We start from the raw sequence: 72,089 nt of genomic DNA, 5'->3' as shown, positions 1-72,089 counted from the left end.
TAGAAACCATGCCTATAGGAAATGCATATGTGTTAGGCAAACTATAGGGTAATTAAACATTCATCTATTTACCAACTCTTTAACAGGCCTTAAAATCAAGTATAGATACCATGCCTATGGGGTTTCGTCTCAAACCTGTCTGATTCGTTTAAGCAGTAACAATCCGTTAACTGGTCCTTAATGTCTTGATGTAATGCTTTCAATAAAACTCTTTTAAATCAGTATGCTTTTTAAACTCTTCAAATCTGCATCTTTTCCTGAACAGTTCTTTAAACATTTTGCCTAAACGTTTTACTCAGTCCCTGAAATTGTCTTTTAAAACAGTCCTGTAACTCACTCTTTTCTTGAAGATATTCTTGCCTTTCAAACTCTTTCACAACTCTTCTGCATTCCCTTTTCCTACTCAAACAATCCGCTGATTTCAAATTCGTTTATAAACTTACTACCGTCTTTATTTTCTTTTAAACTCTTCTGCATTAAGACCTCAATAACTAACAATCAGATCCGAGGGGCTTGATGCAGACTTTTTATCCAATTTTATGTGTTAAACCGATTCGTCCGCCTCTTAATTTCTTAACTTTAAAGACCAAATCATTACGTGTAAATCATGCTAAACTAGCTGCTATGTGATTCAAAGGGGTTATGTGAAGCCTTTCTATGTTTGTTTATTCCCCATTACTTGCTACTTGTTTTGGTTGACGCCCTAGTCTTTTTATCCTTTTGAAACTTCATATATGCCTATATCCATTTTCTCCCCCCTTTTAGGATTAGAAGTCCTAATACCCCAGGACTGATAGGTCGGGACGGGTATTAGCATGCAATAAGTAAACGAGACTAATTGCACTTTAATACCTTAACGGGTGGGAAGGGTAGAATATGGATATGATGACCGGTGCGCTAATATCACGTGCGACCCCTCTTCTGAGGAGTGATTGCTGGATATTGCATTGAAGTGATCCATATTAATCAATAAACCTAGGACCCCCTTTCCCTTTACTTGTTAATTTTTTTAGTTTTCTTTTAAGACTAATTTTCTAAACACTCTATTTCTTCAACTCTTAAGCTTGTTTGCTAAGCTATGTGAATCTCCTTTACTTGTTCTCTTACTTGTCTTCTTAAAGTCACAATTGTAGCATGGCCGGGAACCACACTAGTGGATCTTGAGGGGTGCCTAACACCTTCCCCTCGAGATAATTTCTAGCCCTTACCCTAATCTCTGGTCTCTTCATCTCAAACCCTTCTTAAAGTGTCCTAATGCACTATAATCATTAGGTGGCGACTCTTCAACTTCCAAACCCAATTCTTGAAAGGGAATAGAGTTGTCCTCCCAATGTCGTATACCCGATATCTGACCCCACGGTTAGAGGAAAAGGGGGCGTTGACAGGTTGTATATTGTTTTGGAGGTCTGCGATCAAAATTAGGTCGGGGTCTAGGGAAGTTTTGGCATGCAGTAGGTGATTGATAGCGGGATAGTTGAGCATTATAGGTTTGGTAGACATGAGCGGGTTAGGAGTATCTGGGTGAGGTAGGTTGATATGTAGGAGGTGGAGATGACTGATAAGTGGGTGGCGAAGCTTGGTATGAAGGTGAAGGTGCTTGGTAATTTGGAGTTGGCTGGTATGTGAGTGGAGGTGTTGGGTAAGTTTGGTATTTGAGGGGAGATTTGGTCCTTTGTGCAACCATCACGGCCCCTACGTCCCTTTTCTTGGACATACCACCGGACTGTAAAGCCTTATTTATAGCTTGCAGGGCTTCGAAATTTTATAACCATACCACTTTTGATACCTTCTTCAATTCTTTCACCCAACTTGATAATGTCAGAGAACTTGTGGTTCTTAATCACCATCAACCCCTCATAGTACTGCAGGTCCTGGGCCCGGACAAAGAACTTGTTCATTTGCTCTTCTTCTAAGGCGGGTCTGACCTTAGCAACTTCAGAACTCCAGCGAGTAGCATATTCATGAAACGTCTCCGTGGGATTCTTCTTCAAATTCTGAATATAGAACACGTCTGGTGCTTTCTCTATATTAAACCTAAATCGATCTATAAAATCAGACGCCATGTTTACCCAGCTTGACCACTTTTTGGGATCTTGGCTGATGTACCAAGATAATGCATCTCCTTTCAAACTTCTCATGAACAGCTTCATGCGGATCCTTTCATCCTTCTCTACTCCAACGAGCTTGTCACAATATGTTCTCAGATGGACCCTTGGATCACCCGTACCATCAAACATTTCGAACTTAGGAGGTTTGTACCCCTCGGGCAGTTCGACATCAGGCTGTATACAAAGATCCTCATAGTTCAGCCCCTCGATTCCTTTGCTTCCCTCAACGCCCTAAATACGGTTGGTCAGTTTCTTAAGTTCCTCGACCAGGTTCCTAACAAGCAAATCATTTTTATCAGACTTAGGTGTGCTGGAGATAGGTTGGGTCTCCACGTAGATAGGAGTGTTATGGTGTCCTAGTATGTGGGTGTGGAAATGGTCATTTGTGGAGTTTTGAGGTTCTGGGATGAGTAGTGTAGTGTTGTTTGGGGTATGACAGGTGTTACATTGGGTCTTTGGTGGAACAGTGTGATGGTGATGAGGGGGATGATTCTGTTGCTTTGGGATATTTTGAGGAGGTGTAGGGTTTTGAGTGTTGGGGAAATTGATATCTGGGGTGCTGAGGGAAAATGACAAGCCTGCCAGATTCCAAACCTGATCGAGCTCTTCTTGGAATTTCAGCAACTTTTGTTCCAGTTGTGACACATTCTCCTTAGGAACCTGAGTACCATGGCCATTAGTGGCCTCTACCCATTCAGTTGGACTCTCCTTCCTGACGTTGTTCAGATCTTCCATCTTGCTCTTGTTCTTGCTTCTCACAGGACTAAGAGGAACAATGGGTGGAGGGCCCCTGGATCTCGTGGAATAGGATGATGATGTTAGAGTGCATGAACTAACCTTTGGGGAGGGGAATAATAAAAAAAAGTAAAAATAAAAGGTAACCAAGTTAGTGAGGGTAATAAAAAAGTATTGCAATATTTAAACAAATAGTGCGGGAGTGTAAATCGTGTCCTAATTTTGGGACCTCTTTGTGCCCGAGGTAGGCCTAGCAATAAATTGGTTTGGAGAACTTAGAATGCTAAATGCCTCATTTTATTGATAAAAAATAAGACGAATCCCAAATCAACACTAAATAAATAGGAAATAAAAGTCACTAATGGCCATTGGCCTTATTACATTTATAAAGCGAAAAGATAAACTCCTATCTACTTGGTCCTAGAAAGACCTTCCTCAGGTTGAATGTTCCCGTTGATCAAATACTCCAGTTCGCATAGGTTCACCAGTAAAAATGCCTTCGCCAAATATTCTCCTTCATTTCCCTCAGCTTCTGGCAATCGGTGACTCTCTTCCTCACCTTTCCTTCCAATTCTAACAAGCTGTATTCTAGATACTCCAGCATTTCGCTAGATTTGGCGGCCCTCTCTTTCCATTCGTTGATTCGGTCATTTGACGGAAGATTCCTCCACCGATCTAGCAAGAGTGAGGGTATGCTAACCATACCAAAGCTGGGGACCTCGTTCTTCATTTTCTGCAAAACAAAAGGGTTAAGACCATACCCCCACCGGACTCGACTATTTAATATCAACAATTAGCATGAAGCATTTAGTTCTCCAAATAAATGCACAGGACGTGATGATTTCTGTTTGGGTTTCAGAGAAACCCAGGGGACTTTGGACAAGGCTATCTTAAAGGATCATTATGTGGATAACATAACTGACCCGACTAGGTTTGACCATGATGCATGCATAATTTATACAGAGTTTTACTGCAATTTATACAGAGTTTTATGGAACTGTCGACTGCACCGCTGATCGACTAGTTTTACCGCAAATATGTCTTTCCGAATTTAGGGGTAATGATATAGGAAGAGCGCAACCACTCATTAAAAGCACTGCTATGGTATTCGTTTGGCACGAGTGGAGTATGATGTTGAGCATGATTATGCAATGATTAAAAGCATGTTGGCACATATTTTCACGTTAAAAAAGCAATAAATACGGTAGTTTCATAATTTAAAGCAGTAATAAAGGAAGAAAACAAAGAAGATATGTTAGTTTTGCTGTTGAAAAAGAAATCAAATGCTTAAAGAAATTTAAACAAGTAATCACACATAAGGGAGGTACAAATTCACAAGAACAATCTGAAGTGGTAAAAGCCTAAATATCCCCAGCAGAGTCGCCATGCTGCCGCGCCCCCTTTTTCCCCCTCCTTCCAATTGGAGAGGAGTTTCCGGGTTTCGACATTCATGGGGTGTAATGACTCATTTCCTTTTGGGAATTGAGTATTTGAAGAGTCGCCACCTAACGATTTTAAGGTGCGTTAGGGAACCTATAAGATTTAACTACAACTATGTTTGATCACCAGAGATAAGGTAAGGGCTTGAAATTATCCCAAGGGGAAGGTGTTAGGCACCTCTCAGGATTGTTTGAAAAAGAGTTATAAGCTAGACATGCTTGTAAAAATAAAGGGGGTCCTAGGTTTGTTTATAATATAGATCACATCAATGCAATACCCGGTATGACACTCCTCAGAAGAGGAGATACACATGGTATTAGCGCACTAGTCATCATATCCATATCTACCCTTCCCACCCCGTTAAGGTACTAAAGTGCGAATTGGTCCCGACCTCTATTGTGTGTTATTACTCGTCCCATTTCTATAAGTCCCAGAGGAATTTAAGACTACTATTCCTATAAGAGGGAGGTTTTAGGATGACTCTTAGGTTTAAAGGTAAAAGCTAAGGCGACATACAAAAAAACACGTAGGACTTCATTTAGAGGGAAACATGTAAGCAATTTTAAGGCTCATGTATACCTCCACAAAATGCATGTAAATAGCATGATTCAAACACAATTAAGGTCTGAATTTTAAAAATCCTAAAACAGGGAGTTTGATTCAGAACTAGATTCATTATATAACTCATAAAAGAAGTCCAAATCAGGCATGCCTGCTGGTTGTAGCAATTAGTAATTAACAAAGGCAATTCCAGTTTTATTCAAGTAGTTACCTAAGTCTTGCCTAGGCATAATAGTTATGTCCTATGATCATGATATCTATATGGATTAGGAATGCAGTAGAGCAGTGATTAATTTTAAACGGACAATTTAAGATCCTATAGGCATGCTATCTAGGTGTCAAAAGCTGACTTTGGACTTATAGGCATGATTTCTAAGGGAAACGAAGCTGGATACATGTTGTAATGAAAATTGAACTTCAATTACTTTACATCCTATAGGCATGATTTCTAACTGTGTGAAAGTAAAGCATGCAGAATTTATTTTAAACCAGAGCAGATCCTATATGCATGATATCTAACAGGCCATGTTTGGAACTAAAATAGACACTATAGGCATGTTATCTACCTAATTTACCCACAACATGCAACTACCCACCCTTTCACTAATTACCCCGATATTGTTTACTAATTATTACAAAACCAAATGATTAAATTACAAAAAAAAAAGTGCAGAAACAAGAAATTACAACCAAAAGAAGCCTGATCTTGACTTCCTCTCTGAGTTATGTAATAAATCACTTCAAAAGCCAATATGTTCCAAAACCTTTCTCATATCTAGGTATGTCAAAGTTCCCTAAGGACCTCAAGAGATCCCGGGCAGTGCTCACACCCAGATTTGCATAACCAAACAGAATGAGTGCAATGTGAATGGGCCAGCCCTTATATGTCCAAGTTCAGAGGGAGCTCAAGGGTCCTAAGGCAAGGCTCACACAAGAGGGGCATAGCCTAGATTCTAAGAATATAGTGGAAGTGCAGAACATTTGTTGAAAGAGATTTGTTTTAAAAAGTTGGACTGACAGTCCTTTTTTTTGAAAAGCAATTAGTAACAGAGGTGATGGAAAGCAATTATAGTAGTAAAGCTCAAAACTACACAGAATCAGTAGTCATACAAAAGGGGCAAGGGATTTTGGGAGTACACTTGTCTGTAAGCACATGACCCTAGCAGGGGTCTGGTTTGGACATGCACAACAATAACTGATGCTGGCATGGCCATAAAATAGCCAAAAGAACACAAATACATATAGGGGATATAGGGGTTTGGGATTCATAGGACAGTAAGTACACAACAATTGACTGATAGAGCATGCTTTAAAATACACATAGGGAATGCATTAAAGGGGAAGGGAAGACATTATAGCATGCTAGTAAAAGTAACTTGACTGCAGAACCCCAAACATAAGTAAACAAGAATGAGGGAAACTGAAACAATTAAAGGAACATGTTGTTGTTGAGGCTTTAAAATTAACTAGGACATACCAGTAGAGAAGCCAAGTGCAGAAAAGTAAATCAATCAAGATTCCACAGTCTAGCCTTGGCTTTCAGTCGGCTAGACAAAACAATAGCACAAGTAATAGTAAAGAAAGAGAGAGTTTTTAAGTGTAAGTGTGTGTTCTGAACTCAAATTATTCGTGTTTGAAAGAAGAGAGGGTAGGGTATTTATAGTTTTGAATGAGAGTGAAGAATAAGGTAAGCAGTAAAGTTCCAACTCAAACATGGAAATAATCACAATCAGAATCAATTAACACAATTGATTCCCTTTAATTAAGGAATCACTGCTTAGCGGATACTAACAGGGTTAATTAAGGAAAAAATCAGTTTGAGATAGATTGATTATTGCCATATAAGGGGCAGTAAAAGTATGAAGTAAATAATTGAGTCTAAGTACAAAATATGCTTAGTTTTGGGAAAGGATTCAGCAAGGTAAAATATCACAGTAATCAAAGGAGGGGAATCAATTAATTTAAGCAAACGAATAAAATTAGGGCTCATAAAAAACTTTTGCAATCAGTCGCAATATTGAAGGAATCAAGATCATTCAAGGAAGAGTCATGACTCTGCACCTCAACATATAAATAGCAAGGAATGAACAAGCATTCATGGTCAAACATGTTGACAAAAAGAGGCAACACAAACATACAGTAGCAGCAGGGGTAAGCTAGGATTCAGTAGTAAAAGAAACCCATTCGAAGCACAGTAGTCAGGTAGTCACATAGAACCAAAGTGCAGAGAACCAAACTAATAGGTAAGAAAGCCAGAAACAAGTAAAGTCCTTCAAACTCATAGTAATAAGTGAGGAAAATTCTTTTAAGAAATTAGGTCTTCAACATTAGTCGAGTTTAAGAGATGATAAGAACTTAGAATCAGATAAGTCAAACAAGGAAAAGAGAGTCAGAAACAAAGAACTTAATCGAACAAGTATACATTCAAACAAACAAGGACAATTTTAGAACTCAGATAAGACCAAAAATACTTAGGGTTTTCAATATGCTGAATCAGGTAGAAGGAAAGCATAAAAAGTCGTTTGAACATAGTAAAATCATAAACAACATTAAAATTAGAGAAGAGATCTTTAAAAGAAGTTAAGAGAAATCCTAATTGTTGAAAAATGAAGAGTCATTTTGAAAGAAAATCGAGGAACCTTTGAGAAAACACTTAAAATTTCGTAATAATCACAGATCTAAGATAGATCTGAAAGAAAATCAAAAGACCTTAAAGCTAGGGTTTAAGAGAACCTGGAAAAGTGAGAAAGGCTTTGAAAGTTACCGATCTAGCCAGAAATGTCAAGGATCTGACTTGAACGACCATGGATGGCCGGAGAAAGACCATAGATAGAGGTTGAGCAAGGATTGGACCAGATCTCTTCGAGATCTGTCCATGAAATCATACAAATGGGCCACCATAAGATATAAGAGGCTGGTATACATCTCGAACGGCCATGGGAGTCCATGGATTAGGCAGGGATTGAAAGCAATTGGGGTGGAATTGGGTGGCAGCGGCTAGGGTTTATGTGAGGCTACAGAGAGAATTGAGAGGAGAGGGATTCAAGGATGGCGGGTGGTGAGAAAATGAGTTAGGGTAAAGGGTCATTTAGGTTTATTTTAGGAAGGATGAATGGGGACCGCTGATTTGAATGATCAACGGTCCAGATTAAATGGGTAGGTGGGGATCCGAGTTTGGGTCGGTTAAAATTGGGCTAGGGTCGGGTTTAATTCAGAATTGGGCTAGGGAATTGGTGTTCAATTTAGCTTAGAATTGAAATACAAATGGGCTATTATTTAAATAGCCAATTTTTCCCCTTTTAAATTATAAGAAATAGTAAATAAATTTTTGAAAATAAATTGAAAGTTCTAAAATGATTCACAACATGTAAATAACAATTTAAAAATATAGGGCTTAATTTTATGAATATAAAACACAATTGAACCTTAAAAAGGCTAGTATTGCCATTATATGCAATTAGCTTTAAAAAATACTAAATAAAATTGTAAAAAATATGTAAAATTACCTTATCCATATTTTGGCAAAAATATAAAAGTCCACTAAATGAATCATCAAAAACGATAATTTTGGATGTAATTATTGGGATTTTATGAATGAAAAAAGGGAAATAAATCAATTTAAAAACCTTACAAAATTATGAAAAAATAATAATAAAACATTTGGACATGCTTATATATGCATATATATTCTATTTTGAAAGTATTTTGCATATTAAAAAATATATAGGGAAAAATTGGGTATCAACAGTTTGGAGCCCCGAGGGCTCGGGTGAGTTTCCGATAGGTTTCGAAAGGTTTTAAACTTGGAAAAAATTTGCAGGTTTTCAGTTTCTGGTGCTCTGGTATGTTGTTCTTTGCGTTGGCGGAAGGACTCTTGCGAATGCGAAGGGTAAGTCAGGCTGAAGGAAACTTCCTTCTACGCGAACGCGAGACACAGGACGCAAACACGAAGCTTTGGGGGTATTTCCCTTCGCGAACACAGGCCTGCTATCGCGAACATGAAGGCTTTTGGGCCTGGGCAGGGGGAGAGGGATTTTACTCTACACGAGCACGTCCACACGACCGTGAATGCGAAGGCTCTGGGGGCTAGAGCTCTGTGAACGCGAGCCTTTTATTACGAACGCAATGGTTAATTGGGTCTGACCCATCGCGAACGCGATGAAGGCCTGCCCAGTGATTTTAAAACGGAAGCAAAAACGGGATTTAACCCAAAACTCATAACTTCTTCTTCCAAACTTCAAATTGGGCGATTTTTGAAAGAGAATTTCACCACAAATTCATAAGTATGTAATCTTAGACTCATTTTCTTCAATTTCCATTAACCCTCATTAGATTTCTAGGCCTAAAGTATGTTCTTAAGGGTAGAAAATTAGAGATTTGGGTAGAGTTAGGGCTTTTTGTATAATTGGAATTTAGACCTCATTTTGGGGTCGGATTTCGAAACTAATTACATATTCGGGCTCGTGGATGAATGGGTGATCAGGTTTTGGTCCGAACCTCGTGTTTTGACCAAGCGGGCCTAGGTCGATTTTTGACTTTTTGGGAAGAATGATAGGAAATCCATAACTAAGCATTGGAATTGAATTGTTTAGCATTTATTGATGTCATTAAGTCAATTATGTTTAGATACACTTGATTTGGAGCCAAATTCAAAAGGAAAAGTGGTGTTTGAGGCTTGAGTTGGCCGTGAAAGTTAGAGCTAAGTGTTTGGTCTAACCTTAGCTTGAGGAATTAGGAGTCGTGCCTTATTTGCTACGTGTTAACTGTGGAGTACGACGTATAGGCATGGTGACGAGTATCTATACGTCGGTGTCAAGCATGCCCGCGAGTCTTGTATTGTAATTATTATGACTTCGTCGTGGTTTGTCATGCTTCATATGAGGATTATCATTATTATTCCCTTGCCGGGATGTTGTTGTGGTATTATTGTTCCCTTGCCGGGATGTTATTGTCATATTATTGTTCCTTTGCCGGGATGTTTGTTGTGATATTATTGTTGCCTTGCCGGGATGTTGTTGTAATATTATTGTTCCCTTGTCGGGATGTTGTTATATTGCTATTGTTCCCTTGTCGGGATTCTTTCATGATTGGTGTTGATAAATGAAATGGGAGCGGGTTGCACGCCTGCAACGGTAATATATGAAATGGGAGCGGGTTGCACGCCTACACCGGTAATATATGAAATGGGAGCGGGTTGCATGCCTGCACCGGTAATATATGAAATGGGAGTGGGTTGCACGCCTAAAACGGTAATATATGAAATGGGAGCGAGTTGCATACCTGCAACGGTATTATATGAAATGGTATCGGATTGCACGTCTGCAACGGTATTACATGTGTACATGTTCTTCTTATTTCTTTATCTTTGCTAGTAATTGATTTATGGCATTCCTTATATTTCTCTACTGTTGTTCTGTTGTTATCTGTTACTCCCCGTAGCATGTTTCCCCTGCCCAACTTTAGTTGTAATTATCTGCTTCTATTTCCGCTGTATATGATTTAACTGCACAGGTTATTTGGTAGTCTGGTCCTAGCCTCGTCACTACTTCGCCGAGGTTAGGCTAGACATTTACCAACACATGGGGTCGGTTGTGCTGATGTTACACTTTGCACTATGTGCAGATCCCGGAGCGGCAACTTTTGGACCATAGCTTTGGGTGGCTGCCTTCAGTCTAGTCAGAGATCCCGAGATAGTACTGCAGGCGTCCGCAAGCCCCGACGTTCTCTTCTACCTTTATATTCTGCTTTCATTTACTTCAGAGACAGATTGCATCTTTCTTTCCAGATAATTGTTTGTAGTATTCGTAAATGGTCCGTGATATTGTGACACCGGTTCCGGGTAGAGATATACTTGATATTGTCGTACTTGTCTTTGGCTAAGTTATTAGATTATGTCTTCCGCGTGTATTTAATTATTGTTAATATTTCACTATTGATCGCATGATGATTTAAACTGTTAAAAAGGGGTAAATAAAAGAGTTAGTGTATCTATAATACTCGGCTTACCTAGCTTTCACGAGTAGGTGCCATCGCGACTCCTGATGACAGGAAATCCGGATCGTGACATACATGCTCAGTGGCTGCAATCTAATGCACGAACTAGGATGTATGAGCAACATTTTGTTAGTGTACATAGTGAGTGAGGTTAGTCATAAGGGAAATAAACTAAGTTGGTTTCAGGATACCCTGAATAAGAGTCGAGTTGATAATTACTAGTGGACTCTGTCGTGGCTATTAGCTATTGCATTTGTTTTGTTTGTTGTTATTTGTCAGTAGTATGCATACAGGAGATCAAAAGAAAAAGCATGAACATTGTACATCGAATAATTTATGATATGAAATATAGAGTGGGAAACAGGCCCAGTAATGGTACCATCATTGACTTGTTTCCTTCTTTTGGGTAATGATATGTTTATAGGGAATGATGGTGGTTGTAACACAGAACCTGCTGAAGCACATTCCATATCTTGTGTAGTAAAGAACTACTACGTTTTCTAATCCTATGCATCCTTCCTTTGGCTTAAACAAAGCGTTGATTGCACTTTCCTGTATTTCTTGTGTTCCTCAAGATAGCTGAGATGGGGATTTTACACCTATTCTTTTAAAAAGGAAGCATGTAACGACCCGGCCGACCGTTTCATGAATTATAGTCCCGTTTTCCCCATTTTTGCTTCTTTGTACGTTCTTCAACTGTATTTCATCGTATCGTGTTGGTTGATTCGGGTTCGGAGTGGTTTCGGTATGGAATGAGACACTTAGTCTCCTATTTAGAAGTTTATGTTGGAAAAGTCTACCGCATATTGACTTATGTGTAGATGATCTTCGGTTAGCTCTGTTAGGTGATTTTGGACTTGGGAGCGCGTCTGAATTGTGATTTAGAGGTCCGTGGTAGATTTAAGCTTGAATTGGCAAAATTGGAAATTTGGCTTTTCCCGACCGGCAGTGAAAATTTTGATATCGGGTTCGGAATGAAATTCTGAAAATTGGAGTAGGTCTGTAGTATCATTTGTGACGTGTGTGCAAAATTTCAAGTTATTCAGACGAGGTTTGATAGGTTTCAGCATCGTTTGCGGAATTCAGAAGTTTGGAAGTTCTTAGGCTTGAATCCGAGGGTGATTTTGTGTTTTGCTGTTGTTTTAAGTGTTCCTAAGGTTTGAATAAGTTTGAATGATGATATGTGACTTATTGGTATTTTTGGTTGAGGTCCCGAGAGTCTCGGGATGAATTCAGATGGTTAATGGAAGAGTTGAAATTGAGATTGTGCAGCTGAAGCTGCTGCTTCTGATGTTTCCGTACCTGCGGATTGGGGACCGCAGGTGTGAGGTCGCAGAAGTGGTGGGGAAGCCACAAATGCGGAATCTAAGGGCCAAGGGAAGAACCGCAGATACGGTGGGTTTGACACATCTGCGGGCCCGCAAGTGCGGTTCCTGGGGCGCAGATGCAGACTTGGATGTTTAAGTGAAAACTATAGGTGCGGTTGCGCATGTGAAAGAAAGATCCGCAGGTGCGAAAATGCTTGGGCAGAAGGTATAAATTAAACCCTACGCGAATTTTTGACTATTTCCTCTATTTTGGAAGACGGGATTGGAGCTTTTGGCGGGTTTTGAAGAAGGAATCAATGGGTTCTTCATTGTGGTACGTTTTTTGAGCCTAACACTCGTGATTATGGTGATTTTTAGTTGTTTAAGCATGAAATTGGTAGAAATTAGGGGTGAAAATGAGGGGTTAGGGCTTGGTAACTAGAGAGTTAATTTGAGGATTTGAGGGACCATTTGACGTCGGATTTTAATAATTTTTGTATATATAAATTCGTGAGTGAAAGGAGTTTCTAGTTTTGTGGTTTTTGTCTGATTCTAAGACGTGGGCCCGGGGGCCGGATTTTGGGTGAATTTCGGAATTTTGGTATAATTTAATAATTTTTCGTAGGGAATTGGTTCATTGGCCTATATTGATTGCATTGTATTGTTTTTGGTCAGACTCGGGATGTTTGGAGGCCGATTCTAGAGGCAAGCATGTTTCATGATTCCCTCTTCAAAAAACTTATGGCATTCAGCCCATATTATTACTCCGTTTTGATGCATAAAATGATATTTTGGGCTGAGCACCATGTTTTGACTGATAGCCCGAGTGGCTTGAGAGGTTTCTGACTGAGTGAGGCCGAGGGCCTATGTTATGAGGATATTATAGGATCGGACTGTGCTCCGCAGCATACTGTTACCGATGTATGATTATGAGAGGCCGAGGGCCTGATTGATTATGACATGAGGTGGCTTGTTATAGTGCTTGGGCTATAGGAGCCCCTCCGGAGTCTGCACATACCCAGTGAGCACGGGTACCCTGAGTGAGTGATATGATGTTATGCTCTAGGGACTATTCTTGATTTATATTGTGCCCGAGGGGCTGATTCTGAGTGATGTTATGCCAGAAGGGCGGTTTATGATTCATGTTGCCCGAGGGGCTGTATACAAACTATGTTTTGCCCGAGGGACTGTATTTATGATTTTCATCACTTTTAATCTATATTTCATTGAGCTTTTGTTAAAATTGTTGAAAAGCATCTTCAAATATTTTTTTTATAGAAAACTAGATTTTAAAGGAGATGATTTGGCTCTTATACTGATTTAAAAGCATGTTGTACTTACTGAGTTTTTATGATGTGGATTTTATGTGTTTCCTACTGCTCAGTCTTTATTTGCCTTTATTACTTACTGAGTTGGCGTACTCACATTACTCCCGCACCTTATGTGCATATCCAGGGGTTGTTGGACGTGCTAGCGAGCTTTGATCTTCATCAGCCACAGATATTTTGGAGTTGGCAAGGTAGCTGCATGGCGATCCCAACCTTGCTCTTCTCCCTCCTATCTCCCTATAATTATTAGTTGATTTCCAGACTATTTCGGTCTTGTTATATTTTGGAACCGTTGTAGTATTTGCTCATGACTTAGTGACCCGATGTCGGACTTTTATTTTCGCATTTTGGTTTTGAATTTATCACTTTTTTGAAAATTTCAGTATGAAAAAGGTTATTACCTAAATTTTTAATGAAATGTCATATTATTTTGAGAATGTGTTGGCTGGCTAGTTCCATGATAGGCACCATCACGACCGGGTTGGTTTTGGGGTCGTGACAAAGCAACTAATATAAGAAACAGAAGAAATTAAACTCGCAATATGACAGAGATCTTGTCAAGGCCTTTCTGAGAGTGATGTAGACAGTACTTATTCAGTCTTACTGATAATATTCAGTTTGGCTTTGTTTTGGATGGACCTACTGGAATACCAATTAAATTAATGCTTGTGGTGTGAACTATGACATTGCCAATTATATGTCATTAGTTACAGCAATTATCAAAGAGCGTAGAGATCTTTGGCCAGTACTGTTATCTTTGTTTTATTTAACTGGCTTCTTTTTTCTGTAGCATGACAGTCTTATAACTTCTTGACAAAGGTTTCGTAGACAAGTTCCAAACTTACTATCCTTGATAAAAAAAAAGTTTCAAACTTACTATCACACAAGAAAGGGTAAGATGTGGACTATATACAAGGATTCAATGTAAGCAGCATATAGTTTTAGGTTAACCACTTTATACAGCAGAATGGCGGAATGTACTTGAATTCTCCTCCCTTCCCCCTGCACATGACTTTCCAGTGAATAGTGTTGGGAATAAACCCCCTACCAAAATAATATTCACGGTAATAAAAGCGGAATAATAATGTAGTACCGAGATACGGTAATTAACAAGAATAAAAGAGTAACAATGACACCAAGATTTTTACGTGGAAAACCCTTCTGAATAAGGGAAAAACCACGACCCCGAGAGGAGCAACTGATATCACTATAGTAAGGAATTTACACTTTGTAGGCCCGAGTAAAAATACTACAAAGACCACTACAATACTCAAAAGAAATAACCCTCTTTTGATATTTCACCTCACTACAATATCGCTCACACTCTCTATTTTCTTCACAGACTATTTTCTTATACCCTGTCTGTGAAACCTCACTCTTTCTTTCTAGCTCTCAGATATATTTTCCTCTGAGATTGTGATAAAAGAATGAGAGCCGAAGCTCTCATTTTATAGGCAAAATATGCCTACCAACCTTGACCTTTCAACTTCTGCAGCCTGTCATTTTTGACAGAAAAATGAGAAACGTGGGCTGCTTCTGCCAACTTTTAAAATGAAGAAGAAAGGAAGAAAACAACTTCCTTAAAATGTGGGCTGGACCCCACAGATCTCCCCCTCTAGTCTCATTCACCCGAAAGAGGTAACTTCGCAGTTTCTAGTTTGAGTGTATGCGGACAAGTTCTTTGCATAGTTCAAACTTGTCTCTTGGTACCACTTTGGTCAGCATATCGGAAGGATTCTCACTTGTATGAATCTTTTTGACCTGTAAAGATTCGTTCTCCACCTGCTCACGAATCCAATGATATTTCACATCTATGTGTTTGGTCCTTGCATGGTACATAGAGTTCTTGCTAAGGTCTATTGCACTTTGACTGTCACAATAGACGACATACTCCTTCTGATGCAATCCAAGCTCTTGAAGGAACCGTTTGAGCCATATCATTTCCTTGCCAGTTTCTGTAGCGGCAATATACTCTGCTTCAGTTGTAGAGAGTGCAATACACTTCTGCAACCTCGACTCCCATGATATAGCTCCCCTGAAAATGTAAACAAATATCCAGTAGTGGATTTTCTATTATCAATGTCACCTGCCATATCAGCATTTGTATAGCCCTTCAAGATTGGATCAGATCCTCCAAAGCACAAACAATCTCCCGTGGTACCTCTCAGGTACTTGAGTATCCACTTGACTACTTCCCAATATTCCTTTCCAGGATTTTCAAGAAACCTGCTGACAACACTAACTGCGTGAGCAATATCAGGTCTAGTGCATACCATTGCATACATTAAGCTTCCGACTGCTGAAGAATAAGGAACTTTAGCCATGTTCCCTTCCTCCTCCACTGTTGTAGGATACATCTTCTTACTCAACTTTAGATGACCAGCAAGAGGTGTGCTAACTGGCTTAGCATTCTTCATGTTGAAGCGTTCTAGTACACGTTCAATGTACTTCTCCTGAGATAGCCACAACTTTGTACTTGTTCTCTCTCGAACTATTTTCATCCCTAGAATTTGTTGTGCTGGGCCCAAGTCCTTCATATCAAATGACTTGGACAGATCTCCTTTCAACTTTGCTATCAACCCCTTGTCTTTTCCTATAATTAACATGTCATCCACATACAATAACAATATAATAAAGTTATTCTCAAAAAATCTTTTGAAGTATACACATGGATCAGAATAGGTCTTTAGGTATGTTTGACGTTTCATGAATGAGTCAAACTTCATGTACCACTACCTTGGTGCCTGCTTCAATCCATAAAGACTCTTATTCAATTTGCACACCATGTGTTTCTTTCCAGCTACTTCAAATCCTTCTGGCTGCTCCATATAAATCTCCTCTTCCAAATCTCTATGAAGAAATGCAGTTTTCACATCCAACTGCTCCACTTCAAGATCTAGGCTAGCTGCTAAGCTCAAAATTGTTCGAATAGAAGTCATTTTGACAACAGGTGAGAAAATTTTGTCAAAATCAATACCTTTCTTTTGTTCGAAGCCTTTAACCACCAATCGAGCTTTGTATCTGACCAGCTTGCCATTTCCATCTTTCTTGAGTTTAAAGACCCATTTGCATTTGAGTGGTCTTTTACCCTTTGGAAGTTCAACCAGCTTGTATGTGCCATTTTTCTGTAGAGATTCCATCTCTTCTTGCATAGCTTTCATCCACTGGTTCTTTTCTGGATGGGACAACACCTCCTTAAGACTTTTTGGCTCCCCCTCATCACTGATGAGGACATACTCTGTGGAAGGGTACCTGCATGACTCTACCCTTGGCCTCTCTGATCTCCTCAGAGGTTGAGGTTGTTCTTCTTCCTGAGTGGGGTGCTCCACTTCCTCGACACCTTCATCAAGTTGCTCCCCCTGCTCAATAACCTCACCAGGTTGCTCCCCATGCTCGGCAACCTCGTCGATCGTACTTTCTGCACTTGTGGGATTGTTAGAAGTAGAAGGAATAGTAACAAGGTTAGGAATTATACCATTCTTCGCCTTTTCTGACATATCAGCAGTAGTTCCAATTTCACTTTCTCAGAAGACTACATCTCTGCTTCTGATGACCTTCTTCTTTACAGGATCCCACAGTCTGTACCCCAACTCTTCATCTCCATATCCGATAAATAAGCAGGGAACAGATTTATCATCCATCTTTGTTCTCTGCTCTTTTGGTACATGTGCAAAAGCTCTGCAACCGAACACCTTCAGATGCGAGTAGGACACCTTCTTGTTGGTACAAACTCTCTCTGGGATTTCAAACGCCAACGGAACTGATGGGCTCCTATTGATCAGGTAACAGGTTGTCTGAACTGCTTCACCCCAGAATGACTTAGGCATTTTAGCCATTCTGAGCATGCTTCTCACCTTCTCCACAATGGTGCGGTTCATCCTCTCGGCTACGCCATTGTGTTGTGGGGTTCCAGGAACTGTCTTTTCATGTCTAATCCCATGACTTGAACAATACTCTTCAAATTCCCTTGAAGTGTACTCACCTCCATTGTCACTTCGGAGACGCTTTAGCTTTCGACCCGTCTCCCTTTCTACTAGAGCATGAAACTTCTGGAAAACTTGAAACAACTGATCTTTGGTTTTCAAAATATAAACCCATAATTTTCGTGAAGCATCATCAATAAAAGTAACAAAATATTTGTTACCGCCCATTGATTCAATTTCCATTGGGCCGCAAACATCAGAATATACTAAATCAAGTATATTCAATTTTCTTTCAGACGATGTCTGAAATGAGACTCTATGCTGCTTACCAAATAAACAGTAGTCACAAGGTTTTACCATTGTACCTTTGGCATAAGAAATGAGTGATTTCTTGGCAAGAATATGCAATCCCTTTTCACTCATATGACCCATTCTTTTGTGCCACAAATCTGCAGAAATCTCATCTTGTGCCGCATTCAATTCACCTTGGCATATTTCTGCATTTGTCCTGTACAACGTGTCGCGAGCAACTCCCTTTGCAATCACCAATGATCCCTTAGTGAGTCTCCACTTTTGATTTGCAAAATAGTTCTCGTATCCATCTCGGTCTAAAGCAATTCCTGAGATCAAGTTCATCCGCAAATCAGGTACATGCCGCACATCTTTTAGAACCAATGTGCATTCGACATTTGTCTTGATACAAATGTCACCAATTCCCGCAATCTTTGAGTAACTTGTGTTACCCATTCTCACTGTGCCGAAATCACCTGCTACATATCTGCAAAAAAGATCTCTTACCGGTGTGGCATGGTAAGATGCCGCTGTGTCAACCACCCATTCCGACTCTGGACCTGACAGGTGCATGCATTCCTCTTCCTTATTTATAAAGAGGACAACATTATCATTATTTTGCACCATGGCGGCTATGTTGTCGTCATTCTTCTGGCCACTAGTTTCACCTTTGCCCTTCCTTGGATTTGGGCAATCTCTTTTGAGGTGACCTAGTTGATCACAGTTGTAGCAATTTCTGGCTCTTGATTTGGATCGGTTCTTTGACTTCCCACGAGCTCCGGATCCACCATAGTTGTTCGAACTCCTTTGATAACTCCTGCCTCTACCTTATGTGATGAGAGCCCGTCCTTGATTTTCAGGCTTCTTTCTCATCTTCTCATTGAGTAGAAGAGCCGATGTGACATCTTTCAACTCAATAGTAGTCTTACCGTGCAAGATGGTTGTTGCCAAATTATCGTACGAAGATGGCAACGAGTTCAATAGCAAGATGACTTTATCTTCTTCCTCGATTTTCACTCCGAGGTTGGCAAGCTGTGTGATTAGTCCGTTAAACACATTTAAATGTGACAAAAAATTCGTACCTTCACTCATGTGTAGGGCGTATAACTGCTTCTTCAGGTACAATTTATTTGTCAGCGTTTTGGACATGTATAGGCTTTCCAACCTTGTCCAAATTCCACGTGCAGTGTCTTCATCAATGATGTTATTTACCACATCATCTGATAAGTGCAACCTGATTGCACTAGCAGCTCTTTCATCCAAGTCAGCCCAATCCTCAGCTTTCATGGTATCAGGCTTTTTGGAATCAACATCTAGAACCTTGTGTAATCCTTGTTGGATGAGCAGATCTCTCATCCTTCTTTGCCATGTTGAGAAACCGATTTTCACCAAAGTTAGTAATGGATGAAAAACATTCACACAATTATTTAATTTTAGGAAACAAAGTACTGCATATGCAGGGGCGAAGTTACATTTTGGTAAGGATAATCAATTGACCATCCTTTTGTTGGGAATAAACCCCCTACCAAAATAATATTCACGGTAATAAAAGCGGAATAATAATGTAGCACCGAGATACGGTAATTAACGAGAATAAAAGAGTAACAATGACACCAAGATTTTTACGTGGAAAACCCTTCTGAATAAGGGAAAAACCACGACCCCGAGAGGAGCAACTGATATCACTATAGTAAGGAATTTACACTTTGTAGGCCCGAGTAAAAATACTACAAAGACCACTACAATACTCAAAAGAAATAACCCTCTTTTGATATTTCACCTCACTACAATATCGCTCACACTCTCTATTTTCTTCACAGACTATTTTCTTATACCCTGTCTGTGAAACCTCACTCTTTCTTTCTAGCTCTCAGATATATTTTCCTCTGAGATTGTGTTAAAAGAATGAGAGTCGAAGCTCTCATTTTATAGGCAAAATATGCCTACCAACCTTGACCTTTCAACTTCTGCAGCCTGTCATTTTGACAGAAAAATGAGAAACGTGGGTTGCCTGCTTCTGCCAACTTTTAAAATGAAGAAGAAAGGAAGAAAACAACTTCCTTAAAATGTGGGCAGGACCCACAAATAGTTGATATTTCTTATATGAAATTAAATTGCTTACTTATGGAAGAGATATCACATTGTTACAGGTCCACCTGGTGCTAATTTGTTTATTTACCACATTCCTCATAACTTTCTTTATATCCATGTTCCTCTCTGTAAACTTACACTTTCAAGATTTTTTTTTTTCTATTAATGTTCCTCTCATTGGCAGACAATGAAAGTTCTATTCGGATGAGACAAGTCCTATAAGTCTTATGGATGATACTATGGTAAGTAAACTTATTCTATTTCATGTGAAAGGAAGTTTGTAGGTTGTGTATACAAATGAGTCTATTTGCATAAATCAATCTTTGTCTAGTATTTTGTTTCGACTATAGTATTGTGTCTCTAAGAGTATTTAGTAGGTTATAATGCAACTTTGTTTTGGGGAGTACTTTAATCAAGCTTTCACTGCTTACATATCTTTTTTACTTAAGTTGTTGCAGTTATTTCATATAGGTCTTGAAAAATATTTTTTTTTTATGTGTACTGTTTTTCGACTATGTATGAGTATTGTCTAACATATATAATCAACTAAAATAATTTAGTTGGATTTGAGCTTTCTTTTACGTACTACAGTATGGCTCATGGACACGTTTCATCCACTTAGACTTGGTTTCCTATCTCCTTAGAACACAAGGATACAAGATCCTATAGAACAGATCCTGTTCAAGTAAGTCCAAAAAAGTACTGAACTAGGCATAGTAGCAGAAATAGAAAGATGCCCATCCCATTGTATTTGGATTTGGAAAGAAGGAAGAAGATAGGCTCTTTATTCTTTTATAGCAAAAAAGAAAAAAAAAACAAAGAATTTTCCCAAAAAGGAAATGTTTGCCCAGAAAGAAAGAGAAAGAAATGAAGCAACCCATAGAGTATTGGGATTTTCTTTAAGAGAGTTGTTGCCCCTCTCTGTTCACCATTGATTTTCCTCCGTTATCAAAAAATCAACAGCGACATCTCTGTCTTAACTTTGTGTTTGTGTGCGTGTGTTGTTTATTCAGTATGGATGGATGCGCCATAAAGAGGTAGTGATGATCTTTTTCCTCTCCCATCGCTATTTTATATAGGAAGATTTGCACCAAAAGGATCGTTTGAATCTTCAATGCAGTTAAATAATCAAGGATTCTAAAAATATAATTTTGGAGTATGAGATTTTGGACTGAAAAATGTATACACGTTTTTCTCTTTGATCTTTTTCCTGTCCCGCTTCTTTTCCTCAATTCCTCTTCTGCAGTTAAACAAGTTTTCACTACTTTTATTTTACACATTTATATTCTATTGCTACTTTTTATCAAAATCTAATTATATTTATCTTCTTTTTAGGATGAGCATGCGTAAACCAATATTCCTGGCAATCCAGTTCATGTAATGCACAAGCTGGTGGAAGAAGATTTATTTTTCGGGTTAGTATTAGAAATAGAACTTAAGGACTGTGGATATATGATGCATTTGTTCGTTTTGTTAGTAAAAACATACTTTTAGGACTATTTAGTTTTTGAAAGTGAGTATATCAACTGCATCAAATATATGTATAGACTCTCTCTCTATATATATATAATTTATTATTTTTCATGCATTTGTGAAAATCTGAAAGAATATATGAATTGTGTATTTAGTAACAACTCATAAATTGTTGCTAAAGTAGTACTAGAGAATTTGTTGGCAAAAAAGTAATTATTGCCACAATAATAGTTATTGCTAAAATTCTTGATAACAGACTATTAACTTTACCGCCAATTTTTTTAGCAACAACTGATATTGTTGGTAAAAAGCTAATTTTGTTACAACAATAATTTTTGTTGCTACATATCTTCATAATCCACGACTTTATTGGCCTTCTACCAACAACAAATAACTTATGGTAACGGTGCACATTGTTGCGCTAGGTAAACTTTTGGCCACAATATTTTCTATTGTTGGATATACTTTTTCCATCGGTGTTTACTGCAACAGAGTGCAATGACTTTTTGTCGTTTCCAAAAATACTTTTGGCAACAACATTGAATATATGACAACAAAAATTATTATTACGAAACACCTTTTTTCTTGTAGTGACTGGAGTTCCAGTATAATATATCGGTCCAGCATAATGTCACGATCCAAATTCTATTATAGGTCGTGATGGCTCCCAACACCGTTGTTAGGCAAGCCAACCCTAATTAACTAGTGAGTTCTCATTTAATTTATTAAACATTCTCAATATTTACTTAACTTAAATTTAAAACAGTCGACAAATAGCGAATTTGTAAAGTAATAAAAACAGAAATGACTAAAGGAATCACGATTTTTGGAATACAACCCAAAAATAATAGTCTACTAATGTGTGTGACAGGATCTAGTGTCACAAGTAAGAGGGCAACTAGTAGAATGTATAAAAGAGTATAATTATCCTACTGCCTAAAATAGAGTAGACAGTAATAGCAAAAGGAGAGACTCTGGCATGCTGCTGAACAACTTAGAAGGGGTAGCTCACCGTGAAATCTCAATCAAGTATCAGGGATGCACGCCGGTTGGGTAGCTAGATGCACCTGCCTCAGATCCTGTACAATTAAGTACAAAACCATAGTATGATTACATAAACAATATGTACCCAATAAGTATCCAGTCTAACCTCGAAGAAGTAGTGACGATGGGTCGACTTGACACTCACTAGGGTCAATAATAATATAATTTAAGTGTTACGCTAAGCATAGATAGCATGAATAATAATGACAGTTTAAGATCATGGAGAAGTAAGATATTCTTTCATAAACAACATTTCAAGTTTTAGTCATATCAAGTACTAACACTTACATTTCAAGCATTTTAAGTAGTGTAAATCATAGAAAATTCCAAATAAATAACATGCGCACATTATGTCGAGGTCGTACGGTCCGGTCCAATATAATATTAAATTGTGCACTGCCAGAGGGTCGAATGACGTGAACTATAGATGCATTTATTTTCTACTGAAGTAATTGACCTGATCCACAAATAATAATTATTATCAAGGAAGTACACATTGTCCATTTATAGTCAAGTAATTCATACAAATTCTCAAGTAAGTGAGTATAGTCGTCTATATTTGCTTACCAATTTCTAGCATGTAACGACCCGGCTGGTCGTTTCATGAGTTACTGCTCTGTTTTTTTCCATTTCTGCTTCTTTACATGTTGTTCAATTGTATTTTATCGCATCGTGTTGGTTAGTTTGGGTTCGGAGTGGTTTTGTAGAGAAATAAGACACTTGATCTCTTCAGTTGGCCTTTTAGTTGGAAAAGCCAACCGGAAGTTGACTTGTGAGTAAACGACCTCGGAATTTGATTTTTATGATTCGGATAGCTTCGGAAGGTGATTTGGGACTTAGGAGCATGATCAAAATGTGTTTTGGAGGTCCGGGGTAGATTTAGGCTTGAATTTGCGAAATTGGAATTTTGGCGTTTTCTGGTTGATAGTGGAGATTTTGATATCGTGGTCAGAATGGAATTCCAGAAATTGGATTAGGTCTATTGTGTTATTTTTGATGTGTGTGCAAAATTTCAGATCATTCAGACGAGGTTTGATAAACTTTTTGATCGAATTCGAAATTCGGAAGTTTTTGGAATTCTTAGGCTTGAATCCAATGATGATTTGATGTTTTGATGTTGTTTTGAGCGTTCCAAAGGTTGGAACAAGTTTGAATGATGTTATGGGATGATTTGATGTTTTGATGTTTGGTTAAGGTCCTGAGGGCCTCGGGTGAGTTTCGGGTGGTTAAACGGATCAAATTTTTGGTTTGGAAGCTGCAGATTTTCCTTTAGTTCTGTTGCAGTGGTTTCTTCTTCGCGATCACGTGAGGAGGCTCATGATCGTGTAGATCAGTTGTAGAGGCAGGCCAAGTTGTTCTTTATGTTCGTGTACCTGAGGCTGCGATCGCGAGTGTTGTTCAGGTAAAGCATCGCGAACGTGTGGGTTAAGTCGCGTTCGCGTAAGGTTAAGTGGATCAAGGTTGGACCATGCATTTGTTCATCGCGAATGCGGTCCCTGGTCCCCGATCGCGTAGGCGTGAGGGAGCAGTGTATCGCATTCGCGTGGGGAGAGACGCGTTCGCGTAGGTGTATTTCTGGGTCAGCCAAGTTTGTTCTTTGCAATCGCAGTGGTCTTCCCGCGATCGTGATTAAGGAAAATTACCTGGGCAGAATGTGTAAATAGCCATTTTCGCGATTTTTGGTCTATCTTCCACCATTGTTGGGCGATTTTGAAGCTTTTTGAGAGGGATTGAAGAGGTAATCGAAGGGGAATACTTGGAGGTAAGATTTTTGAACTCAATACTCAATTCTATGGTGATTTCTACCTAATTAGACATGAAATTGATGGGATTTAAAGCCTAAAATTGGGGATTTAGGGCTTGAAATTGGAGACTTTGATGTGAGGATTTGAGGGGACGTTTGTGATCGGATTTTGATGTAATTGGTATGTATGAACTCGTGAGAGAGTAAGGATTCTAGTTTTGTGATTTTTATTGAAATCCGAGACGTGGGCCCGGAGGCGGGTTTGGCCAATTTCGGGATTCTTGATGTAAATTGATTATTTTCGCAGGGGCTTCATTCCCTTAGTATATATTGATGATGTAATTCTGATTTTGGATAGATTCGCCGTGAGTTGAGGCCGAGTCAAGAGGCTAGAACATCGCAGAGTAGTATTTCATCCGGTTTGAGATAAGTAACCATTGTAAATCTAGACCTGAGTGTATGAAACCTCAGAATTTCGTACTGTTTTGATATATGAGGTTGCACACAGCTAGGTGACGGGCGTGTGGGCATGCACCCATAGGGATTGTAACTTGGTACGTTCAGAGGCGACTGTATAGTTGCATATTTTGATATACCCTATATGATATCAACGTGTTTAGAAATTAGTTTATTAATTTAGGCTGAATGCCATATTTGGGGCCTTTGTGCTGACCTGTTCAGACCCTTGGGGGTATTTTTACTACTTTTCTCACTCTATTTGATTTGAAAGCATATCCTCTGTCATGTTTTACCTGTTTATTGTTTAAATCTAGTTTCATTACTCTACTTCTTAAATATGAAAACTGTTTGTGCTGAGTTTCCCCGATTTTCACTAATATGCCCGAGTGGCCGTGAGGTTAATGACTGAGAGAGGTTGAGGACCTAATGGTGAGGATTATATATATGTATGTGTATATATATATATATATATATATATATATATATATATATATATATATATATATATATATATGTTATGGATCGGGCTGCACGCCGCAGCGATATTATATATATGGATCGGGCTGCACTCCGCAGCGATATATATATGGATTGGGCTGCACGCCGCAGCGATATATATTGGATCGGGCTGCACGCCGTAACGGTTATTACTATTATTATATTATGAGATATCTATTGAGCCGGAGTGCTGAGTGTCAGTACTGATTGACAAGAGCTGAGTCACGAGTGACTGAGAGGCTTGCCCAAGAGGCTATACTTATGAGTGATACCTTGCCCGAGGGGCCCGTTTATGATATTTTGCTTCTTTTACTCTTCTTTTTTATACTGAGCCTCCGTTGAAAAATGTTGAATAAATGTTTTCAAAGTATTTTTTATTGAAACTGATGTTTTACGAGATAATTGGCTATTGAACCGTAGATTTTGACTTGATATTTTTGTTGAGATTCCTTATATGATTTTAAATGCTCGTCACTTTATTTACTTTATTTACTTACTGAGTTGGCGTACTCACGTTACACCCTGTACCTTGTGTGCAGATCCAGGTGCCCGAACATCAGAGTGAGAGCTTCGAGCACTCTCAGAGTCGTATCCGGAGATCGCAAGGTAGCTATACGGCGTTCGCAGCCCTGCCTTCCTCCTTCCTATTTTAGTATTTTATTATTTCAGACTATTTTGTATTATTCAGACAGTGTGTTGGTTGTACTTAGAGGCTCATGACTAGTGACATCGAATTCGGGTTGTGTTAGTATATTTTGTACTGGTTTCCACATATATCTGTTGATTTATATATTACATATGAGGAATTTGATACTTAATCGGTTTTAGAAAATGATTTTTATAAAAATAATTCGATGTGGTAGATGTTGGATTGGCTTGCTTAGTACTGTGATAGGTGCCATGCCGACCGGGGTATTTGAGGTCGCGACATAACATGACTTAAGTGATCTTAGTAGCAAGTAAGGATGCAAGCATTTGCAAGTATAGCATGATACGGGTCCTAAACTACCCGGACAATTAACATAATAGTAGCTACGTACGGACTTCCGTCACCACGTATGTACGTAGCCCCCACAGATAGTCACATACATTTATTAAATTCACCTATGAGGTTAATTTCCACTTAATAGGTTAGAAAGGAGACTTACCTTGTCCCAAAGCTTACTTCCAAACTCAAGAATGCGCTCAAACCCTCAAATCGGAGTCGAACGATCCAAAACTATTCAAATGAGATAAGAACTAGTCAATATATGCTCAAGAGTTCATATTCTATTAAACTAATTTCCCAACCCTAAATGCAAGGTTCCTAAAATTGATCCCCGGGCCCACGTGCCTGGATTTCGAAAATTCTCGAAGAAAGTTGTTACCCATAACTTAAGGATCAAGAATATATGATTTCTACTACATTCCATAAAAGAAATTGTGGTTAAATCTCATTTTTGTCAAAACCCTAGATTTTAATCTAATCCCATAATATTCACTAATCTTTACATGTTAATCTACCCAAAAATCAAGTATTAATCTCACATTAAGTAGAAATAACTTACCTCACAAAACTAGGTTGAAATCTCCCCTTTTGAAGCTCCCAAATCGCCCAAGAATGGAGTAAAATGTGTCAAAAATGACAAACTCCCATTATTTAATGGAGCCCACTGCCTTCAGCAGTTTCCGCATCTGCGGTCCAGGGCCGCTCCTTCGCCAACCGCATCTGCGAAAATTGGGCCGCTTCAGGGAAACTTCACTAGGCCTGCTGGGCCGCTTGTGCGGAAGGCCCCTCACTTCTGCGGTTTCGCTTCTGCGGAGAGCGGGCCACTTCTGCGGTTTCTGGGCTGGCCACCCATGGCTGCATCTGCGAGACAAAATCAGCACCTACGAGCTCGCATATGCGGCTGACCAACCGCATGTGCAGTTATGACAGAAACTAGGCTTTCAGCCATGGCCCAAAATTTTCCAACTTGGTCCGAGCCTCGTCCGATTGGCGCTCGGGGTCCCCGAGGCCCCTCCCGCACATACCCACAAGTTTAAAATAATAAAACAGACTTGCTCAAACCCTCAGAACACCGGAAACAACATTAAAACTAGGAATCACACCCTAAAACCAATTGATTCAAACTTATGAACTTCAAGTTCTTCAACTTACTTCCAATGTGACGAAACACACTTATACTACTTGGATTGACACTAAATTTTGCATGCAAGTCTTAAATGACATTATGAAACTATTCTCGATCTCGAAATTCCGTTCGGACCTCGATGTCACAAAAATCCGCTCCAAACCAAATGTAAAGAACTTCAAAATCCTTAAGGAATCAACTTTCACTATTAGGTGCCAAAATGCTCCCGGATCATCCAAAAACCGATCCGAACATACGCCCAAATTTGAAATCATCAAACGAACCTGTTTGAACCTTCAAATCCTGTTTCTGAGATCGTTTACTCAAAATGTTGACCGAAGTCAAACTTGGCCTTTTAAGCCAACCTTAAGGTACCAAATGTTCCGATTTCAACTCAAACTCTTCCAAATCTCGAACCAACCATCCCTGCAAGTCATAAATCAGTAAAAGCAAGTATGAAAGTCTTATTCAGGGGAACATGGTTCTAGAAAGCAAAACTACCAGTCGGGTCGTTACACATAATATGCTGGAAGTTCATACATATGTGCTCCAATCTCCAGTATATTATACTGAAACTTTCCGCGTGTTAGAGTTCCAGCATAATATGTTGGAAGTTCATATACAGGTGCACCGATCTCCAGTATATTATGCTGGAACTTTTTGTGTTGCAGCAAAATAGTGACTATTTTTCAATGACTTTACAAACGCTGGCAATTTTTGAATGACCAGTCCGAAAACTGGCTAGTCATTGCTATTTTTACTTTTTTCTAGCCATACACATAGTTAATACATTGATCATACATAGTTTATACATATATAATACATAAACTATGCATATATTATACCTCCACCAGCAATTTTAGTTTACGCGGTTGGGTGAGCGACTATTTGGGTTAATTCTTCTAAATTTAATACGTACATACGACAAGAATTATGTGGAAGAAAATGCAAGAATAGAAACTATAGAAATGACACCATATAACCACTCTAAAGGACTGTTATTTAGGAATTAGCCAATATGTCATGAATTTTAGTTTTTCAGTTTAATTTTTCGGGACAAAAATATCCTGAATTGTTGGACGAAATAAGTATTGGCTAATACCTAAACAAAATACCTAAGAACGGTTGTTTTTGCACTTTCCCACAGAAACTCAAATGCAAACTTTTATATATTATAACAAATAAAAGCTCGAATACATAGGAAAGTCTAGTACGAGTGACTTACTTTTGCTTTCTTTCTTTCTTATGGTCCTTGGTGTAAAACATGAAAATAAACAGAGAACACTTATTTTCTTTCTCAGAAAGAGGCAGACACTTGAAGCCCAAACCACAAAGTGTGAAGACTGCCATGCAAGTGCTTGAGCCAAAGCTTAGACGCAGTTAGAAGAGAGAAGAGAGATTGAGATATGAGAACTATTATATTAAAGAATGAAGCAACAGTATTAATAAACTTTACTAACCGCCTAAACTAACTAATGCACAAATTACATAATTACCCTCTACACTATAACTATTTAACTACCCTTCTGTCTATATTCCCAATACTCCCCCTCAAGCTGTGTGGTGTGAATAAGTGAATAAGTTGTACACTCCCAACTTGGACAATAGAAAATCATGTTGTGCCTTCCCCAGTCCTTTGGTTAGTACATATGCTATCTGCAAGTTTGTATGAATATGTGCAGTCTAAATTAGGCCATGTTGAACTCTCTCTCGAATGAAATGGCAGTCGATCTCGATATGTTTGGTCATCTCATGATAGATGGGATTTGCAACAATCTAAATGGCTGTTTTACTGTCACAATACAGCTTTACTGGAAGTTTCAACTCCATATTCAACTCTTTGAACAATCCTGTTAACCATACCACTTCTGTTATTGTATTGGCCATGCTTCTGTACTTAGCTTCTTCAGAGTTCCTTGACAATGTATTTTGTTTCTTGGACTTCCAAGAGATAAGGGAATCACCTAGCTTTATTACAAACCCACTCACTGATCTTCTAGTCATTGGACATGTGGCCCAGTCTGCATCACAATATACTATGAGTTGGTCAGAAGACTGAGAGGACAACAGAATCCCCAAACCAGGTTCATTCTTCAAGTACCTTACCACCCTCAATGCTCCATCCATATGAGACTTATTTGTCTTGTACATGAACTGGCTTAAGTTATATACATTATAGCTGATGTATGGCCTTGTCATGGTAAGGTACATCAGCTTCCTAACTAATTTCTGATTGTTGCTTGGATCATTAAGCAATTTATCAGTATCTAGGTTTCCATGTGTACTGGCTTGATCATACTCTGTACTGGTGAGCTTATGGCTTATGTCCAGAGGTGTGCAGGATGGCTTAGAACCAAACCTACAAGTCTAAGTGTGGCAATGATATCAAGAGTGAACTTCCTTTGACAAACCAAAATGCCATATCTGCTCCTTGCAACTTCAAGACCAAGGAAGTATCTCATCTCCTCTAGGTCCTTGATCTTAAAATTATATTAGAGCACAGTTTTAGCATCCTGAATTAACTGAGGAGAGGAACCAGTGATTAAGAGGTCATCCACATATATCAGGATAATGACCAAGTTAGAACCAGGTTGCTTACTAAAGAGGGAATAGTCATGATGACCCTGTACAAAGCCTGAGGATGAAAGGGCCTTACTGAGCTTCAAGTTCCATTGCCTAGAGGCCTGATTGAGCTCATACAAGGACTTCTGAAGCTTGCAAACTCTAGGAGGCTCCCCCTCACCTAGAAAACCATGGGTGGAGTAATATACATGTCTTCTAGCAAATCACCTTGAAGAAATGCATTGAAGACATCCATTTGGTGAAGCTTCCATCCTTTCATAGCATCTAAGGACAAAATAGTCCTTACTGTGACCATTTTCACCATAAGGGAGAAGGTCTCTTGATAGTCAAGACCCTCTTGTTCTATGTAATCTTTGGACACTACGCGAGCTTTACACCTTTCCACCTCCTCTTTTGCATTGTACTTCACATTAAACACCCATTTACACCCTATGGCTCTCTTGTCAACTGGCAAGGGAACTAAACTCCAAGTGTGGTTGTCCTGTAGGGACTACAATTTTGCATCCATGGCTGCAATCTACTTGGATCTCGAAGAGCATCAGCATAGGAAGTTGGTTCTGTAACAACTGAGAAAGAGCAAAGTGCCTTGAAGTAAGCTGGAGACAATGAAACATAGGACATGTAGGCAGACATGGGGTAGCTGGAACTTAAAGCAATAGAAGGTCCAGCTTTTGTTGTTCCATGAACAAACTCATTAAGCCAGCCAAGTGGTAAGGGAGCTATAGTTGTGTGTGACATCACTGCTGCAAGAAGTGATGTGAGGTGAGACTGTTGTAGGGCCTCAGGAGCTAGACCATCAGGGTCAAGAGTTGAGGAAACCTCAGGAGAAGGTTGAGGTGCAACTGATGAATCAAGAGCTGTCTCTGAGACTTCTGAGGTTGGATCTTTGATGAATGCATCATCAGCATCAACAAACTACTCAACATTAGGCCTCATGTTTGTAGATGTTTTTGTCTTGAAGGGAAAAATATATTCCTTAAAAGATACATCCTTGCTTACAAAAAAATGTTTATTAGTAAGAGTATAACCTATAACCCTTTTGAGTAGATGAGTATCCCATATGTACTGTTGGTTCTGATCTAGCTCCAAATTTGTCACTTCTATCAGTGATAGTGGCATAACATAGGCTTCCTAGAACCCTGAGATGCTACAATCTAGGTGGTCAACCATAGAACATTTAAAAATGATACTTTCCTGATAATGCTGTGGATGGGATTCTATTGATCAGATATGCTGCATTCTACATACAAAATCCCCAGAACCTCAATGGAATGATTCCCTGAAACCTGATGGCTCTAACAACCTCAAGAATCTGTTTGTGGTTCCTCTCTACCACTCAATTCTGATGAGGTGTGTAGACACAGGAGCTTTGAAGAACCACACCTGCACCCTTAAACATATTTGTACAATGAGAATTAAAGAATTCTGTTCCATTGTCTGACCTAAACACCTTTATTGCACTGTTAAACTGAGTCTTTACAAGAGTCATGAAATCCTTTATGACAGTAGGTACATCACTTTTAAGTTTGAACAGAAATATCCAAACCATTCTATTATAGTCATCTGCTAAAGTGAGAAAATATCTATTCCCATCATAGGTAGAGGTTCTATAAGGATCTCATACATCATCATGTATCAAAACAAATGATTTAGAACCCCTACTAGTACTTTGTGGAAAAGGAAATCTTGTCTGTTTTGCCAAGGACAAATAGGACAACATTATTACTATGCAACCTACTATGTTTTATTATGCGCATTTGCTGTAGAATCTTATGTGGAATGTGCCCAAGTCTTCTATGCCATAACTCTTCTTCATTGGTCACACACACTGCTGTTGAGGCTTGAACTCTATCTTTATCACTGTGAAGCCAATAGTATAGATCTGGTTTCAACCTACTAGTCCACCTTACCTTCCTAGTGTGAAGGTCCTACATTAGGCAAAAATCAGGAAAGAACAACATACAACAATTTAGTTCCCTAGTCAGTTTCGACATTGAGAGTAAATTGTATTTAAAACCTGGAATGCAAAGCACATTGGATATAATCCCTTGATCTAAATCAGAACTTCCTACATAAGAAATGGCAAGCTATCTCCATTTGGCAAATGAACTTTTCCACCAATACATTTAGACTGCTCTTTAGGCTTAGAAATTATTGCAGTGTTTGAAACCATATGATTTGTTGTCCCTGTATCTAGTATCCACTTATCACATTTGTTTTACTATCAGTAGAATGAGTTACACTAACTGTAGTTGCAAGCTTTAGAGGACCAGTTATACCTGATGCATTAGTTGTTGGCTCAGGTGTATTAACCTTCTATAGCATCTTCAGAATTTGGTCATATTGTTCTGGGGTGAATGGCATTGGCGTTTGCATGCTCAATCCTGCATCTTTCTCGGCACCTGCATAACTATTTGTTGATCATGTATACCCTTCATTGGTATGATCAACACTTGGACCCAATGGTCGTGTAGCTCCATAACTTGTGTGTACATTTCCTAAATTTTTCCCCATTTCTTGATATTGTCCATGATTCCCTAGTTGTGCAGAATTACCAAAATGTGTTGAATTAGTCACTGGCTTCCTTCTGCCCTTGAAATCTGTTGGATATCCAATCAATTGATAACAATTCTCCTTACTGTGTCCTTTCCTTTTACAGAATTCACACTGTATATTGAAATTTCTTCTAGGTTTGTACATCTGAGGTCTTTTAGCACTCCAAAGTGCAGTAATGTCATTTCCCTCCATTAATGAGTTGAGACTGGAAGAGTCGCGCCCTGACGATCCTCTTTGAGTCTCATCCTCGATAACCATGGCATACGCTTGATTTAGATTAGGTTCAGTGGATCTCATAAGGATTTGATGTCTTGCTTGACTATATGAGTCATTTAGACCTCCTAGAAATTGAAGTAGTATCTGTTGATTCAAGAGCTCAACATAGTCCTTCACAGAGCTAGGAGGCGGCACAATTGTGTCAAATTCGCCCTACAATTCCTTCAATTTTGTAAAATATGTAGAAATAGAATCGGTACCTTGAGATATTGTTGCAATTTCCCTATGTAGCTGATAGATTCTTATTCGATGGAACTTATCAAATCTTTCACGAAGATCCTCCCACATAGCTTAGGCATTCGATGCATACACTATCCCGCTGAGTAGATCTGGCGATACAGTATTCATAATCCATGAAAGGACTATAGCGTTACAAGTTTTCCAATCCTCGTGATGAAGCCTTAGTGTGTTTACCATCAATAAACCCTAGCTTTCGCTTGGATTCAAGTGCAATCTTCATCGATCTCTACCACAAGCCATAGTACTCGGATCCTTTGAGCTGAACCGGATTAGCACTGAGCTTGGAGTATCTGATGGATGCACGAATAGCGGATGCGTATGATCATTTTTTTTCCCCATTTCTGAATCGAAGAAAATGCCTAAATTTTGAGAAATCGTCTATCTTCTAACTGAGCTCTAGCTTCTACAATCGAAAAATGAACAAGCGTGTTTAGATATTCTCTGATGGCTCTAATACCATGTCGAAGACTGCCATGGAAGTGCTTGAGATAAAGCTTAGAAGCGGTTAGAAGAGAGAAGAGAGACTGAGAAATGAGAACTGTTGTATTGAAGAATGAGTAATACTACACTTTACTAACCGCCTAAATTAACTAATGCAAAAATTACATAATTACCCTCTACACTATAACTACTTAATTACCCTTGTATCTATATCCTCAATACAAAGGAAAAAAGAAAGTAAAAACAAAAATAAAAACAAGCAGAATTAATTTAGAACCTCAAAGGCAGAGATCAATAGATTCAAAATAAGTCTGATTTTATTATATGTAAACAAAGTGTGACTTAAAACTACGTGTTTAGTTGAATCCACAGAAACCACCAACATTGCAAGCCACCCTATTCAATGCCATGTATCTTCCTGAGCATGACAACACACTAGTAAACCTTTTCAGGATCTGGAAGAACACTGGAAACACTCTCCCTTTTAAGGCATCTCTTTATCCAGCAGGCAAATTTAGGGTACTCTTCTTCAACCTTAAAACCCCCGAATACCTCGTAAGTGTGGAACCAAGATGTCATGGCAATGGCTATGACATCAACGTACCCAAAGTTGTCTTCTCCCAAGTAATCCGTGTCACCCATAGCTCCTTCAAGCTTCTTCAGTTCTATGAAATCCTTCTTTCTAACCTCCACTTTTTCCCTTTTGCTCTTCCATATACCCATCCCCGCTTCAAATATCTGCACATGAAACACGTAGAACAAAGTTAAAAAAACATAATATATGTATAGAATGTTATGGTGTATTAAATGATTTTTTTCTTGACCAAAACATACATAATAATATATACTACAGTAACAAATAATTAACATCCCTTAAGGTTTATGACCACATAATAGCAAGAGCGATGGCTCTAAAATTTTGTCCAAGTACGTGTGCCTACATCACAAGCATGACATCATCACGAGAGGTTTGGAAAAATCGAGGTTCAAATCATTTCTTATCATCTTATTCTAAGAAATGCGAGGACTATCTGTATATGGTCAAAATTGGAGAGTTCGATTTCAAAGACTTGACCATACCCCGAGCTCGAGTCGGGAAGCTCGAGCTAAGAATCGAGCTTGGCCTGGATGTACGCACCTCGAGATGCAAATCTGAGACTCATCATGATCTGCCTCGAGGGTAGTACAATTTCGATGACACTCAAGAAAGAGCGGGAATTTCTCAAGGACACGTGGGTCAGGGCATAATTTATGGAATAAGATTTGTACGAAATAGTACAAGTCCGTACTAGGTTGTTATACAGCTGTACCAATAAAATTCTTTACCATAAATGGAAATGTACCATATTAGGGTTTTACCCTCCTATATAAAGGAGACCCCAATTATTTGTAAAGATTATCTCATTCACTGCAATAGAACATTCTATTCTGCTTTTCTCGTTTACTGTGCTTCGCAATTGTTCTTTAGCTTTATTGTTTTTACTTTGTTGTTCGTACTTTGCTGCTCTTAGCTTACCTCGAGGCCCCCTAAACAATCGAGTTCGAGGTCCTTATTGCTCTAACAACACAATTTGGTTCATCAATTCTTCTTACTTAAACCTAATATTATTTGTATATTCACTAGTATTGGAATAAATTACATATCTTTAAAATCACAAATCATACTTAATTGTTACTCATATTTTTTGAGGCAAATATTTTGGCGCCCACCGTGGGGCTAAAGATAATAGTGATTATTTTAGTACTAGTTTTCTGATAACACACGTTATTCTTCACACTTTTTCTTATCAAAGATTCTTTGATTTCAGGCTAAAACATGTCTAGCACACAAAATGCACCTGTCCATGACAATGAAGGTCTCGAAAAAAACAGCATTATGGGGGTCAGTGTACCACCAATTAACCTTGAGGAAGTGCCAAATATGGAGCCAGTTGACATCAATTTGCATAACGCTCTAAACGCTGATTTAGGTGCAGACCCCATAGGGGATGCGCACAGGGAAGCCCGGCCCGGTGGCCAAAGAGCACAAGGAATGGAAGAAGGGGGAGTCAGTCTCCAAGTGATATTCGAGATGCTGCAAGCTCAGCAAGTCACCATCTCTCAACTTCTAAGTCAGAATAGAACTCCAAACACCACCGAACCAGAGAACACTCGGCTCGCGGAACTGGCGCTCGAGAGACCCGATGAAAGTGGCTTGAGGACTAACCCCACAATTATGAAAATGCTTGAGGAACTGACTAAAAGGATCGAGTTAGGAGAAAGGAAAATCGAAGACAATGATAAGAAGGTGGAAACTTATAACTCCCGGGTAGACCAGATACCGGGGGCACCTCCGGTCTTGAAAGGTCTAGACGCCAAAAATTTCATACAAAAACCTTTCCCCCCAAGTGCGGCTCCAATGCCCATTCCCAAGAAGTTTTTCATGTCCGATATAACAAAATATAACGGAATAACTGACCCTAACGAACATATTACTTCATAAACTTGTGGAATAAAAGGAAATTACTTGAATGACGATGAAATCGAGTCGGTATTATTGAAAACTTTTGGGGAAATGCTATCAAAAGGAGCTATGATTTGGTATCACAACTTAGATCCTAACTCTCTTGATTCATTTGCTATGTTGGTAGACGCCTTCGTGAAAGCACACGTTGGAGCCATAAAGGCGGCCACAAGAAAATCGGACGTCTTCAAGGTAAAACAAAGGGATGATGAGATGCTAAGGGAGTTCGTGTCCAGGTTTCAGATGGAAAGAATGGAATTTCCACCAGTCTCCGATGACTGGGCAGTTCACGCCTTTATGCAAGGCTTGAATGGAAGAAGCTCGATTGCATATCGAAGGCTAAAGAAGAACTTGATCGAATATCCAGTTGTGACATGGTCAGATGTGCACAATCGTTATGAGTCAAAAATTAGGGTCGAGGACGACCAGTTGGGATCCCCTTCGGGCTCAGTTCATCCCAACATATTCGCAGCCAAGCCCCCGAGGGACACAGATCGGGAATTTAGATTCTATAGAAAATAGTACCAGCCGTATGCCGAACGAAGAAACAACGGCCTGAGCCATAACACCCCTTAGAACGATCAGAGAAATGATTGAGATCGAAGTTCTTGGGGACTCATGAGTAAGAGCGGGTTCAATAAACTCACTGAATCCACAGAGGATCCCCGATTATCAGAATACAATTTCAGCATAGATGCGTCGGATATTGTCTCAGCTATCGGGAAAATCAAAGACACCAAGTGGCCCAAACCAATTCAGATCGATCCTTCTCAAAGGAACCCGAATTTGATGTGCAAATATCATGGCATGCATGGTCATCGAACAGAAGATTGCAAAATTCTGAGGGAAGAAGTGGCTCGTTTGTTCAACGAGGACCACCTTCGAGAATTCCTTAGTGATCGGGCCAAGAACCACCTCCGAGAAAGAGATGCAAGGAAAAATGAGCAAGAAGAACGATAACACGTAATCCACATGATCCTTGGCGGAGTTGATGTTCCCCAATGACCTGCGTTCAAATGCACTAAGGTGTCAATTACAAGAGAAAAACAGACTCGGAGCCATGAGCCCGAGGACATCTTATCATTTTATGACGGGGAAGCGGGAGGCATATTTCATCCCCATAACGACGCCCTAGTAATCTCTATCCTTTTAAATAAAATTCAAATTAAACGTGTTTTAGGGATCCAGGTAGTTTAGCAAACATAATCAGATCGAGGGTCGTGGAACTACTCGGCCTGTATGGACAGCTTGTACCTGCGTCCCGAGTCCTGAATGGCTTCAACATGGCAAGCAAAACAACAAAGGGAGAAATCACCTTGCCAGTAAACGTACTGGGGACCATTCAAGATACGAAGTTCCATGTGATCGAAGGCGACATGAGGTACAACACACTCTTGGGGAGACCGAGGATACACAACATGAGGGCAGTGCCTTCAACTCTTCACCAAATGATAAAGTTACCGGCAGAGGAAGGAGTAAAAACAGTCTACGGAGAGTAACATGTTGCAAAAGAGATGTTTTCTATAGATGAAGTGCTGCCGGTACCTGAGCCCTTGACCTCGAGCAACAAAGTCCCTGTGCGCAGAGGACAATTTGGTTCATTTACAGGAAACATTTGCTATCTTGAGGAAATACAGCATAAAGCTTAGCCCGGAGAAATGTGCCTTTGGGGTTGGCACAGGTGAGTCCCTCGACCTCGCGGCATAAAATCGAGGTACCAAAATCAAGGCTATCGGGGGTATCACGATCAAGGATAGCGTGGAGGCCGTGCAAAGGCTAACAAGGAAAATGGCTACCTTGGGTCGATTTTGTTTAAGGTCATCCGATCGAAGTCACCAGTTCTTCTTTTCGCTCAAAAAGGAAAAAGGCTTCGCATGGACCCCGGGATGTCAGCGAGCCTTATAAGAATTATAGTGATATCCACTGAGCCCGCCTTTGCTTCATACCCCGATGGCAGATGAAAAACGAGAAACAACACTTGTTCGAATGGTCGCGCAAAAGCAAAGGATCAAAAGGTGCTACAATAAGAGGACCAACCTCTGACATTTCGGAGTCAGGGACTTAGTTCTATGAAAGGTCACCCTTGATACCACTGCTAAGGTACAATTTTATCCTTTTGTCCATTTGAGTTTGAAGCTAACTTCTTATAGATTTTGGATCGACGACATATGATTTTAGAGGCATCATTTTCTTCATGAAGGCCCTAGGTTTTAAAGCATGCGTTGCACTCTTTTTTCCTTAGACCGGATTTTGTCCCAAATGGGTTTTACCAGCAAGGTTTTTAACGAGGCAACAATTACGTGCTACCTAAGGAAAACTCAACAGTATCTAAGGCTTCTTTTCAATCATCCTCGAATACTGGGGGGCATCACCCTCGGAGGCTATATTTTTGACAAATACTCCATGCCTAAGAGGACCTCGATAGGAGAACTTTGTAATGGGCCAAACGGTCAAATGAACCGTATCCATATAGAATAGTCAAGCCCCGATGCCAAAACATTTACGCATATATCAACTATTTGAAGAAGCATTCTGGTTATATCAAAAACACTTTGTATCTCAAAGAAGTTTACTATCATACGAGCTCTAAACTTACAATCCTACGGGAAGCGGCTCAAGGGCCAAAGCACCCCGAAATACTTGGGGACTGTCACTAACAGTTAATACATCCAAGTCATCGAAAATTCGGACTCATAAGACCTCAAAGAGGCACCCCCTCGAAACAAAGGCCAAGGCCAATATACTTGGGGACTAACTTTTCGAACAAGTTCGGAAAAGTTATTGGGAAACAAGTTCAAGTGACGTACCCGAAGCCTACGTCCACATTTAAGGCTATGGTCATATAAAGGCTACGGCCAAAATAGCGCAGCTCGGAGACATCTGACTTCTTCTATAAATTAAAGGCCCTCAACTCTTGAAAATCGGTTAAATTAGGTTACCCTCGGCAAAAGCAAAAAATGAAGGGTGTCGATAAATTTAGCCCTCGAAAAATCTGAGGGCCTCGATAAATCCAACCCTCAATTAATCTAAGGTCTTCGATAACATCAACCTTCGGAAATACCTCAAGAGGTATTCAATTATGTTTACATAAACAAATAACCAATAAGGTTCCGATACGTCAAACCTTCGAGAAAACCCAACAGGTACAAAAAATACATGCTATGGCATAACTAAATTTTACTAAGTCTTTTAGCCTAAATGAGGGAAAAATTACATAGCCATTTTAAAGGCCAAAACAGTCCAACATAAAGAGACTAAGGGCCAATTTTAAAAGAGCCTAGGCGCCGATATATAAGAGCCCAAGGAACAACTTCAAAAGGCTTAAGGGCCAAAAACTTATAGTTCAAGACATCGCTCTCATTTCGATCCGGACTCAAGGTTCACAATATCCCGAGCTCACATCGGATCGATTTAAACTTAGCTCGAAGATATTATATCTATCAATAAAGATCTAAGTGTTTATAATACCCCGAACCCCAAACCAATCCTCGAACTAATCATTTAAACGAAGTCTTCCATAAATAAAGGCAACGTTAAATCCAGCACAAACCAAAGACGATATAAAAGGTTCCCCTCGTATTTCCAAAAGATGATTACATGAGATATTTACCTAAGGGAGGCTTACAAAGAAACAAAATAAAGTAACCTAAAACTACTTCGGGGTCACATCTTTGGCAGCTGCATCTTCAGGAGTCGCATCTTCGAGAGCATCATCCTCGGGGACTTCATATTTGTCTCCTTCACTCTCAGAGCCACTAGCTGAATCATCCTCATCGAAAAGCAGAGCAACAGCCTCTTCTTCCAAAATCTTCATCGTTTCAATATCGGCTGAAATATCGAAGCCGCAAGCATGTACCTCCTCGAGGGTTATCCTCCGGGATTGTTGCCTAGCATGTTCAAGTGTACTTGACAACTTAGCCTCCGCCATAAAAGAGATCTCCTTTGCCCGAACACTAGCTACTTCGGCATCGACTCGATACGAAGTCATGATTGCCTCAGCATCGGATTTGGCCTTGGCCAGCTCAACAGTATATCTGTCTTTAAGCTACTCAATTCTAAGGAACCGAGCATGCTCTCCTCCTTCACACCTCGAAGCTGGCATTCTAGTGAAGCTAGTTACTCTCTTAGAGTTTCCTTCTCAGGGGAGAGATTGTCCATACCTTGCCTCCACCCTAGGGTCTCAACTTCTTTCATCTTAAGCTCCTCCCGAAGTTATGCCTCCAAGTCGGCCTTCTGATGAAACTACGAAATTAAAAGTGTCAGTCGCCAAAACAAACAAGTGCGTAATAGACCCTCAAGAGCTATATTACCTTCTCAACATACTCGGCCCATCCTTGGCAAGCCTGCGCCAACTCAACTTGTAGATCGTAGATCTCTATCTCTTTCTTAGCATAGAGGGTTTTGACGTCGTCTCTCTCCTTCGAAATCTTCTTAAGCTCAGCCTCGCATCGAGAAAGATCGGTTCGGGACTTGGAAAATGCCCTTTTATGGAGCACAATAGCGTTCATAAAAAAGGAGAAAAGATAGATTCAGAACAGCTAAAACAAGGGCACAGGCATAAAAACAGAAAACTCACTTGTTTAAAGAGTCTACGAGCCTCATCAAAAATGAAAGAAGCATCTAGGTCGGGGCCATCTTCAAGCCCTGTGAGACATTCTCAAAAGATATCATGCCCTTCATGGCTTGCTTGCACTTCAGAAGACCTCATATTTTGAGCATCTCGGATTTTTCCCTCAGAGTCATCCATGTTGATTATCCCAAGTGATCCACTCGGGGCGTTCTCTTTTATTTTAAGAGGATCGAAATCAGGTTGTTCGGGCTCGCTCTCCAAATGGCCTCCTAGGTGAGGTACCTTTTTTCTGCATGATGGCTCGGAGACTTTGTTTGAACTCCCTTCGGAGATTTCTTCAGCTCTGGAATAAGCCACATCAACCGTCACCAGCTCGATGGGCTTCGAAGCACCTGCATTGTTTCTTTCACGGGTTACCAATAGGCAGTCGTCATCTTCTTCTTTCTCCTGATCCCAAAGGCATTGGGTCGTTTCCAGAGATAAGGCCGTTGTATCAGCCTTAGGCCTTCGAGCCATGCTCTTATTTGGCTCTAGGGGATTTTTAGATGACTCTCTTATTCTTTTTCTTTCTTTAAAAGACTTCGACACCTCTACTTCATCAGCCGAGGCCGGCCGCATATCAACGACGTCTCCAAGACATGCATGAAACCGAGGTAAGTATCCCGTGAGAGAAGCACAAGAAAGCAAAGAAGAAAACTCACCATGGTTTTTAGCCTCACATCGACCATTGGCCAGATCTTGCCAACAATGCTCCGAAATAAAAGGAGGCGGAGGCCAGCTTTCAGACTCAACCCTCGAGGTCCGGGACCCCACCAGGAAACCAAGTAGTGACTACACCATCATAAAGGGGTTAGACCAATGAAAACTATAAAACCAAGAAAAAGAAAAGAAAGCAGGGTATAAACCTGCTACGTACTTACGTTTCATGTTCCACTCCTTAGGGAACGGCATACAATTAGCAGTAATCAGGTCAGAGGTCCTGACTCGAACGAACCGTCTCATCCACCCACGGTCTTTGTCCTCATCGATACTATAGAAGAGAGACTTCAAGGATCGGCGCTGCAATTTTATCAAACCCCCACGATAAAGTCTAGGACTGTACGGTCTGATTAAATGATCGAGGGTAAAAGACATCCCCTCAACATGGATCGAAAAGAACCTAAGTAAGTAAATGATTCTCCAGAAGGAGGGGTAGATCTAGCTAAGCGTCACTCGGTATCGTTGACAAAAGTCAAGAATAACTGGATCTATGGGACCCTGAGCCAGAATTGCAGGACCCAGCGTAAATGGGTAGGTATATATGCTCAAGTACCCCGCTTTATATGTAGTGATGTCCTCCTCAGAGGAAGGAATCACTACTTCTTTATTATCCCACTTGCAATCCTCCTTTACTTGCCCGAGCTCGGCCTTGGTCACCAAACAAACGTATCGATACATGGGCGCGCATCGGCCTGGTGTCAATACAGGTCTCCCGATTTTGAAATTGAATGTTATTTCGCATGGCGGGGGATGCACTCCTCAATACGAGGGGCACTACCAGTTTACTCTTGGTATGTTGAGAAGATGAAGAAGATTTTTCTTTTTGAGAAACCGGTTTAGAGGTTTTAGCCATCGCAATATGGAAGATCCAAGAAAATGAAGAGTGTTGATAGTGAAGAGAAGGGAGAATTCAAGGAAATTGAAAAAGGCTAATGAGACTTTGAGAACAATATGAGAAAAGTTTGTCAGGTTGTGAAATTTATCTATTTATAGAGGTCATTTAAGCGTGTTAGGGAAGTCAAAAGGCCGGTCATTAGCCGCCTCCAATTAATGACTTTGGGAATCATACAAAAAAAAACTTTTCAGTCACTTCAGCCGCTGATGTTACGATATTGGCATAAGGATCAAGGCATCAAGGATTAATTCGTCAAAAATCATAAAGGGCAGTCTATAAGTCAAGATCGAACAGAGTACCCACTCGATTACTAAGCCCAAGGGCTATCCGAGTTTGAGGAATTTCTCACTCGAGGACTATGAAAAGTCCTAAGGGCTAACTTTGTTACAAGTTTGAGCAAATGCTCGCTCGACTACTAAACCCAAGGGCTACCCGAGTTGGAGAAATTTCTCACTCGGGGACTACAAAAATATCTAAGGATTAACTTTATTTCGAGATCTCGCTCTCACCTAACTCGGACTCGGGAATCATGATGTTCTAAGTTAGCATTAAAGCTCAGCTCGAGGATTAGCAAGAACCTCGAGGGGTATTATATTGGTCGATTAAAACCCAAGGGTTTACTATGTCCTAAGACTCGGTATTTGGGCTAGTCATTAAAATTATGCAATCGAATTTTTTACAAGTAAAAGATAGAACAAAATTCATCATGGGCCGAAATGGATACAAAAGGATCCTTTTATATTTCCAAGAAATGATTACAAAGTGTAACTACGACATGTACAAAGGATACTTACATAGGAACAAAGAAGCAAAAAACAAAAGCCAAAGAACCTAATCCACTTTTAAGACCACATCCTCGAGAGCATCGTCTTCGGAAACCTCCTTCCCAGGGGCACCATTCTGATCTTTGGAAACGTTTGTATGCCCGAAAAGATTTAGGGCAGAAGGCCCTCGACAAATGTAACTATGTCTCCAGTAGCCGAGATTGAGCATTCCGTTAAAATTTTGGGCCACGATACATTAAAAAGAACAAGCAAAGGGAAAAGACCAGAAGGGAAGACCAAAAGATGTAGCTTCACCTTTTGTCACAAGAAAAACCAAAATGGGTTGCAAGATGCACGAGAACAATCCAAGAGTGTTCATCCTCGGAACACTATTACGGTGTGGGATGCAAAATTTAGTAGGTGATAGTGCCACCTCGTTACATGGAAAGCAAAAGGAATGAAGCGCCACACCAGGTTGAAGTTAAGAGAGATGAGCAACAGTGTAAAGATTGCATATCTTCTAATATGGGAAGGATTCAGTGCCCTTCTCTCGTTGTCTCGAGCCGAAGCTTTGTAAAAGGGAGCCTTGGTGTAACTGGTAAATTTGCTGCCGTATGACCTTGTGGTCGCAGATTTGAACCATAAGAATAGGTGATAGGAGGAGGAAGTAAAGAAGGGAAAGGACTAAAATTAGATGAAGAGGGAATAAGTACAGTTTTTGTTTAGCCAAGTAGCCTCTTATTTATAGAAAGCCGACAACGGTACCAGTGGCGCAAGTGGCCGACAAATACTGAAATGTATTTGATGTTTTTGGAAAAGCATGCTAACATGACATTTCCGATCACTTCAAGCGCCTACATCACAAGCATGACATCATCACGAGAGGTTTGGAAAAATCGAGGTTCAAATCATTTCTTATCATCTTATTCTAAGAAATGCGAGGACTATCTGTATATGGTCAAAATTGGAGAGTTCGATTTCAAAGACTTGACCATACCCCGAGCTCGAGTCGGGAAGCTCGAGCTAAGAATCGAGCTTGGCCTGGATGTACGCACCTCGAGATGCAAATCGGAGACTCGTCATGATCTGCCTCGAGGGCAGTACAATTTCGATGGCACTCAAGAAAGAGCGGGAATTTCTCAAGGACACGTGGGTCAGGGCATAAATTATGGGATAAGATTTGTACGAAATAGTACAAGTCCGTACTAGGTTGTTATACAGTTTTACCAATAGAATTCTTTACCATAATTGAAAATGCACGAGTTTTCCCTCTTATATAAAGGGGAACCCAATCATTTATAAAGATTATCTCATTCACTGCAATAGAATATTATATTATGTTTTTCTCATTTACTGTACTCCATAATTGTTCTTTAGCTTTATTGTTTTTACTTTACTGTTCATACTTTGCTGCTCTTAGCTCACCTCGAGCCCCCAAAACAATCGAGCTCGAGGTCCTTATTGCTCTAACAACATAGTTTAATTCATTAATTCTTCTTACTTAAACTTAATATTATTTTTATATTCACTAGTATTGGAATAAATCACATATCTTTAAAATCACAAATCATACTTAATTGTTACTCACATTTTTCGAGGTAAACAATATATATAAGTATGAGTAATTTTAGGGCCTTTTTATATTTGTATTGAAGCAATTAACAATGATTTTGGAGTTAATTGTAAATTTACGAGATTGATGAATATAAAGCACATTCTTGATGAATCAAGAATAAATGAATAAATAAACATCCAAAATAATCTGAAGTTCAGAAGAGACTTTCCGCTGGTAGATCTATTGAATTAGTATTTAACACAACACCATAGGTATATTTTTAAAAACCCACCCCCTTCTCCCAACTCTATATAGACACTCCAAAAAAAGTACAGTATTATTTCCTTTTGTGGGTGCGCAAGCATGTTTTGTTATTTCCTTCTTTTTTTTGGTTAAACGGGATATAATATTAATATGCTAGTTAACAAAAGAAATTACATCAGGGACATTGCTGGGGTATTATAGTACCCCCATAGTTGTAATGTTATGCACGATTGTGTTTATATTACAACCCACAAAAGATCTAACTAATTCAGTTCCTAGGATGTCTGCCCAAAATTTATCGTTGACAAACATCGAAGTAACTGATAATATCCTAGACTTGTTCAAAAAGATTTCCTTTGCTATTTCTTTGGCCAATGCATCAGCTACTATATTCTTCTCTCGATAGATGTGCTTCACTACCACGTTGTCCATCATGTGAATTAGTGACCTACATTCACAAATTAGAGGATCATAAATCAGACTTCCATGCAATAGCATATTGATGGTTTCAGATGAATCAGTGTTTATTTCTAGGGGAGCCAAGTTGTTTTGCTCTGCTAGTTGCAGACCCCGTAGGAGTGCTTGTAATTCTGTCCTAGTGTTTGTTGTGTGAGAGATATTGTCCATGTATCCCAGTATCCAGTCACCATTATGGTTCCTAAATACTCCTCCTAATCCTCCTATTCCTGGGTTCTCCCTTGCTGCTCCATCTGTATTTAGCTTGTATAAACCTCTGGTTGGGGGCTCCCATTTTAACACAATATGATGTGTTACTTTTGAAGAGTCATTTTTTGTAAGCATAAGGTATTCAGTAGCTTTTGAGACTGTGTTTGTGGTGTTGATGTATTCCTTTTTATTATTGAATAAGTTATTGTTCCTAGTTAACCATATGTGTCAAAAGCAGAAGGGAATGAGATTGTCCCAAAGGATATAGCTGTTGAAAGGGACATTTTTGATAGAGTTCCATGTTGATTGCCACTGATGGCCATTGAAAAATGGAGCATGTTGTGAACTATTCTTTGAAGATTTTGATAGAATTTCATTCTAGAATTGGACAGCATTAGGGCACTCAAAGAATATATGGGAAATAGTTTCCTGAACATTGTCACACCTCCTTTTTACCACCCCGGAATGGTATAAGGGAGGTTTTTCAATTAAAGTGACAATCGAAACATGATTATTTATTCAAATCAGAGTCTCCACTTGGGATAATTTTTTGTGTCCCAAGTTACTGGTTCAAATCCAGAATCGAGGAAAGATTGACTTTGTTTTACAGTTCGCGAACACAGAAATCCGGGTAAGGAATTCTGTTAATCCGAGAGAAGGTGTTAGGCATTCCCGGATTTTGTGGCCGGGTCATATAAATGTACCCCCGAATTTTTAGAAATTAAATGTCACGACCACATCACGGGAACCGTACCCGTAGCTATGACAATTATTTAATTAACGCGCCTAAATCAAACTACGAAAGTTCATTATGGAAAAATGTAAGCATGTCACGCGAGCATGTACATAATCACGATAATAACTTCAAAACGTGCCTAAAGGTATTTCTACGATGTTTATGAGTTAGACAACAGTGTTTTCAGCAAAATATGACTTATTTTAATCTACCATTTCCTTCCTTAAACAGAATACTACACACACTATTTCCTCAAATAGGACACATATACAGACATAATATTTTTCAAGTTGATTAATTAGGAAATCATGTTAAAACGGCAACCAGACTTGCAAAGGTACTATATGCATACTTTGTTTCTAAATCCGACAATTAGCTTCAGCCATGTCAACTATACCTCAACAATAACATTTGTTATTCACATATTGTTCAACAACTCATAGAATTTATTTCATATTTATTGTTTAAATCTATAGCTCATTCTAAGTATTAGCTAAACCGAGCGTTTCGACACCGATTCAAATCAAAACCACAAAATAGTCAAAAAAGCATATTCCAGTAAACAAATATCATATATACTGAACCTGTGGACACCCATTTATGCTCAAACCGTCTTTTATTTTAGTACCCAACCTTACTGCCGAATTCTTGATCTACATATCATTATGTTTAATCCAACTCTAACTTAATATCAACCACAAACAAGAACTATCAACAAATAGAATCAATCCAACTTAGATGACGAGATTCAAGATCAGAATAATCAATTAAAAGCAATTTAATAAAGGATGTCGACCAAACAAACACAAACCCCACAATCCATAACAAAAAACAATGAGAAGAGAAAGAGCTGAGCTGAACCTGTTCAGCCAATATCCTTTAAGGTTTTGAGAATCAATAGATACAAACTCCCAATCCACGAAATCTGTCCGAGAAAACAGCAGCAAATTCGGACAGGAATCACGAACTTAAACCTCGAGCGGCACCTCACGGTCGTTAGCTCCAAACGAATCTCACACGAAATCCATTTTTCAAACCAGAGAATTGACTCAAACTGAAAAAACGACCTGACCTTAATGTGAGTACTTCCAAGACTTAAAAACACCTCAGAGATGGACAAACAAACACCCCCGGCGTTCCTTCTCCTCCCTTTTCTGTTGCTGTATTTTTTATTTTTTTCCACTATTTCTCCTCCCTTTTTCTATTGTTGTTCCCCTATCTCCCTCCCATGTCTGTCTATATCTATGTGTGTCTGTGTATTGAAGCTGCTGGGAGATGAGCTGGGGTGATCAGTTGCGGCTGTTGTTGTTGTCTTAGGTTTTTAGGTGTAAAGGAGATGAAGTTCATGGGGTCTCTAGGTTGAAGAAGATGGTACTCATGGGTCGTTGGTTTTGGTCTGGTTGTTGGCTAAGCTCAAGCCATGGAGGGGAGATAGTAAGGTTTGTCGCTGGTTTTGAAATGGAGAGGAAGAGGATTGCTGGGGGTGGGGGTTCTTTTTTGATTAATGCGGTTGATTTTCTAGTCTTAGGTTAGATGCTTTTTTAGATTTTTAGGCGTTAGTCTAGAGGGTCTAGGGGTCTAGGTTTTATTTTGGATTTTAGGGTTAGGTTAGTAGGTATTGGGCCTAGGATTATGAGCTAGATCCGAATTGGACCAAACTTGGCCAAATATGCCTTTAGAAGTGGCCCTTTAACTCTAGTAGTCTAAAATATTAGCTCCTAAAATAACTACAAAATTATGAACTCATTTCAAATTAATTAAAGTAAAATTAAAATTAAAATTAAAATTGAAACCATTTTATATCAATTAGCTAAATAAATAAAGAAAGAAAAATACTTTTTTGTAATTTTCAATTTTGTGATAAAATAAAGTAAAAGAATCAAAATTAGTTGAAATAGCGATATTAGGCCTAAACTAAATATTTACATGCTAAAATATATAAAATCTTAGGGAGGGTCAAAAATCACATGTCTACAGCTGCCCCTCTTTGACTAGAAATACGAAGTATTTTTAGACAAAGAACGAGTAGACATGTTTTTTGACCCGACCCTTATTTAGAGAGACCAAAACTAAGAGGAAGGAGAATATGACTGAGCCCTGGTATCTGAGCAGCTTACATATCCTTGGTTATAAAGGAATCAAGCCACGTGTAGTTCAGAAGTGAGTGAGATGATGGAGTACACTGAGGTGGAGAGCCGATCGAGGTGACATTCCGTCGAGGTTTTGGTCCGTGACCCTATTATTACATCAATAATCAAAAAATAAAAAAGACTAGCTAAGCCTGTCAATTATGAGTTACAAGATTCTTATCTATAAGTCTTCTAAAGCTTGATCTTGAGTCTTGAATGGCTCTTCATGCAGACTCTAGATTTGAACCTTGGCGCTTGTTAGCTGCAGGTGCTAGCTCGCTCTTCTTCAGCTTTTCGGATCAAGATCGGACATGTGGTGCTTGTGACTTCAACCACGTCTTGAGCAGTTCACATCTTTCTCTGCTTCTGTATTTTGGATTAACTTCTCTTTTTCCCTCTTTTTTTTTATTCTGGATTGAGACTGCTTCTGTTAGTCATCTCGAACTGTTGACCCGTATTCTTGCCGCGAGCTTCTTTTGTTACTGAATTGAATTGCATTTTAAAGTGAATTCCCTTATTCTCCAAGTGGCACCTGATTACCAACATTTGAAGTGTATTCCTTTGTTCTTTAGGTGGCGCCTAATTGCTGAATTTGAACTGTTTTTCCTTGAAGCTTAAACTGTTTTCCTTATTTTTCAGGTGAGTGCCTGATTGCCAAAACTTGAACTGTATTCCCTTGTTCTCCAGGTGGTCGCCTGATTTCCAAAACTTGAATTGTATTCCCTTTGTTACCTTAAACTGTTTTACCTTGAAACCTGTGTTGTCTTCCTTTGAAACTTGACCTGCTTTCCTTGCTCTCCAGGTGGGTGCCTGATTTCCAAAACTTGAACTGTATTCCCTTGCTCTCCAGGTGGGCGCCTGATTGCCAAAACTGTAATTGTATTCCTTTGCTCTCCAGGTGGGCGCCTAATTGCCAAAACTTGAATTACTTCTCCCTCGAAACTTGACTTGTTTTCCCTTGTTCTCCAGGTGGGCTCCTAATTGCTGAACTTGAACCGTCTTCCTTTGAACATTGCTGCTTTCCCTTTGTTTTCTAGGTGGGTGCCTGATTACCAAAATTTGCACTATTTTTCCTTGAGACTTGAACGGCTTCTCCTTGTTCTCCAGGTGGGTGCCTGATTTCCAACACTTGCACTGCTTTTCTTTGAAACTGCTTTCCCTTGAAACTTGAATTGTCTTCCCTTGTTCTCCAGGTGGGTGCCTGATTGCTGAACTTGACCCGATTTCCTTTGAAACTTGAGTTGTTTTCCTTTGAAACTTGAGCCGTTTTTCCTTGTTCTCCAGGTGGGCGCCTGATTGTTCAACCTGAATTGTCCTCTTCTTGAAACTGCTTTTCTTTGAACTGTCTTCCTTTGTTTCTCCAAGTGGGCTCCTGATTGCTGAACCTGAATTGTCTTCTTCTTGAAACTGCTTTTCTTTGAATTGTCTTCCCGTGTTTCTCTAGGTAGGTGCCTGATTGCTGAACCTGAATTGTCCTCTTCTTGAAACTGCTTTTCTTTGAAGTTGAACTATCTTCCCTTGTTCTTCAGGTGGGCGCCTGATTGTTGAACTTGACCCGCTTTCCCTTAAAACTTGAGCTGTTTTACCTTGTTCTCCAGGTGGGCACCTGATTACAACAAAACAGACAAAACAAAAGAAATTTTTCTACCCCAGTTTGATATTGGGAACATTTGTGAGTGTTAACCAATTCTTGTTATCAAAATAAGTTCTAAGCTAAATTCCCTTATCCTAAAAATTTCAAACCAAGTCTCATCTCAAAAGTGAAAAACTCAAATGCTAAATTATACTTCCCAAAAGTAAAACTCTCGTCCGACCTTGTCACTTGCGAGGGTCCCAAAACTTACTAAATCCCGTTATCCAGGAGGGTACTAGAAACTTAATACCGAGCCTATCTGGCACCTACCTTCCTCACATAGGGTTTTTCCGGAACAAACAAAATTTCCTGACCCTATTTCAATCAAAGAAAAATTGTGAGTTTAAACATGGTGGTTGGTTTGCGGCCTTGACTTTGTGGGAGATTGCTCCTTCACTTCCCATGATAACTTTGATTTCACCTCGAAAGAACTTGTATGTTTATTGACTGACCACTTTCTCTATCACCCTTATCACGGAAAATACCTCTGATCCGTTCAAACCCAATACCATTCATCTGTTACATTGTGCTCATGCATTGCCATACACCGAACCTTTGTGTTTCACATGAATTCCAAAACACGTCAATTGCCACCCACTCAGTGCGCATACTGTTCTTTCCTGACTTAAACTACTGGCCTTGGCCTTGAGGTCTATTGCTCCTTCACTTGCCATGATAACTTTGATTTCCGCTTGGAAGACCTTGCTTGTGATTGGTTAACCACTTTCTCTGTCAACCTTATCACAGAAAATACCTTTGATCCGTTTACCCAGCATCCTCTATCTGTTACATTGTTCATGAATTGACATATACCAAACCTTTGTATTTCACATGAATCCCAAAGCACGTTAATTGTTACCAACTCAATGCGCACGCTGTTCTTTCCTGACTTATGCCACTTTGATGTGCTATCCAGATCCCGTTTTGTCCAATTGGAAAGATGGTGGCAAATTTTGAAGTTATTTCTCACTTGTTCTGACCAAACAGACTCAGGAAGAGGAAGTAAATAGGACAAAGGAACAGAGTAAAGGACAATAGAAAGAGATGATTCCTAACAAGAAAACTAAAAAGTAAAAATTTATCAGATGTGGATACCAACTTTAATGACCATGACATGCACCTTTGGATTAAGTGGCATAATCTGTCAAGAAAGTCTAATGTTCAACTCGTGTTGTACCTCTTCGCCGTGAAACTGGGATTCAATGCTCCGATTATTCTATCTGATTCGCGATCCTTGTTTGACTTGTGGAGCTCGAAGAGTTTTCACCATCAAGCCTCTCTCATTTTTCTCTCTCTCAACTCACTGTCGCCTTACGGTTCCTATGAAGGTTTTCACCGATAAGACTCTCTCATTTTATTCTTTTTCTTCTTATTTTCTCTGATTTTGTAGATGACAAGGCATTGACCATGGTAAAAATATCATATACTCTTGGCATGTCTAAACTCAACACTCTCAAAGATTATCTGGGAGGTCTTTTTTGGACTGTGATGTGGCCTTTGGACAGGATTAGAAAGAAAGGATTTCATAAAGGCTCAAAATAACTAAGACAACGGGGTTAATTTATTTACAACTTTTTGAATCCATTCTAACAACTTTGCCCCAATTTCTAAAACAAGGGAATTTGATTCTTTTTTTTCTTTTTCTTTTTGAAATGGAGTTTCTAAGAAAGACTGCCCCACTCTCGACTTTGTGGAATTATAAAATATTTTATTTGGTATGACCGAACCATAAGGCTGCCTACGTATCTTGTGGTGACAAGAATTAGGTCAAACGTAGTTCACATGACTACTTTTTATTGTTATTTTCCTTTTTTTCTTTTCTTTTTTTTTCTCTTTTTCCTTTTTTTTTCTTTTTTCTTTTTTTTTCTTTTTTTCTTTTTGGAATGAACTTTCTAAAATAAACTTATGGGGACATGAACTTTTTTTATGACTCTAACTTGATTCCAAAAGAGGGGAGGTCAAAGAAATCAGTACAGGCTCAAAAAGGGTATCGAATGGTATAAGTGTTCGGGAAGCTGAAAGAGGGCCTCCCAATCCCTGAAAATGCCAAGTACAACACATGCAACTTGAAATGAAAATTGAAGATCATGCACAATATTTCTTTTGCGGCTTCAGCATTGATATCATTGATATGTCTTCCACTTTTTTTTAGCGCCTTGTCAAGTACAGAACCCTCATTGGGTGATTCCATTTTCATGATGGATATCCTCCGTCAATTCGGAGAAATCTTTCTTGACTTTATCTTGTTACTTGAGGTGCACTTGAACTCAAAACTGCTCGCTTCAAATTGTTGGGACGCACTCTCTTGTAACAAATTCTTGTCACCCTATTAACTTACCAAATTATCTGCCCCAATTTCACACAATTCAGGCTTTAAGAGATCTCAGAATCGCTTTACTTACTTCCCTCAAATGTCCCTATCATCTTCAAAATTATTTTATTGCTTCATAATTAGGCTAACTTTTAAGGCCAGGCCTAGAATTATGTGTGCATGTCAGGTCACTAGAGTCAGCAGGAAAAGAACTATAAAAGGAAAAGAGAACTAAACAAACACTAACTAGAAATAACAGAAAATAGGAAATTGCATTAGACAGATGTTGAAAGGGTTTGAACAACAAAACAAGTAAAATAAGTTGGGATTACAAACCCTGGAACAAAACTAGACAACACTAAATGAGCTACTGCGGCTAAACAAACTAAGCAAAATAAAAGAATAGAAGAGTTTGAGTCACAAGACAATATCCGAATTACAACCCTGAAAATAACCCGGACAACAGAAATGACAACAAAATAAACCACCAAGACTCCCCCCGGCTAGCTAAGAGATGGAGCGTCTTTCCAATTACCAAGCACGACATCTTAGCCACTGAGTTACGCATCAACATTACTAGGACCTTCACAAGTCTCCATCATATTGTCTTTAGCAAATTGTGTTTGTGTCCCTTTTGCTAGCTCGTTCTTAAGATCAACCTCTGATAGAGCTGAAAGCTTTGCAGCACATGGACCTCCGAGGATATCAAAATAATTCCCATATTCCTTTTCAAAACAAATCGTACCCACCATATGCTTCTCATTATGAACATGTGATGAACTTTGGCTAGTGTCTACTGCATCTGGATTTTGCACGACAATGTCACCTGCATCAATAAGCTTCTGAATTACTTTTTTTAGATGCCAACACTTTTCTGTGTTGTGACCCGGGGCATCAGAGAAATATGCGCACCTTTGAGAATAATCAAAATTCTTTGGAAGAGGGTTTAGCATTTTTATCTGAATCGGCTTTAACCTGTCTAATTGCCTCAACCTTTGGAACAAACTGGCATATGGTTCTCCAATGGGAGTGAAAGTCTTTTCCTTTTGCTTTTTCCATTTCATCTTGTACTCTGGCCTCGGTTGGAACCTTTTGCGAGTAGGTGGTTGATATGCTTGAGGGGGCAGGTAAGACATTTGTGGAAGTGGTGCAGGCCATCACGGGTCTCGTGAGTGTGGAGCATATGGTTGGTGCATTGTGGACGGAGTATTGGGAAGGTGATGTACGACTTTGGGGGTTTTGTGGAGAGAAGTATCATTTGGGAGGATTATCTAGAGCACAGGGATATCCATGGGGTCGATATCGAGGCTGAAAGCGTTGAGCAGGAATGCCCACTAGATCCTGTCGTTGGCGCGGCTTAACAACATCTTTTCTATTTCTCTTTCTTCCATCCAAACTTACTGAGATATTCTGAATGTCTTTTGTAGTGTCTTTCAATGCAGAATAACTCATGATTTTGCCTGACTTGATTCTTTCTTCTACTATCTCCCCCATTTTTACCACATCATTAAAAGGTTTACCCAAGGACGGGATCAAATGATTGAAGTAGGTGGGCCCCTGGGCTTGTAGCAAAAGTTCAACCATTTCTTCTTCACCAATCGGGAGACTGACCAGAGCAGCTTGGTCCCTCCATCTGAGCCCAAACTCCCTGAAGCTTTCCTCCGGTTTCTTTTCCATCTTGGATATGAAGGAGCAGTCTGGGATAATGTCTAGATTGTACTGAAAGTGACGAATAAAATCTTGAGTCATGTTATCCCATGTATGCCACTTATTGACATCTTGACGAGTATACCATTGCAAGGCTGCCCCAGTCAAGCCCTTGCTGAAATATGTCATCAACAAATCCTCTTTCCCGCCAACACTTCTCATTTCACTGCAATAACCCCTCAGATGGGCTACTGGATCTCCACGTCCATCATACAAGTTAAACTTTGGCATTTTAAATCCTGCGGGCAGATGAACATCAGGGAACATACACAAGTCATTGTAAGACATGTTAATTTGATTTCCCATCCCATGCATGCTCCTTAAGGACTGTTCTATACCTTTCAGCTTCCTGGATATCCCATCTCACCCTTCTTTTCCTGTGAACTTTTTATTTTCAATATGAGGCTCATTCCAAGGGCTCTGATTGTATGAGTCAGGAACCTTGTGGGCAACCTCTGAGGGGTAATATTGGGCATCATGAGCTTTGAGTGGATGTTCATTGTCGGATCTATGAAGGGAAGATTGTTGAGAAGTTGTGATCATGGGGATAGTGGATATGACAGGAGGGCAATTTTGGGGAAAGGTAATTGGAGGATGAGTGATGGAGATACTAGGGTGGTTGGGAAAGCTATGATAAGCGGGTGGATTTGGAGAGTATGGGGGATCATTGGCACTATGGCCGGAGTTTGGGTAAGGGTAGCATCTAAGAAGCTAGGTGATGGCGGGGGTAGTGCCTTCCCAGTCATTCAAGCCTGATACATGTCCGCAATGTGTTGTCTTAACATCCTTACATCTTCAACCAACCCATTGCCCTGTTCAACCAATTGCTTTTGGGCACACTCAATTCCATTGCCATCTGCCATTACCTTTCGACTTTATGTTGTAGAGAAGAGTTACCACTTTAAGAACCACAAACCAACCACCCTTCTGCTATAATGAGGATAACAAAGAGGAACAAAGTGAAGTGAACATGTTAGCGCTAGGGCATTTAACAGCTAAAAATATCACATTACGTACAATGCACTTAGTCACAGTTATCGGTTCTAACATGACTTCGAGGGTATGAAGGTCATATGGCATCATCCCAATTTATTCATTTCAGTCTTCTCTTTCTTTTCTTTTCTAGCACTTCTCGACTTGCTCATTTCCCTTCCTCTTTTCCTAATTATCATTATTTTCTTTCCTCTCCTTCTCATATCCCATAATTTCATCTCTTTTTTTCTTTTTCTTTTTTCTTTTTTCTTTTTTTCTTTTTCTTTTAATAGAAAAAAAAAATGGTTCGATCGAACCCTATGTAGGTTGCATACGTATCATGACGCCGCATGAATCAGATCTTTGCGTAGTTCGAGAAGATCGAGAATAAAGGAAACAAACTAACGTTCTAATTTTCTTTTCTTTTTTTTTCTTTTTTTACCTTAATGAATACTCTGATGAGAAATTATTAAGGAAAAACCATTAGAAGAGAAAATTATTTTTTGATTCTTTCTTTTCTTTTTTTTAGAAAGGAAATCTAAAGGATGAACCAAAGAAAAATATTTTGAATTATCGTTTGATATCCTGAAAGAAAGATTTCGAACCAGGAAATGAAAAAGATAAAAAAAAATATTTTTGGATTTTAATTTGATTACCTAAGAGAGAAACTCTGAAAATAAACCAAAGATAAAGTACATTTTTTTTCTTCTATGTACAATATCCTAAAATTCTAGTAGAAATAAAAAGAAATTTTTTTTTCATTTTTTTGTTAATTTCTCAAAGAGGAACCTCAAAAAAAATCTTTTTGGATTTTTGGAACTAAAATCTTAAAGAAAACTTTAAAGAGGTACTAAAAGAAAATTCTCTTTTTTTTGAATTTTTAGTCTTAATGTACTAAAAAGAAATATAATAGTAATTTTTTATTTTGAGGTCTAGATATTAATTTCCTAAAAGAAAACCACCTTAAAAGAATTAGTGTTCTAAAGAAAACTTCTAATAGAAATATAAAACGCGAAACCTCTTTTTTTTTGGATTTTTGAGTTACAGCACACTTTTTTCAATATAAAGTAGAAAGTACAATAACAAAAGACTCGACATTACTGTACAAAACGAGAAAGTAAAAGACGACATAAAATGAAGAACAGACTCAAAACATAAAAAAAATAAAACAAACCTCCTTAAGCAACTCATGAATGAGCGATCTTGACTAGATGGTCGCGGAGTTTCTGTCATGCTCAAACTCCGGTAAGTAGATCCACACTTATATGGGAAAAAAAAACCCAAACCCACACTAGGTGAGACAATAACACTCTCTATTGGACGCATGCAAGACATGATTGAGGCTATTTTTGCAAAATGGCTTATGTGACCAAAAGGTGGCTAGAAGTGCAAAATTTGGCTAAGACCCCGCAAAGCTAAAAACTTAAGATTCACTAGGAAAACCAGACCCTATGGGTTGCCTACATATCACGCCCCGATAGACGAGAATCAGGTATGCGTAGTTCGGGCAGATTGGATATCGGCGAGAATTACAAAAAACAACTAATTTAGAGAAAATATAATTTTTTTGTCTTTTTATTTTGAAAAATGATGAAATATGTAAACTCTTTTTGGATTTTATCTTTCCTCTTTTTGATTTGATTTTTTTTTTTTAGAAAATGATGGGAAAGTACAAAATCTTTTTGGATTTTTCATGTTTTTTTTTCCTTTTAAAAAAAATGTGAAAGAAAAATATAATTGGGTCCTACTTGCTTTATATTTTTTGTTACACTTCACCCTCTTTTTTTTCATTTATCCTCAACCATCATTGGTTCGCCAAATGACCCCTTTTACCCTCGAAGATTGCAACATGTAGCACTTAAGAGGCAACAGGATAGTCTTTTATTTTTTGGGTACACTGTCCTAGACGGACTCAACCCCTGTGTTGAGTCCCCGAAGTCAAATACAAATGATGCAAATAAGAGTTCCTACTAGGGATCCGGCATGAGGCTGAGTTATTCTAGGTTCAAAACCTGCGTATGTTATTCTAAACTTGTGTACCCGAGCGGACAACTCGAGCCAAGGAGGGGCTACGTACCGGAAACCAAAAGGCCATCCGGCTTTGTAACTTGTCCCAGCCTCTTCCTAATTTAAGGTATGACACTAACAGAAGAGGAGTCACGCCAGCGTGCACATCCCCGAAGATGAGAAGATAAGGGTTCCGTAGCAGTTTATATACAGTTCAGATAATATCAAAGCGGTAAAATGCGGCATTTAGCACATTAGGCCTAAACATGTAATAAAACCAGATAATAAATAAAGCCAAATATAACAATTATTTTAAGGTCGAATTCTTGAACCCTAAACCAGAGATTCTGGGTTCGATCCCCAGCAGAGTCGCCAGAGCTGTCACACCTCCTTTTTACCACCCCGGAAGGGTATAAGGGAGTTTTTTCAATTAAAGTGACAATCAAAATGGGATTATTTATTCAAATCAGAGTCGTCACTTGGGATAATTTATGGTGTCCCAAGTCACCGGTTTAAATCCCGAATCGAGGAAAGATTGACTCAATTTTACAGTTCACGAACACAGAAATTTGGGTAAGGAATTCTGTTAATCCGAGAGAAGGTGTTAGGCTTTCCTGGATTTCGTGATTTTAGCACGGTTGCTCAACTGTTATTATTGGCCTATTTATATGATTTTAAAAGATTCTTGAAACCTATGTGCATTTTATTCCTTTTAAACCATTTTTAGTAATCCAATTGTTATACAACTAATTATTTAGTTACACGTTACAATCATGTCACGGGAACCGTACCCACAATCCATAATGTGTTTATTTTATTAAAAAAATTAAATGGTGGTCGGGTCACAAAAATGTACCCCCGGATTTTTAGAAATTAAATGTCACGACCACGTCACGGGAACCGTACCCGTAGCTATGACAGTTATTTAATTAACGCGTCTAAAGCAAACTATGAAAGTTCATTATGGAAAAATGTAAGCATGTCACGCGAGCGTGCACATAATCGTGCCTAAAGGTAATTCTACGATGTTCATGAGTTAGACAACAATGTTTTCAGCAAAATAAGATTTATTTTAATCTACCATTTCCTTCATTAAACAGAATACTACACACACCATTTCCTCAAATAGGACACACATACGGACATAATATTTTTCAAGTTGATTAATTAGGAAATCATGTTAAAACGGCAACCGGACTTGCAGAGGTACTATATGCATACTTTGTTTTTGTAAATCCGACAATTAGCTTCAGCCATGTCAACTATACCTCAATAATAATATTTGATATTCACATATTGTCCAATAACTCATAGAATTTATTTCACAGTTATTGTTTAAATCTATAGCTCATTTTAAGTATTAGCTAAACCGAGCGTTTTGACACCGATTCAAATCAAAACCAAAAAAATAGTCAAAAAATCATATTCCAGTAACAAATATCATATCTACAGAACCTCTGGACAACCATTTATGCTCAAATCTTCTTTTATTTTAGTACCCAACTTCACTGCCGAATTCTTGATCTACATATCATTAAGTTTTATCCAACTCTAACTTAATATCAACCACAAACAAGAACTATCAACAAACAGAATCAATCCAACTTAGATGACGAGATTCAAGATCAGAATAATCAATTAAAAGCAATTTAATAAAGGATGTCGACCAAACAAACACAAACCCCACAATCCATAACAAAAAACAATGAGAAGAGAAAGAGCTGAGCTGAACCTGTTCAGCCAAAATCCTTTAAGGTTTTGAGAATCAATAGATACAAACTCCCAATCCACGAAATCTGTCCGAGAAAACAGCAGCAAATTCGGACATGGATCACGAACTTAAACCTCGAGCGGCACCTCGCGGTCGTCAGCTCCAAACGAATCTCACACGAAATCCATTTTTCAAACCAGAGAATTGACTCAAACTGAGAACACGACCTGACCTTAATATGAGTACCTCCAATACATTAAAGCACCTCAGAGATGGACAAACAAACACCCCCGTCGTTCCTTCTCCTCCCTTTTCTGTTGCTGTATTTTCTATTTTTTTCCACTGTTTCTCCTCCCTTTCTCTGTTGCTGTTCCCCTATCTCCCTCCCATGTCCATCTATATCTGTGCGTGTCTGTGTGTTGAAGCTGCTAAGAGATGAGCTGGGGTAAGCAGTTGTGGCTGTTGTTGTTGTCTTAGGTTTTTAGGTGTAAAGGAGATGAAGTTCAGGGGGTCTCTAGGTTGAAGAAGATGGTACTCAGGGGTCGTTGGTTTTGGTCTGGTTATTGGCTAAGCTCAAGCCATGGAGGGGAGGTGGTAAGGTTTGTCGCTGGTTTTGAAATGGAGAGGAAGAGGATCGCTGGGGGTGGGGTTCTTTTTTGATTGATGCGGCTGATTTTCTAGTCTTAGGTTAGATGCTTTTTCAGATTTTTAGGCGTTAGTCTAGGGGGTCTAGGTTTTATTTAGGATTTTAGGGTTATGTTAGTAGGTATTGGGCCTAGGATTATGGGCTAAATCCGAATTGGGCGAAACTTGGCCAAATATGCCTTTAAAAGTGGCCATTTAACTCTAGTAGACTAAATGTAACGACCCGACCGGTCGTTTTGAGCTTTTGCACTTTGCTCACCAGTTCTTAGGCATTACTTGCCTCATGTGGTGCAGTATGACTTATGTAAATCATTGGTGTTGGGTTTCAGGTTAATCAGAATGAATTTGGAAGAATAGTCCTAGTTGAAAGCTTTGAATTTGAAATGTTTGACCAAGAGTTGACTTATGTGTAAATGATCTCGGATCGGAATTTTTATGATTTTTCTAGCTCCATTAGGTGATTTATGACTTAGGAGCGCGATCGGAATTGGTTTTGGAGGTCCGGCATGGAATTTGGCTTGAATTGGTAAAGTAGTATTTTAGCGATTTTCGGTTGATATGTGAGATATTGATCCAAGGGTCGAAATGGAATTTCGAGAGTTGCTGTAGCTTCATTATGTGATTTGGGATGTGTGTGCAAAATTTCATGTCATTCGGAAGTGATTTGGTCGGGTTTTTGATCAAATGCGTGTTTCAGAAGTTTTTGGAAAACTTAGGCTTGAATTCGATGTGAATTGATGGTTTTGATGTTGTTTGAGGTGTTTTGTTGATTGGAAAAAGTTTAAATGATGTTATGGGGTGTGTTGGCATGTTTGGTCGGGGTCACATGAGGCTCGGATAAGTTTTGGAAGAGTTTTTGGAAGATTTTTGCCGTTTTGAGCATAAGCACGTAATGATCCAAAGGTCCATTTTTAGTTCTCGAGATTGAAATTTGATTTCGAGACTTCCAGAATTTTGATAATGAATTATAGGACTGATCTGGAAAGTTTGGTCCAATTTCATCAAGTCATGATTGGGTTTTTGACGCGAAACATCTGATAATTGTTTAACGAGCAAAATGGATATCGTACTGAGCAAACAAGCTCCGAATTGAGTTTTGACTAAAGGGCTATGTTTGTATCATTATTTTTGACTCATAGGAACAAGAATCATCGAATTCCGAGGAACCAGGCCCGAGAAATGAATTTTTGAGAAAAATTATTTTCTGAAAATATTTAAGAAAAATGGAAAAGAAATTTGATTAGAAAGTGATGATATCGGGCCCTTATTTTAGTTCTGGTTCCCGGTACAGGTCTTATATATTGTTTAAGCACTTTCTGTAAAGTTTGGTTGAAAACGGACGTCATTTGATGTGTTTCGGACTCAAAATGGAAAATTTGATGTTTTATGAAATTTGAAAGAATTCTTGGATTTTAAAGCTTAATTCATGGTATATGACATTATTTTGGCGATTTGATCGCACGGTTAAGTTCGTAGGATGTTTTTGAGTTAGTGCATATGTTTGGTAAGGAGCCCCGAGGGCTCGGGAGTGTTTCGGAGGTGTCTCGGAGTGATTTCGGACTTAGGAAAATTTGGAGAAAAATTGCAGAAATAGTACCCAGTAAACAGTACCGTGAACAGTAACCGTGCGGGGTGAACAGTGATCCGTGTACAGTAACCCGTGAACAGTACCGTGAACAGTAATCCCGTGAACAATAACCCCGTGAACAGTACCAGACAGAATGTTAAGTTCGGGAGATTTTCCATTTTAAACGATTTGGAGCTCGGATAAGGCGATTTTTCGGGAGATTTTCGGAGAGAACAATGGGGTAAGTATTCTTAACTCAATTTTGGTTAGATTACTCGAATCTATTACAAGTTTTGGCATTAAATCCGTGAATTTAGCGGGAAAAGTTAGAAACCCTCTCGGATAGAATTGAGAATTTGAGGGTCGAAATGTTATGGGAATTTGATAATTTTGGTATGGTTAGACTCATGGAGAGATAAGGAACCCGTTGATGTAAAAATTTCTGAATTTCGAGACGTGGGCCCGGGGCTCGGGTTTTTGCTAATTTCTAGAATTTGGGTATTTTTCGATTGTTTTGATTGGGCTTTGTTCCCTTATCATATTATGACATATTCATTCTGATTTTGGATAGATTCGATGCACGTGGAGGCCAATTCGAGGGGCAAAGGAGTCGCAAGCTAAAGAAGTAGCCGGTTTGAGGTAAGTAATTGATGTAAATGATGTCCTGAGGGTTTGAAACCCCGAAATTTCACATCGTAACGCTATATTGAGGTGACTTGCACGCCGGATAACGGGCGTGGGGTAGAGCACCATTGGGGATTGTGACATGGTCCGTCCCGAGAGATGTTTTTACCGTGTTTTCTACTTGAACTAATTTGAGAATCATCTTTACGTGGATTTAATTGTTACATTCGGGCTTCTTGCCAATTATTTGAATCCTTCAGGGATTGACATCACTGTTTTCGCATACATGCATATCATTTGATCTCAGTCCAAGGTTTTAAATATTGTTTTGCAAACTCAGCCATCTTTCTAAGATTTGAAAACTTAAATGATATTTCTAAATGATATTTCGGGCTGAGAACTACTGTTTTACAAATGCCCAAGGGGCTTATTATGATTTCTGGACTGAGCATGGATCGGGCTGCGCGCCGCAGCAGTGTTACATTGATATTGAGGCTAAGAGCCTAGTTGATTACATTGATATTGAGGCCGAGGGCCTAGATTTGATTACATTGATATTGAGGCCGAGAGCTTGGGTGATTATACTGATATTGATATGTGGCCGAGGGCCTAGATTTGATGCCACGAGATGGCTTGATATTGCGCTTGGGCTGTAGGAGCCCCTCCGGAGTCTGTACACACCCCCAGTGAGCGTCATCGATGATAAATAAATATGGATGGCTCGGGCTGATGGTCGCAGTGGGTACCAGAGGGTACCGCCATATGCATTGCATTGCACTCATGCATTTATTCCTCATATGCATTATCCGCCATAATAATTATGTGCTCTTATTTCATTGACTGGTTGCTTCATACTGTTCTGAGCCTAAGGGGCTGATACTGTTCTGAGATACTGAGCCCGAGGGGCTGATACAGTTCTGAGATACTGAGCCCGAGAGGCTGATACTGTTCTGAGATACTGAGCCCGAGGGGCAGATTCCTACTTATTATTTTGATACTGAGCCCCAGGGGCAGATTTATACTTATTATTTTGATACTGAGCCCCAGGGGCAGATTTCTACTCGTCATTTTACTGCCAAATTACCTGTTTTACTGGTTTAAAAGAAATTTCACATGATGTTTCACTGAATTGTTATATTAAATGATTTCACTGCTTCTGTATAGAGTGTTGTGTGCCTTAACGTATTTTCTTACCTTCAGTTATTATTTATATTTATTACTCACTGGGTCGGAGTACTCACATTACTCCATGCACCATGTGTGCAGGTACAGGTATTCCTGAGGCATAGAGCGAGTTTTCTGCTATTCAGTTTTCATCGGAGTTATCGAGGTAGCTGCATGGCGTTCGCAGCCTTGATCTCTCCCATCTATCTCTATCCCTTTATCCCGCATTTTTCCTAGACAGATTTGTAATAGGTGAATATTCTGTATTAGAGGCTCATGTTCGTGACACCGGATTCTATTGGGCTATGTTGTGGTATCCTAATTGAACTTCCGCGGATTTTATTATTATTTATAAACTTGAAAGTAATGACTTAGTAAATTCTCTGTAATATTTATCTAAAATCTGAATAAGAATTTGGGGTAATGTTTTTGAATGGTCGGGCTTGCCTAGTAGTGTGTTGGGCGCCATCATGACCGGGGTTGGGGTCGTGACAAGTTGGTATCAGAGCCTAGGTTAATTGGTCTCGCGAGTCATGAGCCGGTTTAGTAGAGTCTCGCAGATCGGTACGGAGACGTCTGTATTTATCCTCGAGAGGCTGCAGAACCTTTAGGAAAACTTCACATTCTTGAATTCTTATCGTGCGTCCTTGATTCATCTTGAAAAGGAACTTTTGAAATTCCTTCCACGCATTCGTACGTGCGCATGTGCGCTCAGTATCAGATGTGCCTCGATGGCTTGTGTCACACCTCCTTTTTCGCCCGCGCCCCCGCAAAGGGGCTCGGAAGGGAGTTTTTTTCAATTAAAGAACAATCGAAACAGGATTTATTTATTTATTTCAGAGTCGCCACTTGGGAGATATATGATGTCCCAAGTCACCGGTTGAATCCCGAATCTAGGAAAAGAATGACTTTGTTTAACAGTCTGCGCACCAAAAATTCGGATAAGGAATTCTGTTAACCCGGGAGAAGGTGTTAGGCATTCCCGAGTTCCGTGGTTCTAGCGCGGTCGCTCAACTGTCATATTCGGCTTGATTATCTGATTTTATACAATTATGAACTTATGTGCAAACTTTAAACTCTTTACCGCTTTTATTATTATTATTATTTTAACAAAGAATTACAACATTGTGAAAAACGTATCTCGAACCACGTCACATCAATGTACCCGTGGTTATTGATACATTTTGACTCTGTTGAGATTTGGATTTGGGTCACATAAATGTGCACCCGAGTTTACGAAAGTAAATTGTTAAAGGCGCGCCTAAAGCGACTAGCGTATCATTATTTTGGGTAAAGCCGTGAAATTTGCTAAAGCGACCGATCCCGAAGTCTATACAATTATTAACCAATTATTGAGGGCCCCGCAATTTGTGCGTTTTATTGGGCGAGGCTCATCTCATTTATTTTAAAAGGATAATCCTAAAGTGCCTACATTTTTTTCTATTAAATTTGTCTCTAAAAATGAAAGAGAAAAGGTCTTAATTTATTTACATGCTTACGAGTTGTTATAGTCGGGTTCCGAACGCAATTTGTTAAATCAGAATGTAAACATAATATGGACAGCCCGTTGGCCAATGTGGGCCCAGGTTCACCGCATGTAGTATTAAACGTGACTTGGGCCGACTTATTCCAATATTGGGCTTAGTTAATTATTTCTACACATGTTCACAATTTTTGCACTTATAGAGATATAAGATGATGGTATCTAACTAAGCAAGTTACATGCAAGTTTTAGAAAGAGCAATTAATTGGAATGAAGTACCTTAAGGGTCTAGTTTTAATCCTAAATTCAAACAATTGATTGTTGGAGCTAGATTGCCATGATATTAAAACAGTCTACTAGCCTGGTTTTTTTTAACATCCATTTGAACTTATACTACCTAATAACCAAACTAAAACAATGGGACATTATTGACTACATTACTATAACACTGTCCAGTTATACAGAAATGGCAGAAATTTTTTACGAAACAGTAGTGTATAGAATGTCCTAAGTACAATCAGTAACAAAACTAAATCAAATTAAAACTTCAACTCTTTATTTGTATTCATGCTTCATGTTTCAGTGTACAGTAACCAGCGTGTCAGTTGTGTACCTGATATTGGAAGCAAAAGAAGAGGAAGATCAACAGAAATGCAGTAGCATATAACAACAGCAACACCCAGCAACCAGTAACAACCAGCAACGAGAAACCAGTGACAGATTTTAAAATCAAGCAAAAAATCCAGCAATAACCAGTGAAGTAATAGCAAATAACCAACCAAACTCAAGGAACAAACCAAATGAAAATCCAGAAACACCAACAACAATCAACGGGCAGAAACAAAGTGAACCTTTTTTAGATTGAAAGACCAGTTAATGTTTAACCCTTAAATTTTGATCCCTCTGTATATCTAGTGTATGCAGATTGTATGTCGGGTATATACTACTCTCTCTTTAGATTTCCAGAATGTTTTTTTTCTGTTCCGAAAAATCCTCAAATCTCTTAATGTTCAGAGAATCCCCCTCTAAACTCTCTTCTAAAATCCTCTCTCGAATCTCCCCTTAATATTCAGAAAATTCCCCCTTCAACTCTCCTCAAAAATCCTCTCTGGAATCTCCCCTTAATATCCAGAAAATTCCCTCCCCGTAACTTGCGTCCAGCTCCTTCTCTTTTCAGCCAAACTTGCAGCACCTAAATTAAATCCCACCATCTTCTATCCATCCCCCATTTGAATCCCACTACTAAATGTTTTGTCCCCCACTATATTAAACAAATATATTAATTCTCACTAACACATATCTTTTCTTTATTTAATTCCCTTATTCCCCACTACCGCATGTTTTGTCCCCCACTATATTAAACAATGTATTAATTCCCACCATTATGTCTTGTCCCCCACTACGTATTATTTTATGTATTATTTTAATATATTAGCGCTTAGTGGACAGAACACTCAAATTAATCAATTACTAAAACTTAAAATCTCGAAAATGCCCCCGAAACTACTGAAATTACCATTCTACCCCTGAAAATACTGCAATTTACCATTCTACCCCCATCCCTTTCAATCTATACCAAAACCATATCAGCTATAACCAATTCACCTAATTAATCAAATTACAGCAGCTATAACCAAATCAAACTTGACAATTGACAACTAATAATCAAACTCTGCATAATAAACTTGTCAAACAAACTCCTAATCGACAACGTTCATGAATTAACAACAAAGTCAGATTCATACCCGAACAAACTCAGCAGAACAAACAAGTAAATACAAATCACTAAACTCGATCATCAATCGAACTTCGAATTAAATCCAACAACATTACAACAAAGATGAATGATTCAAACTAAATCAAAAACTAAAAACCAACACATAAACACTCACATTAAATCACTTGATGAAAAACAAACTTCAAACAAAAAATGAACACGAATTAAATCTAACTCAAACAAAGACTGGGTTCGAATTCAAACCAACCTATCGGAACAAGAACATAATCATAGAAAGAAGAAAAAGGAGCGGAAGATGAATTTAATGAACGAAAACTTAAAGAAAAGAGAACGGAAACCTACTAGTTTGAAGTCCGGGTTCGAACGGAAAACTCGACATATGACTGAGTTGCTGGTTCACGGCTGGAAATGGGGAGCAATTGCTTGACTGATGAAGAAGAAGCAGCGGCCATGGGAGGGGGTCGTTGGAGCTTGCGACTGGAGGGCTACCATTGTATTTAATGCTATGTGGATTTTGAACCTGTAACAATATCTTCAGCCGTTCTAGTGGAGCCACAGCAGTTCGTGACATGCCTCCGGCGACACCTCCGGTAACAAGTGACTTGCAGATACTGAGGACGGCATGGCTTGTAGCTTGACGACGAAGAAGGTGAAGCAGAAAGGGGGTCGACGAACTGCCTCACGTCACTGAAAAGTGGTCGACGAGGATGTCGATGGACTGGTTGAGCTTGACGAAGAAGACGAAGACGAAGAAACAACAACCATGGTTGTTGGTCGTTCATGGTGGAGCTGGGGTGGTGACGACGAGAGGGCGGCTGAAGACGAAGCAGCAGCCATGGTGGCTGACTAGAGCTCGACGGACTATGAGGAGCTGGAGGTCGACGCAGCAGAGATGAAGAAGAAGAAGCAACAGGTGAAGCTGGCTGGAGCTCGACGGGCTGTTTGAGCTCGACGAAGAAGATGAAGACGGGGCAGCTGCTGCGTCAATGGCGATGGAGTAAATGGTGGTGGGGGGCAGCCATGGATGGCGTGAGGGGGAGCACATGCAGCGAGGGCAGCCATGGAAGGAGGGTTTGTTTGGGGGAAGGAGAAGAAGAGGGGGCGGGTGTTTTTTAGGTTTTTTAGGTTAGGGTTTTTCAAAAAAATGAAAAATGGAAAAAGGGGGGTGTTTGTTTGGGTTATGGGGCGAACCGGATCGGATTGACCCGGTAGGGGTTTGGTTAAGGGGTTATCTGGTTTGGGCCTGGTTGATTTAATTTAAAAGGTGGCCCAATCCGATTTTCTTCTTATTTCCAATGCTTCTTTTTTTCTTCTTTTATTTTTTCTTAAACTAAAACTAAATTCTAAAAATCCTAAATTATCCTATAGAACTAAATTAATTTATAAAAGTGCAAATTAACTATTAATAATAATTAACACACAATTAAATAGCAATTGTGATAAAATCACACAATTTTAGACTTTAAATGCTAAAAATGCAACGTACATTATTTTTATGATTTTTTTTGTTCTTGTAAAACAAAGTTAATTGCTCCTAATTGTAGAATCAAATCCTAAATGAAAAAATACGACATGTTTTTGTATTTTTTATTAATTTAACAAATAAACATGCACGGATAAATACAAATAATTATCAAAAAATGCCACGAAAATTCTCAAAATGGCACACAAAGGAAAATTATTTTATTTTGAATTTTTGGGAGTATTTCTCATATAGGGCAAAAATCACGTGCTTACAGTTGCCCCTCTTTGCACGAAAACTCGAAGCTGCCCCTCTTTGTCCGAAAACATGAAGAGTTTTCGTGCAAAGATAAAGTGAGCGATTTTTGCCCATCCGAGTACTCCGTGTGAAGCAATTTTTTTGAAAGATTTAACCGAACCTTTGCTTCAAAGGTTTCCTACATATCCCTAGCTAGAAGGGAATCAGGTTAATGTAGTTCAGGAAGTTTTGGTAGCTGGGACTACCATGGGACTGCAATGTTACTGCTGTTACATGCTGTTATTACTGCTTGTCGTCCACCTTATTACACCATGCTGAAAGAAAACAAGAAGCTAGACTAAACTATAGTCTATGAATTACAAAATCTTATCTAGATCTTCAGCTGTGCTCTTGTATCTTTTGTTTCTTTGATGTCTCGGTGACTGCTTATTTCCTTCTCGTGTGCTTCGCATTATTTTCCCATCGAATCTTGAACTTCCTTCCTCTGCTGGGGATTTTTGTTGTTTCCCGCTGGGGATTTCGGTTGTATTCCTCTGCTTTACTGACTTTAACACCAATGTATTCCTCTGTTATATGGGCAGGCTCCCAACTTCAAAACTTGAGATGTAACGACTGAAATGTATTCCTCTGTTATATGGGCGGGCTCCAAACTTCCAGACTTGAAATTTAACAATTGAAATGTATTCCTCTATTATATGGGCGGGCTCCCAACTTCCGGACTTGAAATGTAAAGACTGAAATGTATTCCTCTGTTATGTGGGCGGGCTCCCAACCTCAACCAACAACTTTGAAAATAAATCGTCACTCCGTTCTTCAGGCGGGGCTCGTGACCTCAACAACAACTTCGAAAAATAAATCGACATTCCTTTCTTCAGGTGGGCGAGACTTCAACAACAACTTCGAAAAATAAATCAACATTCTGTTCTTCAGGGGGTCTCCTGACCTCAACAACAATTTCGAAAAATAAATCGTCATTCTGTTCTTCAGGGGGGGCTCCTGACCTCAACAACAACTTTGAAAAATAAATCGTCATTCTGTTCTTCAGGGAGGGCTCCTGACCTCAACAACAATTTTGAAAAATAAATCGCCATTCTGTTCTTCAGGAGGGCTCCTGACCTCAACAACAACTTCGAAAAATAAATCGCCATTTTGTTCTTCAGGGGGGCTCCTGACCTCAACAACAACTTTGAAAATAAAATGTCATTCCTTTCTTCAGGGGGCTCCTGACTGCTACAAAATAGACAAAACAAAGGAAATTTTCTGCCCCAGTTTGCACTAGGAAGATTTGTGAATTGTTAGCAATATTGTAAACCACTTATACTATATGCAATGGTGAGAGTAAACTAATGACTAGGCCAGGATGTGCGTCTTCTATGAGTAAAACCCAAAACTCTGGCGAGCAAATGCGTTTGCTAAAAATAAAACCTGAATGAACCAAACTAGGAAGTGCGTCTCCTACGAATAAAACTTGTATGAACCAAAATCAGGAAGTGTGTCTCCTAGTGGTAAAATCTCAATTTAGGAAGTGTATCTCCTAAAGCAAAAATATAACCTGAAAGACCCAGACTAGGAAGTGCGTCTCCTAGGGGTGAAACTTCAATGATTCAAACTAGGAAGTGTGTCTCCTATGAATGAACTTAAATGAACCAGACTAGGAAGTGCGTTTCCTAGGAGAAAATCTCAATTTAGGAAGTGCGTCTCCTAAAGCAGAAATATAACCTGAAAGACCCGGACTAGGGAGTGCGTCTCCTAGGGGTGAAACTTCAATGATTCAAACTAAGAAGTGCGTCTCCTATGAATGAACTTAAATGAACCAGACTAGGAAGTGCGTCTCCTAGGAGAAAATCTCAATTTAGGAAGTGTGTCTCCTAAAGCAAAAATATAACCCAAAAGACCTATACTAGGAAGTGCGTCTCCTAGGGGTGAAACTTTAATGATTTGAACTAGGAAGTGCGTCTCCTATGAATGAACTTAAATGAACCAAATAGGAAGTGCGTATCCTAGTGGTAAAATCTCAATTTAGGAAGTGCATCTCCTAAAGCAAAAATATAACCCGAAAGATCCAGACTAGGAAGTGTGTCTCTTAGGGGTGAAACTTCACTGATTCGAACTAGGAAGTGTGTCTCTTATGAATGAACTTAAATGAACCAAATAGGAAGTGCGTATCCTAGTGGTAAAATCTCAATTTAGGAAGTGCATCTCCTAAAGCAAAAATATAACCCGAAAGACCCAGACTAGGAAGTGCGTCTCCTAGGGGTGAAACTTCAATGAATTCGAACTAGGAAGTGCGTCTCCTATGAATGAACTTAAATGAACCAAATAGGAAGTGCGTATCCTAGTGGTAAAATCTCAATTTAGGAAGTGCATCTCCTAAAGCAAAAATATAACCCGAAAGACCCAGACTAGGAAGTGCGTCTCCTAGGGGTGATGTGTGATCTTCTCAATAGCCTTTGCGTAAGCAGAATTGGGGCATTACACCTAAAAATTCAACCTTCCAAGCTTTGATATGAACATAGCTTCCATCCCTGTTCCAAACAAAGAAAACTTATGAGTTTAAACATGGTGGTTGGTTGCGATACTCCTGTTGGGGATGCTATCAACCATTTTCCTTCTAACTTGAATTATCTTTCTTCAAAACTACTTCCCTCAAAACTTGTACTGTCTTTTATGCGAACTGTTGGGGATAACATTTTTCAAAAATATGTTATCTTACTCCTTCAAAGACTATTTCCCTTAAGACTGATGTTTCATTCCTCCGCAAACCGTTTCCTTTTGCAAAACTGGTCTTGCTCTTTTTTTTCTCTTCTTCCTTCGAAGACTACCTCCCTTAAAACTCGTGTTATCTTCATTCTGACATTGCTTTCTCTAAAACTTGTTTTGCCTTCTCCCAAAAAATCGCTGGGGATACCGCTTTTCACTAAACTTGTGTTAGACTTCTCGAAAATTTTTGAAATGAACAAAACTTTTCTGCCCCAGTTTGACAATCTTTCTTGTGGCGCGTCTTTCCGTCGTCAGTAACATTCCATGTCCCTGCTTCAAATCAAAGAAAATTTGGTTAGTTTAAAATGTGATGGTTGGTTGCGATACTCCTGCTGGGGATGCTATCAACCATTTTCCCATCTATGCGTTGTCTGACCATCTTGAACTGGGCTGATACCTTCCGAACTTCTTGACGATTCCTTATTCACAAACCTTTCAACCATTATCCCAGTCTCCTTATCTGACCTCATGTATTTTCATGCCAGCTGATTTCTCTTGAAGATCTTGCATGTTCGTCCATTGATTAACCACTCTTTCCCTCATCTGTGTTACTGAAATACCCATTCCCAGTGCAGAAACTTGGCATTTCCCCAACCTTTGAGTCTTCAATGAATTTCCCAATTTTGTCCACTGCTTTCCGCGTTGTTCTTTCTTGATTTTCCGCTGGACTTGGCCTTATAACCCTCGATTTCTGCTGGGAATATCCTTCTTGACACTGGTTCATCATTTTGCCAATCTCATCATCGAATATACCCTCGGTTCAATCCCTCTGGCCCTCTTTTTGTTGCACTGTCCCTGAATTGATATGGACCAATCTTGGGTATTTTGTGCGAACCTCAAAACACGTTGACTATTACCAGATCCTTGCGCTTGTTCTTTCCTAACTTATACCACTTTGATGTACTAGTCAGATCTTGTCTTGCATAATCGGAAAGCTGATGGCAAATTTTGAGATCATTTCTCGCTTGTTCTGACCAAAGAGACTCAAGAAAAGGAAATGACAAAGGAAAAAGGAACAGAGTAAAAGGCAAAAGAAAGAGATGACTCTTAACAAGAAAACTACAAAGTAAAACCTATCAGATGTGGATACCAACTCTATTGGCCATGACATGCACATGTGGCCTATCCTCTATCGTTCATCGCCTTTCATAATCTTCGTCTGGTGCTTTCCTGTATGATTCTCAATCTTTATTCGACTTGTAGTGCCCGAAGGGTTTTCACTATCAAGTCTCTCTCATTTTGATTTTTTCTCTCAACTTATAGCCGCCTCAAGGTACCTGTGAAGGTCTCCACCGATAAGACTCTCTCTTTTTATTACTTTTCTGCCGGGGATCAGAGTGTTATTCTCGACTTCCATTTGCATGACTTGGCATCTTTCGAAGACTGGTCAAAAGGTCTTTCTTTGGACCGTAACGTGGGGTTTTGGATAGGGCTAGAAAGAAAGGGTATTAGCGGCTCAAAACGAATCAATTTGGGTTCAAAATTTACAACCTTCGGAACCAGATTTCTTTACATCAAACACAACTTCTGCCCCAGTTTCTTGCTTGGGGATTTTTTTTATTATTATTTTTACACTATGACCGAGCCGTGAAGCGCCTACGTATCCTCTTTGAGGAATCAGGTCAAACGTAGTTCCCAATTCGTCTTTTTTCACTTATTTATTATTTTCTTTTCTTTTCTTTCTTTTTCTCATTTCTCCTTTCTCTTTTGTCGTTTTGTTGTTTCTGTTGTTTTCTTCTTTTTTTTTCTTTATCTTCCATGCTTGTGTTTTCTAGTCTTTGCTATTGATTCCGAACGAGGGGTACGAAAGAAAACCAATAAGGCTCAAAAGGGTTAACGAAGGATAAAGTGTTTAGATAGCAGAATAAAAATGCCTTCGTCATTCCAATCTTCAAAACATGCCAAGCACAAACAACACCATTAAATATTCGCCACATCTTCTGATTGTGCCGGACTTGATAACCATATCCATACATTTGCCTTTTCGTTTGTCATTTTTT

General features: G+C 39.2%; 1 protein-coding gene and 2 long non-coding RNA genes across 3 annotated transcripts; 1 reads left to right on the top strand and 2 right to left on the bottom strand.

The window, feature by feature from the left end:
- Nucleotides 1–19,858: 19,858 nt before the first annotated feature.
- Nucleotides 19,859–21,366, top strand: LOC107821213 (uncharacterized). The gene is made up of 2 exons (XR_001656091.2): nucleotides 19,859–20,020; nucleotides 21,114–21,366. It is a non-coding gene; the product is annotated as an uncharacterized LOC107821213 (long non-coding RNA).
- A 7,520-nt stretch (nucleotides 21,367–28,886) lies between these two features.
- On the bottom strand, nucleotides 28,887–32,880 carry LOC142178566 (uncharacterized). Its single transcript, XM_075248369.1, has 9 exons — nucleotides 32,836–32,880; nucleotides 32,187–32,678; nucleotides 31,362–31,621; nucleotides 31,077–31,276; nucleotides 30,188–30,577; nucleotides 29,901–30,140; nucleotides 29,687–29,853; nucleotides 29,522–29,590; nucleotides 28,887–29,477 (listed from the first exon to the last, which is right to left on the bottom strand). The coding sequence occupies exons 1-9, from the start codon at nucleotides 32,878–32,880 to the stop codon at nucleotides 28,887–28,889; spliced, it is 2,454 nt and encodes an 817-aa protein (XP_075104470.1).
- Nucleotides 32,881–33,499: 619 nt separating this feature from the next.
- Nucleotides 33,500–54,707, bottom strand: LOC107821212 (uncharacterized). Its single transcript, XR_001656090.2, has 2 exons — nucleotides 46,780–54,707; nucleotides 33,500–33,944 (listed from the first exon to the last, which is right to left on the bottom strand). It is a non-coding gene; the product is annotated as an uncharacterized LOC107821212 (long non-coding RNA).
- Nucleotides 54,708–72,089: the final 17,382 nt, after the last annotated feature.

Source organism: Nicotiana tabacum, chromosome 3 (genome assembly GCF_000715075.1).
Source record: "Nicotiana tabacum cultivar K326 chromosome 3, ASM71507v2, whole genome shotgun sequence".
In the NCBI taxonomy this organism is placed as follows: Eukaryota; Viridiplantae; Streptophyta; class Magnoliopsida; order Solanales; family Solanaceae; genus Nicotiana; species Nicotiana tabacum.
This window is presented reverse-complemented; position numbering and strand designations above follow the sequence as displayed.

Excerpts from the sequence above, each read along its gene's own strand:
- LOC142178566 (XM_075248369.1), bottom strand. The coding sequence starts at position 32,880 with ATGGATTATGAATACTGTATCGCCAGATCTACTCAGCGGGATAGT. Across the intron at positions 31,622-32,186 it reads TGGGGAAAAATTTAGGAAAT|GACCTTCACACTAGGAAGGT; the intron begins GTACACACAAGT and ends TGCCTAATGTAG. Across the intron at positions 29,854-29,900 it reads CTTCAATGCATTTCTTCAAG|GTGAGGGGGAGCCTCCTAGA; the intron begins GTGATTTGCTAG and ends ATGGTTTTCTAG.